A 72,089-nucleotide genomic window follows, 5' to 3' on the forward strand; every position below is an offset into this window, starting at 1 on the left:
AACAAACAGTTTCAAAAATAGTACAAGCAGAATAATAAAGAAATTAATAAAGTGCAGTCGAGTACTTGGATGTATATTGTGCAGTAATTTATACAAAGACAGATCAGATGGCTACAAAAGGGATGGAACATGTCAAGGAGTGAATATCAAGTGGTTAATGCTGTTTTTATGTTTTTATGTTTTTAAATGACACATTATTACCTGTATTAGATGAATAATCAGGTAGTAATAGCAGTAGTAGGCATGCAGTGTGTTTTCAATAGCAGCTGTACCGATTGTCCACCTCCGTCTCTCGGTATACAACGTCTCCAGCTATAGGTGTCATCAATTCAACACAACCAATGTTTAATATTAATATTACCATGTTTGTGATCATAGTTTTGCTTGTGAGCATCCTTGACATTTGCTCATTAGCAGTAATCACAAAGTAGAGCTGTACCTTGAATAAAGTCCTGAGGTTCTCTTGCAGGTATTTGGCTGGACTATTTATTAGCCGAGGCTAGTTGCTAGGCAACCTGGAAGTTCCAGGTCCAAGCACATAACTCTCATGTAAAACAAGGGATTTAATTTGCAGCTAAAGTGTTAATTAGTGAGCTTCAGATGTGCTGGTGGGCAGATTCTGTCACCTTATGGACTGAGCCGAGCTCACGGTTCCCCCTTGTTTCCTGTGTTTATGCTAAGCAGCTGCTGACTACATCGTATGGACATGAGCGTGGTCTACAGTCTTCTCATTAAAAGTTCACAATTCCCAAAAGTAAAAAAAAAATGGATCACAAATCATCTTTTCAGGTAACATACATAATACACATTCATGGCAATCCAGTCAATTAAGAATTTAGAAAATATATTTCACCATCTTTAGAGTGAACCATATTTGGTTCCACAAAGAACCTTAAAAAATGGTTATTTAAGGCCACATTTTTGGTTCCACAAAGAACCTTTCACACCAGGGTTCTTTGAAGAACCATTTCCTGAAAGAGTCCTTCAAATAACCTATGAAGGTGTATCAAAGAACCTTAAAAAAGGGTTCTTTAAGGCACCATTTCTTGTTCCACAAAGAACCTTTCAAACCAGGGTTCCTAAAAAGAACCATTTCTAAATAGTTCTTCTAAGAACCTATGAAGGTGTCTCAAAGAACCTTAAAAAATGGTTCTTTAAGGCACCATTTCTTGTTCCACAAATAACCTTTCACACCAGGGTTCTTTAAAGAACCACTTCCTTAACCCTTGTGTTGCCTTCGGGTCATTTTGACCCGAATCAATATTACACCCTCCCTCCTTTTGGTCATTTTTTCCAATTCAATGTTTCACCTCCTCTTGTTACCTTTTACTAACATATTTTACCTTTTCCTTTTATTTGACGCCAACAATTAAAAAAAAAAAAAAATTATTTAATTTATAATTAATAAAGTTTTTTAAGTGTAAGTGTGTTATTTTTTGTGTTGACTAGAGAAGAACAAAAAACTACATTACATTTTGTGGGTCAAATTAAAAAAAAGCGGGGGGAGGGTGTAATATTGATTCGGGTCAAAATGACCCTAAGGCAACACAAGGGTTAAATAGTTGTTCAAATAACCTATCAAGAACCTTTTAAGAACCATTATTGTTCTGCGTGTAAGGTGCTGCTGCAGTAAAGAGACGAGCGGTCAACACATAAGATAGACAGCCAGACATTGAGCCAGCCATCGTATTCATTACGATCATTACCCGTATACAGCCGACATCAAATTACAATATGCTGAAAATCACCTCTGAACCCGCAAGAGGAGGAAGGGAGGAGGGCAAAAAAAAAGGGCCTAAAAAAAAGAAAGAAGGCATCGTCAGCAGGATTGAAGCAGAAGGGGACCGGCATGTTAATTGGTGATTTGATTAGCGTTTTAATATTGCAGCCGTGCGCGACACAAGAGAACAATTGGCTGCTCAGAGGTTTTTCTCTTTTCTCATCATCAAAAATCACTCCTCCGTCAAGGACCGACACAGTTTAGGTATCATGTACACATTCAGCATTTCCTTACTGTATAGTTTGGTAATGGAGACTATTTGAAGGAAGCAGACATTCAAGCCATTTTGAGTTGGGCCCAGTCTCATAAACAGCCCCATTTGGCTCCAGCCACCTTAAAGAGGCTGAATGTGACTCAAAGCCTGCATGCTAAACTGAACTAGACGGGGCTGGGCTACAATGTGGTCAACAGCAGTGTGTGCACCACTACTAAGAGGAGGAAGATCAATTAAATAAAAGGGGAAATGTCATATAACCTATTAAAAATGCCTGCTGCACACTTTCATGAATAATGTTTTGTTTATCTAGGTCTATATTGTTAATGTGTGTTTATTTTTGGGAGCAGGAGGCAACCTCCACGTCTGAAAAGTAAAGCCAATGCAGAAATACTTTATAACTATTGGCCAGCAGGGGGAGACTCCTGTGGTTGCAAAAAAATAAAAAGTGATTGTATAGAATTAAATGAGAAAATGACTCTACTTCTCAATGGATTTATTTCCTAAGTAAACATGCTGAACATTAATTATGGCCTCCATTTTTGTTTCAAGTCTTCTTACATACGGATGTATGTTCATTTTGTAATGTATGCCCCCATTTAGAGTAAAATAGTCATTAGAGCAGGGGAAGGCGGGTCTACCTTCTGATTGACAGGTCGCTTACCAATGGCGCTGTCCAGTCTGGGAGTTGTCCTTCTGAGGAAAAGTTTCTTTAATAATACTGAATAGCTTTTATAGGTTATGTGGATTTCTATTGCTGGGAATGATGGGGAGTAGACACCACAGACAATTATTTTGGGTTTTATTCATTTATTTACATGTATCCACCATTTTATATATATATTTTACTGCTTTTGTGAACGCAAGACCTTTGGTAAACCAATTTCACACCAAAACAGTTCACCCACATGAGTAAAGGCATGTTTTCACAAGAGAAATGAAGAATTAAAAAAAATCGAACGTGACATATTCAGCTTTAGGGCCATATTATCTATTTACACTTGTGCCTTAGGACAATTGTCCCTTGCTGTATAGAGAGCTGAGATTGTTCTGGAATTTTTCATGTAAAACACATGGGTATGTGTCATATGCAAGAGCCTTTAAAAGGTGAATTTAAGAAATTGTGTAAAATCGAGAAAATGACCACAGATCCCAGAGGGTTAGCAATACGGAATTGCTTTTATAGGGAGATGAAAATGTGGATTTCTATTGCTGGGAATGATGGGGAGTAGACACAAGAGAGGGTGAGGGGGTTAATGACACCACATGTTCTCTGAGAAAACAATCTGTGGCAAAGACAAGTAATCCCCCTGACCCTATGCTCACATCGCTCTCTCTCCGGCACCAACAATGCCCGAGCGGACAGCGTAGAGATAATAAGTTAGCGGATACAGGATAATTGGTGGCGAGACAGAGGAGGAGAGGAGGTAGAACACAGTAAAGAAGGTGTGAAAGGCTGGTGAGATAAGGAAGGTGTGATAGAGGTGAGCGTGGGCCTGTTTCTGTGTGGATACCTTGTCAGAAGGGGGGCAAGTCTTGGCTGGTTATGCTGTTTTGGGGTGATGCTGTGCCATAAACTGAGAAATGAGCTCGATCAGGAAGGGTGGAATTTAATGGGAGAATATAACTGAGAGGAACCAGAAGTTAGAGGGAGAATTGAAACAGGACGGGGTCTTCGGAAATGTGAACGACCGTTACGGTTAGGAGGGATACCTCCGAGCTCGTGTGCAGCATGCCAACATGCTCACAATGACAATGCTGGTGCAGGTATGATGCGAGTTTAGCTTGTTAAACATGCTATCATTCGCTTAACGCCAATCACGAAATACAGCCGAGGCTGATGGGAAGGTCATTAGTTTCAATTTGGTCATAAAGTATTTTTGTAACGAGACGATGGTGCTTGATACAGTTAGTCAGAGGACAACCGACGTGATTATAATCCGTCTGGAGAGGAAAAACTTCTTCCGATTGTCAATTATCGCAGATACATTTCACTCGAAACGTCAACCTCCGACACAGAAAAATGAAGGTGCCATCTAGAACCGAAAATGGTTCCTCAAAGAAGAACCATTTTTGGTTCCACAAAGAACCTTTCAAATCAGGGTTCTTTAAATAACCATTTCCTTAAAGAGTTCTTCAAAGAACCTATAATAGTGTCTCAAAGAACCTTAAAAATGGTTCTTTAAAGCACCATTTATGGTTTCACAAAGAACCTTTCAAACATGGGTTCTTTAAAGAACCTAAAAGAGTTCTTCAAATAACCTATAAAGGTGTCTCAAAGAACCTTCAAAAAATGGTTCTTCGAGGCACCATATCTGGTGCTACAAAGAACCTTTCAAACCAGGGTTCTTTAAAGAACCATTTCCTTAAAGAGATCTTCAAAGAACCTATAAAGGTGTCTCAAAGAACCTTCAGAAAATGGTTCTTCAAGGCACCATTTCTGGTTCCACAAAGAACCTTTCAAACCAGGGTTCTTTAAAGAACCATTTCCTTAAAGAGATCTTCAAAGAACCTATAAAGGTGTCTCAGAGAACCTTCAGAAAATGGTTCTTCAAGGCACCATTTCTGGTTCCACAAAGAACCTTTCAAACCAGGGTTCTTGAAAGAACCATTTCCTTTTAGGACTAATAAAGGATTATCTTATCTTATCTATCGAGTTCTTCAAAGAATGGTGCCTCAAAAGAAAGAATGGTTCTTCAGTAGTTGAACGTTCTTCGTAGAACCACACAGCCTTTTTAAGAACCATTGTTTCTCCGTGTGCACATCGTTGAGTTTACAGGACAGACTGTGCCGCTGATGTAAATCTCTTCCTTTCTCTCTTTCTGTCTTAGGTTTTCCCCTCGTGATCCTTGACACGGCGGGGACGGTGACACTGACTCGGCCATTGTCTCCTCTCTGTTTCCGGACACAGCGAGCCTCCGCTGGGTGCCCCTCGCTGTCCATTGTGATTGTAGAGAAGAGAAGTCTGGAGAAAAAAGGGCCCATTCAGCATAATTTCTCATTGCCAACCCCCGATTTTGCAAACCCACGAACCGGAGGGAAGTATCAGCACCATCGCTGTCACCCAAGCCTGTCTCCTCACCTCTAAACCACTTATCCCTATCACTCTCCCTCACCCCCTTTCCTCTCTCCAGCCCCCCCCCCAAGCTTCAGCCTGAGCCTCTGTCCCATCGGAGTCCCCAGATGACAGCTCAGAAACATCCGTTACCCTCCCGCTCCACACAAGCCTTCTTCTTTCCTCTCCCTCCAGCCCCTGTGGCGGCGCTTGGCACCAACGGCCATCACATAGACAGATGGAGCCAACCCTGACCCCTCTCCTGGCCCGCGGGGACGCCAAGAGAATCAACGCCTGACTAGTAGGACAGGGGGGGGGAGACAGGAAGAAGAGAGGAAGAGCCACGGCAACACATCGCCCAGTCTCCCGTGGACTTCCCTTCAGCTCAACCCTTCGCAGCAGGAATTTAAAAAGCACCCCCAAATTGTGGCCTGACATATTGTTCGTTTGATTATTTGGCCCGAGACAACAACCGGCTCCATGTTCGTGTGGACGGAAGATGTAAACATTGGCGACATCCTAAATATAGCAACGGTGATTTCAAAGAAACAGGAAACCACAAGAAGACAGCTCCCAAAATAAAAAAGAAGCCCACCACTCCTCAGTCGAAGTTGTTTTTCAAGTTTCACACTTTTCTTTTCCATATGACAATTTTTTCTGCTTCCCACACTTGGAATAAAGCAGAAGAAGCAATTCCATGAGAGCAATGAGGAGATGCACGTGGGACTCCAATTAGAGCGTCCTTGGGGTGCTCATGCATACCTTTGCTTACTCGTCACCACCATTGACTTTGTGTCAAGGCGTTTTCAGTTTCCATAAGCAAGATTCTGGATGTTGTTGCCGACTTCTAAGCGTGTTCTGCTGACCGGCATTAGTATATGATGCCATACAATACACTTTTTTTCTTCAAAGAACCACGCATCAGCAATACAATGAGACACTAAAAGGCCAGTGGAAGGATTTCAGCAGGCCGACATAACAGAAGGGGGAATACCGGAGTCCCAATGCTTCCCAGGTAATTGTGTATTTACTCAATAAGCCCCTCTGGTGAACTTGCAGACTGGAAACCTAAAGGAGGCAGAAACTAAATGAGAATGAATCTTAGATTTTTTTCCCCCGTGATTACTCTCAACACGTTAGCATAACAACGAAAGATTTGGACCGGTTGCGTGTCTTCGGTCATTTTAGTTTTCGACTGCAGGGCTGAGCACCAGCACACACACATTATTCCTGTCAACTAAAAGAAAAGCATTCATTCAGAAAGAGCAGGAATTGTGATAATGATCTCTACAGCCTCTGGGAGTTACTTTAGAAAATGGTTCCTCAGAGTGATGTCATAGAAGAACCATTTCTGGTTCCACAAAGAACCTTTCAAACCAGTGTTCTTGAAAGAACCGTTTCCTTAAGGAGTTCTTCAAATGATGTATAAAGGTGTCTCAAAGAACCTTAAAAAATGGTTCTTTAAGGCACCAGAAACGGTTCTACAAAGAACCTTGCAAACCAGGGTTCTTGAAAGAACCATTTCCTTAAATAGTTCTTTAAAGAACCTATAAAGGTGTTTCAAAGCACCTTAGCAAATGGTTCTTTAAGGCACCATTTCTGGTTCCATTATTCAGAAAGAGCAAACATTGTAATAATGATCTCTACAGCCTCTGGGAGTTACTTTAGACAGTACAATGTCAAAGTAACTGTCAAATTCATTGGAGTTTTCCCTTTGAGTTTGGGTTGTCAATCCAAAACTCACATATTATTCCAAAAAGAATAAGTAATGCTGTTTATTTTCTTCTTTTTCTTCATTTTTATTGTTGGAAAACAGAAATCTTGCATCCAATGTGCAACATTAGCATATCGGTAGATCTGTATTAATGGGTATGCAAAGAGCACTGTGGGAGTAGTGTGAAAATTCACAGCGTATGGTACGGGAGTTTTTTAATTCACAGGTGTAGAAGACTGGAATGTTCCCTCTCGATCTAAAGATGCCTTTAGGGTGCGCAGCAACAATGATCGTGTAGGTTTACCACGCGGTACAATATCAATTTGAGAATGATATATGAGAGAGCAGTTGCGCATCATTTACTGTGGAGGACAGAAAATGAATTAAGTATAAATAAATAAATGCATGAATAAATACAGGAATAAATAAATAAATGCTTAAATAAATGTATAAATATCGGCCCGCCCAGCTCATTTGCATATAAGAAGACATAAATGTCACGTATAAATAAATGAAGAAATGTGTGTGGACACATAAATAGAGATATAAATAAATGTAGAAATACAGAAATGTAGAAATATATGTATTTAATGATGTCCTGTTTAGGTTTATTTCTTCCTGAATTTATTTATACATATATTTAAGCATTTATTTATTTATTCCTGTATTTATTTATTCATACATTTATGTAAGCACTTTTTTATTTATTCCTGTATTTATTTAAATATTTATTTACGCATTTATTTATTCCTGTATTTATTTATTTGAGCATTTATTTAAGCATTTATTAATTTAAGCATTTATTTAAGCATTTATTAATTCATTCATGTCTTTATTCATCTATTTATTTAAAACTTAATTCATTTTCTGTCCTCCATAATTTACAGCTCCTCAAGGTGTCCATCTTAGCCAGAATACCACCAACTTCCTTTTTGTTTAAGTCCTCTTTTTTCCGTTAGCTCCTAAGTTTCTCGGAGGCCGCCATTTTGGATTCACAACTAGTTTCTCTCCTATAAAAATCACACCGTGGAAAAGGGGCCTTTAGCGACTTCAATTCCAGTCGACCAGAATGCTGTGATATCTAAAAAATAAATACAAAAGTCATGAGGACTTGTGAAAATAGTTTGTTGTCTACTTCATATGAGCCTAGAGGTCATATAAGTGATAAAAAAGGAAAAGGCAGACACAGTCCAGCAGTTTAGTGTGTGTGTGTTTGTTTCTATAGGGAGCAGAGTGAGAGGCACACCGTGGAGTGAGATATACTCGCGTCGTTAAGACTTCGATTTCATCTCATGATCTTTGTAGCGTGCCGTCGCCTCTCACTCCATCACCTCGCGTCTCTGCTTTACTTCAGTCGAGCTATCGAATGAAACAGAAATTAATCCGTCATAAACCGTACGAAGAGTGTTGGTATTTTTTCGAAACCTTTAATAAGACACAAGAGGGGATAGTGGTGGTGGAGTATCACATCTATATTGTTTTTGTCACCTTAACACCTTTGGCAACTCAACTTGGAACACAGAAAACAAACACAGACACACACACACACACACCTCAATTACTGGGTTATTTCTGTGGTGCAACCTGCCAGTGACAGTGAGCTCAAACCAGCTGGGATTAATTAGTGACTCAACAAACACGTGCGCACACACACACACAGACACACACACGCACACAAATACACCTTCATCTCTGTCTTTCTGTGTGAAATATGGACTTGCGCATCATAAGAGAATTAACACACATGCCAACGCACACACATGTACTTCACCTTATACTGTTCATTACACACATACACACACACACATGCTATCATCCATCAGATACAGGATGTGAAAAGCTTCCAGAACAGCATGTTGCCAATAAGCACCTTTCCTTCTCTGCTGTAATTACCTCTCTCTTTATTTCACACCCTGTGTGTATATCTATGCACCTCGTGTCTCACCGTGTCACGTTGTTAGCGCTCCCCCTCAGCACGAGGCAATACTTCTCCGAGCTAATAATACGTGTTACCTTGCATTTACTTTATAGTCTTTATTTACTTCTCCGTCGCCACAACAACTGCTTTCTCAAAGGGGGTCAAAGGTAAAAAAAAAAAAAAGCTATTCTAGTTTAAATGTGAGATCGTGTTCCGCTTGTTCAGATTGACGTCTCCATTTTTATCTTGTAGATCGCCGGTTGTGTTAAGCGACATCCACAGTGGGCGAGGACACGCTGTAGCTCCTGTCAGCATGGTTGACTTTAATAGAAATAAAGCCGTTGACGGGTTTGAAAAGACGAGCTGTCGGAAGCCATGACCTTGAGGATGTGTGTGTGTGTGTGTGTGTGTGTGTGTGTACTGTATATGTTTACATGATTGTGTTATCAGGGTGAGATGAGGTTACAAACTACGGTCGAGATCAAATATGCCGAGGTGAGGTTTGAGACTGCAACATATTTGAGAATAATAAGGTTTGCAGGTATAATGATCTTTGAGCAGATACTTATTAAAACATACAAACATTACAGTTCAGTACAGAATATGCACATATCAGAGAGAAATTATGCACTTTAGATGGCTTTAGATATCAATGAGATTTGTAGGGTGAGCTAGTGTGGGAGTGTGTTTGGGAGGATGAGGGAACCAAAAATGAAAATTTGTTTTGCATTAGCTGTTTGATTCTGTTTAATTGCGTGTGGATGGGCATTGTTTGTTCTATCAGCAGCTGATGCTTGTTTTATCCCTGCCACCTCTGTAGTTACACATTAGCATCGTAATAATGGGAGATAGGAAAAGGTGGCCAGTGTCAGCACACTTAGTTTTGGCGTGATGGATTTAAATCCATTTTACAAACTGAAAAGAGACACAAAGAAATAGTTTTTGAAAGGTTCTTCGACATGAAGCTGAATGGTACTGTTGGCTGAGGTCAGATGGATGCCCAATACACACAGAAACATGAAGGTGCCATCTGGAACCGGAAATGGTTCTTTAGAGTGATGCCATGGAAGAACCATTTTTAGTTCCACAAAGAACCAGGGTTCTTTAAAGAACCATTTCCTTAAATAGTTCTTCAAAGAACCTATAAAGGTGTCTCAAAGAACCTTCAAAAATTGGTTCTTTAAGGCACCATTTCTGGTTCCACAAAGAACCTTTCAAACCAGGGTTCTTTAAAGAACCCTTTCCTTAAATAGTTCTTCAAAAAACTAAAGGTTATTTGAAGAACTATTGAAGGTAATGGTTTTTAAAGAACCCTGGTTTGAAAGGTTCTTTGTGGAACCAACAATGGTTCTTCTATGGCAACACTGAAGAACAATGTTCGGTTCCAGATGGCACCTTCATTTTTCTGTGTGTACATACGCTGGTTTCCCAGTCCTCATACCTAGACCCAGCTCAACACGCAGGTTAACGGTTGCTTAACTCGACAGTTTCAGTTACGTCAAGGTACACAAAGACTGGTTTTACACAAGTGCTCAAATGTGGACTTTGAACCCAATTTGTTCGGACCATTCGTGTGCTCTTCGAATAAAGAAATGTAGGTGTAACATCTGTTTGTTCTGAACATGTCAAAGTTCAACTCGTAACTTCAACAGATAAACATCCTGTGTGTGATAACGTCCAGCGGTTTAAATTAACCAGTTGTGGTGGCAAAGTGCATCCACTGGGTTTGTTCAGGGCACCTTAGCGTGAAAATAATGGTTCTTAAATGGTTCTTCAAAAGGCTTTGGGGTTCTACGAAGAACCATCACCTGCTGAAGAACCATTCTTTCTTTTGAGACACCATTATATGTTCTTTGAAGAACTCTTTCAGGAAATGGTTCTTTAAAAGTAAGTAATAAAAACCATTAAAAGTAAGTTATACGAGATACTGTTACATTTCATAGTAAAATGTGAATACATTATATATGTAGTGCAGAGCTAATCAACCTATCGCTTGTGTACTAGCAACTTTACAACACTACCCGTGTCACCAATGAGCAAATAAAACTGCAGTGAACTGTGTGTATGTGGCAAATGGAATCACACACTGCTGCACAAGCCCTGACGCCTCTACATCTGTCTTCTTCAGGTGACTGCTGCCGGCCTGCGAAGAAAAAAAAACAGACTGGAAATTCCGCGGATGATTGGATTCTCTGGACTTTGGATGTCGAAGCTGTCGGGAGGATCCGGATCCACTTCTGGATCCATTTAGTGTGCCAGCTGTACGGATTTCCATTCACACAGGACCAAGAGACCTAAACTGATGTTGTGGAACCTTTGAATACAGACAAGGACTGATACCCCCCCAAAAAGTACAATACACTACATATGCCACCAACTCCGTCCACCGTTGTCAGGGTACAACACAGGATTGTAAAACTTGTGTGATTTGGTTCCTGGCACATTCGTGGTGGCTGTTAGTGGGCGACATAAGAACTGACAGGACTGTTCTGGGGTGATCCTCTCTTCTCCCTGGTGGCTGTTGTTGGACGACATAAGAACTGAAAGGATTGTTCTGGGGTGATCCTCTCTTCTCCCTGGTGGCTGTTGTTGGACGACATAAGAACTGACAGGATTGTTCTGGGGTGATCCTCTCTTCTTTGTGGTGGCTGTTGTTGGACGACATAAGAACTGACAGGATTGTTCTGGGGTGATCCTCTCTTCTCCCTGGTGGCTGTTGTTGGACGACATAAGAACTGACAGCATTGTTCTGGGGTGATCCTCTCTTCTCCGTGGTGGTTCTGGCGACCTCATTCGGCAGGCCGGTAGTGGCATCAGGATGCCCGAACTGGAAAACGTCGCTCCCTTGAGGAGTCCTTGGGGCTCCGAGCCGGCGGACCCGCGACGCATTCAGCACAGCATCCTGGAGGAACACGTGGAGCTGTGGTGGTTCAGAGATCCCGGGAAGTCTCTGCTCTGCTACTGCGTGGCCGTGCTCCTGATCCTGGGCTGCGGACTGGGCGGGGTCGGCCTTCTCTCCACCACCACCAGCGTCTCGAGCGAATGGCGGCTGGGCGTAGGGACCACCCTCTGCCTGCTGGCCTTGGGGGTCCTGCTCAAACAACTGCTCAGCTCGGCCGTGCAGGACATGAATTGCGTTCGCAGCCGGCGGCAGATCAACGTGTTGAAAAGCGGCGGTTTATCCGACCTGCTCGTGGTTTTGATCACGGGGTTGTCGCTGGTGATTTGCGGAGGGGTTCTGCTCCGCCTGGCGCTGGCCAACCACATGCCGAAGCCCGGCCAAGCCCTCAATGACATGTATATTTCTGGAGTGGTTTTGCTCGCCGGAGGCGGGGCCGCGGTCGCGGGTGTCGGGATATACTCCGTCGTGGTCGTCCTGCTCGAGAGGACGAGGCACGGGCGAAGGTTGATGGACCGGGTTTTGAGCATCTTCACCGTTTCTGGACACATGGACCGGCAGGCTCGCCGAGAGACGAACTCCAGCCTGGCTAATCTCATATGAGACGTGACCACATGAAGACTGCGAGAACATTTAAGACTCAACTGAATCATATTACAAGAATAACGATAAAAAACAAGATTCAAACCATTCATGCTTCAGCTTTGTGAGAAAATTATCTGATTTTGAAATGTTTTCTTGTCTCACAGCCAGGGTGAAAGGAGGTTGAACAGTGAACATGGCTGTGAGGAAAATGTCCCAATTTACTTTTCATTTATTATTATCGGTTATTAATTCCTGACGCTGCGGCATTTATTTTCCACACGAATGGCCTTTTATTCAAGTTCTGTAACTCTTATTATTATTAGGCTAATGTATCTTGCCATTCACATTAGACACATGCTAACTTGTTTGTTGCCTGTGAAAAATAAGTTTGGAAGAAGTTCATACTCAAGTGGTATTTAAGGATATTCAGAATTGAAAAGCAAATATCGTTATCGGATTGGTGCAGCAACAGAAAGGCCTGTGGTGTGAGCAGAGCATCCAATAAAATGGTCATTTGGTTTATGTAAAGCTCTTCTACACATTGGTGTTCATACCACAGAAGAAGAGACGGAAACACAAGTTCAACACGAGAGAACGAGTCGAGGGATCATCTTCATATTGGACTGTCACACATTTATGATCTGTTATTAATACACACAGAGAAATGAAGGTGGCATCTGGAACAAAAAATCGTTCTTCAGAGAGATGCCATAGATAGAAGAACCATTTCTGGTTCCACAAAGAACCTTTCAAACCAGGGTTCTTTAAAGAACCATTTCCTTAAATAGTTCTCCAAAGAACCTATAAAGGTGTCTCAAAGAACCTTCAAAAAATGGTTCTTCAAGGAACCGTTTCTGGTTCCACAAAGAACCTTTCAAACCATGGTTAGAACCATTTGCTTAAGGAGTTCTTCAAAGAACCTATAAAGATGTCTCAAAGAACCTTTAAAAAAGTATTCTTTAAGGCACCTTTTCTGGTTCCACAAAGAGCCTTTCAAACCAGGGTTCTTTAAAGAACCATTTCCTTAAAGAGTTCTTCAAAGAACCTATAAAGATGACTCAAAGAACCTTAAAAAATGGTTCTTTAAGGCACCTTTTCTGGTTCCACAAAGAACCTTTCAAACCAGGGTTCTTTAAAGAACCATTTCCTTAAATAACCTATAATGGTGCCTCAAACGAAAGAGTGGTTCTTCAGGAGGTGATGGTTCTTCGTAGAACCACAAAGCCTTTTAAAGAACCATTTAAGAACCGTTATTTTTCTGTGTGTCGTCGTTGTCAGGTAGAACAGCTTCAAGGCTGCAGAATGAGTGAATGAGTGATAGATGAGACAACTTCAATAAATATTAAAATGATAATCTTTTTTAATCTTTATGATTTATGCCCTCTGTCACATTTGAGGGATTTGAGGATGCTCAATAGCTCAGTGAAGCTAAACTCCAGCTAATTGGAACGAATGTCTCTCTGTGATCTCATTTCTTTCCTCTGCAAACATATTAATTTCTCATCATGCATGCAGTCACATTGCTCTGTTTGTGAACACATGACACCAGACAATAGGATTGTTGAAGAATGATTACAGCACTGAAGAATCTACGGATTACTTAGGTTTTTGTGTGCATTAACACAGTATTAATCTTGTTTTCCTCAAACCTTGAATGCATTTTTTGATATTAATACTGCAGTAACGGAGGATCGCAAATGGCTTCAGTTCCAATGACTTCTCCTGAGCCTCTTAGCTCTTATTCGTATTACTCTCATCAATCCATGTCGGCAAACTCTAAATATAACTCGTGATTTACACTTTTAAAACTTTTTAATTGATGCATGAGGCTGTCGTTAGGGGTGACAATTATATCCCTCGCGATTGTGATTCATCACATGTATTATTGGCTCCTATAACAGGCTGTTATCAGGAAAAACTGAAAAGGAGGGAAAGATTTATGAAATTAAATCCTTCACATCCACATGTCCTAGATAGAATATCAATGCACTTGCAAAAGTTGAACTGGGTTGTCAATACACTTCATCATCTTTCACTAAATTATGTACATTTACAGTATGATGACACAGATGGTTGTGTTGTTATTATTGAGTCTCATTTGTTGCCAACATTTTTTGAAAGATTCACTTTCAGAGCAAATAATGTACGACGACGAACAGAAAAACTGTCCACGGCGGCGGCAATTGAAGGTCATTTGTAAAATGTTTCCAAAGATCACACACACACACACACACATACACACATAAGTACACACATACATGCAGCAATCGAAGGTAATTTGTGTTTTGGAAATTTTTTCCAAAGCTTTTAAGATCCTCCCACATCCTCACGTCGCCTTCGGAAAAGTCCTCTGCATCGTGTGTGTGTGTGTGTGAGTGTGTGTGTGTGTGTGAGTCAGTCACACCTCTCTTGAGACAAAAGGAGGTCACACAGTTAAACATTGTTGGAGTGACGACGGACGACAAACTGAAGGCACAAAGCACAAGGCGGCGGCCTGTCGGGGCTGGTACCACTCTCTCTCTCTCTCTCTCTCGCTCTCTCTCGCTCTCTCTCACTCTCTCTCTCTCTCTAACACAGCAAAAGCAAAGCAATGGCAGGTTGTGTAAAAGAGGAGGATTCAGAAGTTATTAAAGCTCAGTTTTAGTATATATATACAGGACTGTCTCAGAAAATTAGAATATTGTGATGAAGTTCTTTATTTTCTGTAATGCAATTAAAAAAACAAAAATGTCATGCATTCTGGATTCATTACAAATCAACTGAAATATTGCAAGCCTTTTATTCTGATTTATTGCTGATTATGGTTTACAGCTTAAGAAAACTCAAATATCCTATCTCTAAATATTAGAATATCATGAAAAAGTATACTAGTAGGGTATTAAACAAATCACTTGAATTGTCTAATTAACTCAGGAAACACCTGCAGGGTTCCCTGAGCCTTGACAAACACTCGGCTGTTATAAATCTTTTTTTTTACTTGGTCTGAGGAAATATTAAAATTTTATGAGATAGGATTTTAGAGTTTTCTTAAGGTGTAAGCCATAATCAGCAATATAAAAAAAAATAAAAGGCTTGCAATATTTCAGTTGATTTGTAATGAATCCAGAATGCATGACATTTTTGTTTTTTTAATTGCATTACAGAAAATAAAGAACTTTATCAAAATATTCTAATTTTCTGAGACAGTCCTGTATATATATACGGTCACCTATTAAAGCTTAGTTTTAGTATATATATATATATAAAATATATATTTATTTATATATATATATACGCGGTCATATAAAGTATATATTATATATATATATATTTATACTTCCATCATAAACTCATGACACATTTGTCATGTCACGCTGTCACGTATTAAAGCTCAGTTTTAGTTTGAGTGTCACGTGTTGATCAAATTGAGTCGCACAACTTAGTATTTTTTTCCCCACATTATGAAAAAGAAGATATTCACACGAAGCTCGTTCCGCGGCTCATGAAAGTAAATTTTCTCCGAACGTTCCTATCGGCGAGCGGCGTACTCAGAGGGAGGCCGTGCTCGTCGAAAAGTCACACTCCATTATTTTATTTTATTGTCCGATCATTACATTTATTGATCGCTATTGCTTCATGTTTAGCTTGATATGCTAAGCGGTATCAATCTTTCATTTAACTCCCCCCCCCCATATTTCAGATTTTAAACGTGCAATGAACTTCAATGCATCAAAACATTTCAGCTCAACGAAAAAAAATGTTTTGTTGTAAATCTGACATTTATTGTTTTTTAATCAAACTATATGATACGAGGTTCAATATTTACAGAAAGCTCAAAGCAGATCCGTCTCACGTCAAATTGTTGATATGCTCACTTACTTTTACAACAACAAAAACAATAGTTTTCAAAATCAACATACAAAAAAGTTTATTTCCAAATATATCCCTTTGCTTCCAATCGACAAATAGTAGTTGATCAATCAATGAAAACACACACAGAGTACACACACTTATGAACAACTGGTGTCAGAAAAAAATGTCCCCACGCGAGATAGCGATGATGTAATGAAATAAAATAAACACAACGATTGTAATAGAAGAGTCATAAAAAAAGTTTGTCCATATTCTCAAATTCACTTTGCCCCCCCCACACACACACACATCTTCCACAGGGGAATTATTATTACTAGAATATTAAAAAGCAATGGATAGAAATATGAAATAAAGTTTCTCTCTGGTTTTGGAGCACGAGGTCACCGCCCCCCCGCCAGAGGCGTCCTCGGGCGATATGTCGTCTTATGAGTCATCGATCCGGTCGCTGGTGTTGGCGTCAGCGCCCCGCGGGATTATGTCCACAGCTCTAACGTGTGACGATACATCGGCAATTCTTTAAGGCAATGAATATAAAATATAATGGTTCCTGCAGAGGGAGGCAGATCAACAACAGAGATATGAACGTATTGGATATGGATCATAACGTCGTTATTAAGAAGAAAACATAGGAGGGCTAGAAACCCTCACAGTTAAACATGCTGGTGGAGTGGTTTGAAAAACAATCCCTCGTGAAAAGAAGACAAAATGTGATCACATTGTATGTTTCTTTGAGAAATACAAAATGTACAATGACCCGTCACCGTGACTACGGTGGCGTGACGTCATCTTTTCGGTTTGCGTGTCATGCGGTAAACAGCTGGACACGTCTCAGTGGACGAGCCGAGCGCCGCCACAAAGATAATAATACAAATCCTACGTTTCATATTTCAAAAATTGTCTTTTCCTCCAGAATTAAGGTATTAATCCTGAAATGTCCCCACTGTGGGACTAATAAAGGAATATCTAATAAAGACTAATGAATGAATATCTAATAAAGACTAATAAAGGAATATCTAATAAAGACTAATAAAGGAATATCTAATAAAGACTAATAAATGAATATCTAATAAAGACTAATAAAGGAATATCTAATAAAGACTAATAAAGGAATATCTAATAAAAACTAATGAAGGAATATCTAATAAAAACTATTAAAGGAATATATAATAAAGACTAATAAATTAATATCTAATAAAGACTACTAAAGGAATATATAATAAAGACTACTAAAGGAATATCTAATAAAGACTAATAAATGAATATCTAATAAAGACTATTGAAGGAATATCTAAAAAATGAATATTTAATCTAATCTAATCTAAATTAACCTCGGAGGATATCGACAATAACAATTGTCACAAAGTTATCAGTTCATTATTAATATATTAAAAAACGTTTTTGCTGGAGTCCTGAAAAAAAGTCACAGGTCAAAGGTCACGCAGGTCAAAGGTCACACAAGTCAAAGGTCACACAGGTCAAAGGTCACAGCAGCCTGTCTGTGTTGAGAATGTCTTGGAGGAAGGGATGAGGTCTCGTTTCCTGTGTCCTCCTGCGCTTGACCTCTGATGTCCATTGCAGACGGGGAACAGGAGAGGAGAGGAGGAGAGGAAGTCAGACAGGGGAGAGGAGATGAGAGGAGGAAGAGGAGAGGAGGAAGACAGACATGAGAGGAGAGGATAGGACAGATAGATAGAGAGGAGAGGAGATAGGAGGAGACAACAGGAGAGGAGAGAGGAAGACAGACAGACAGAGAGAGAGAGAGAGGAGAGGATACAAGAGGAGAGGATAGAGGAAGACAGACAGACAGATAGGAGAGGTGATGAGAGGAGAGAGGAGGAAATGAGAAATGAGAGGAGAGAGGAAGACAGACAGAGAGGAGAGGAGAAGTGAGGAGAGGAGACAAGAGAGAGAGAGAGAGATAGAGAGAGCAGGAGAAGAGAGGAGAGGAGGGAGGAAGACAGAGATAGAGAGAGAGAGAGATCCATCCTTCTAGCAGCGTCTTCGTCCTTTAGTTCGTCCGGAGTTGGTAATCTGCCAAGAAACGTAACAGCGGATTAATAACTCATCACTTCCTTCATCACTTCCTTCATCACTTTGCATCAGCGCCAATAAATCCATGAACAGGATGTCCAGGAGAGATCTGCTGTTGTGACCTGATATCACAACATCGATATTCACCTCGTCTCCTTCTGAGTTATTTCATTCGCCGCCGTTTCAGACTCGACTGATCATTTCTAAAAATCTATTAATAAAGGTAGTAATACCGTAATCCCTCATGGGCAATATCATATTATTACGGTGCATCAGTACTGTGATAACAATATACGGCCAAAAAGATGTGGACATGTGTTAAAAAATTATATGTGTATAATAATTGGCATTGAACACTGAATTATTTTACTGTCGACAAAAACACGACCGTTCTAAAGTTTGGGGTCACTCAGACAATTTGGTGTTTTCCATGAAAACTCACTTTAATTTATTCAATGAATTTCAACATGAATATAAAAAATAGTCAAGACATTGACACGGTGAGAAATAATGATTTTTATTTGAAATATTAATGTTGTTCTCCAAATTTGTGGCTCAAAGGAAGGCCAGTTTTATAGCTTGTCTAAGCAGCACAACTGATTCAGCTGTGCTCAAAGAAAAAGGATCTTCAAGGGTTTTCTACCCCTCCGTTAGTCTTCTAAGGCGATAACACAATGTACCATTAGAACACTGGAGATGGGCCTCTACACACCTCTGTAGAGACTTCATTAAACACCAGAGAATAGTCATGTACACATTAACTATGTAGAGAGTATTTATGATTCATTTAATGTTATCTTCATTTAAATAAACCGAGCTTTACTTTGAAAAATAAGGACATTTTACGTGACCCCAAACTTCTTGTTGTGTTCTGCTCCTCAAGGTTCAAAGTCGACACCTTTAGTTACGATTAAATGCTCCATGATATCTGTTTTGGGGGAAACTATGAAACTATGCATTACTCCCAAGTTATTAATGTCTACCCAATCTGTTAAATATTAACATTTTCGCGACACATTGCTGATTGAAGACTCCAGTCGGCCGGTTTCATAGATGTAGAGATCCGGACCGCCGGCGGCTGCTCAGTTCATCGCTCATCAATAAGTCAGCGGTCCGTCTCCAGTGTCACGGGTTGTTTAATCAGTCTGAGTGTGTCTGTAGTGCGGAGGGAAACGTGACCCCCCCCCCCCCCCCATGTGCTGATGGTAACAATACGAGAAAGGTGATAGCCATCCAGCCCCCCCCCCCCCCCCAACTTTATCCCTCTTCTTTCTCTCACTCCTACACACAGAGAAATAATGGTTCTTAAACGTTTCTTGTGGTTCTATGAAGAGCCATTCTTTCGTTTGAGGCACCTTTATTGGTTCTTTAAAGAACTATTTCAGGAAATGGTTCTTTAAAGAACCCTGGTTTGAAAGGTTCTTTGAGACACCTTTATAGGTTCTTTGAAGAACTCTTTAAGTAAATGGTTCTTTAAAGAACCCTGGTTTAAAATGTTCTTTGTGGAACCCGAAATGGTACCTTAAAGAACAATTTTTTGAAGGTTCTTTGAGACACCTTAATAGGTTCTTTGAAGAACTCCTTAAGGACATGGTTCTTTTAAGAACCCTGGTTTGAAAGGTTCTTTGTGGAACCAGAAATGGGGCCTTGAAGATCCAGTTTTTGAAGGTTCTTTGAGACACCTTTATAGGTTCTTTGAAGAACTTTTTCAGGAAATGGTTCTTTAAAGAACCCTGGATTGAAAGGTTCTTTGTGGAACCAGAAATGGTTCTTCTATGGCATCACTCTGAAGAACCATTTTTGGTTCCAGATGGCACCTTCGTGTTTCTGTGTGTACTCGTCGCCCCTCGTCTTCCTCTCTTCTATCTCGCTGACGTTAGAAGGCGATCGCCCTGGGAGCACCGCGGCACGTTGTGCCCCCCCGACTCGTACCTCACATCCAGGTAATGGATATGACGGACGCTATCGAGTCGGGGTTCATCTGTCGGCCGTCGGGATCGGGCTTCCATCTCCGTCTCACTTCCACTTGTCACCAAGTGACTGAAGGCGGACCGCGTCGATATCTATCGGAGCTTTAATGTGGAAATGTGCAGTTATGTGAGATCTGCCGAAAACGGTCAAGTTAGCGAGTCTTCATGCCAATGAGACGTCAAAAGTACTTCCCCCCATTACGTCATCAGTAATACGACTTAATGTTTAAATGCACAACCATGTGTCAGTTGAGGGTTTAAAACCTGACAGACGGACACAATTCGATGTTTTCAGACAATTCCTGAGTGCAGCATTGTTGCAATGGACATTTTTTTTTAAAGTGCAACCTTCCTCAATGGAGGCATTTGTAGTCAGCTGGAGAGAAAGCCTCCTCCTCCTCCTCCTCCTCCTCCTCCTCCTCCGCCTCCGCCTCCGCCTCCTCCTCCTCCTCCTCCTCGGTTAATGAAGGGTGCTGAGAGGTGGAAAACTGCTGTAATGACCCTCTGGGCCTGTGAGCCAATCAACAGCGAGCTTAAAGCTTAAAGTCTCACCTGCTCTAAATGCAACGCTAGACAGTGCATGTGTCCTTATGTATGCAGCCTCTCTCTCTCTGTCTTCCTCCCTCCTCTCTTCTCATCTCCTCTTTTCTCTCTCTCTCTGTTTTCCTCTCTCTCCCTCTCTCCCCCTCTCTCTCTCTCCGTCTTCCTCCCTCCTCTCTTTTCATCTCCTCTTTTCTCTCTCTCTCTCTCTCTCTCTTTCTCTCTGGTGACAGAAGTTCAAATTTCACAAACACTGAACTGTGTCTTGGTGCTTATTTCTCTTGGTGTGTGTGGTTGTAAAGGTTTCCATCCTTGCCCCCCCCCACCCCCACCCCCCCCGTGTGGTATCACTCTGTGGCCCTGAGGTTATGGCTCACGGTGATAGGGGCCAGGTAATGGATATGATGGGTATGCATATGATGGGTATGATGGGTATGATGGATGTCACACAGCTAGGCCAACCCACTGAATAGAGAGATGCAGAAAGACTGATCCTGACACCTCATCTAATCTCAGGCTGACCTCGGGTTGGACTCGTGGGATTGGACTCAAAAAATCATAAAACAGCAAAACACAGGGTTCATACACACGTGGACCAATGGATTTCCATGACCTTTCCATGACCTATCCATGACTGTAAACCAAATTCCCATGACTGAACATCTTATGAAATCTCTGTGTATACATGAGAGCCGATAGTTTGATTGAAAGAATACATTAGTATATAAATGTTTATTATTTTCGTCAAACTGTATAAATTAACAGATTAATATAAAAAATGTCCATGAGTTTTCCCAAACTTTTTTTAAAAGGACTTTTCCAGGCCTGGAAATAACCTTTTTTTAAATTCCATGACTTTTCCAGGTTTTCCATGACCGTACAAACCCAGCTCTCCATAAGTCTCACACAATATAGGCAAGTTAACAACTTGGATGTGCGAGTATATTTCAGTGTGCTGGTTTCCTCACCTCCACTCTGTGTGATGTAGCGTACCCACGGTAACGCCTGGTACCCGCTCTTCTCGATGATCTTCAGGTAACGTACCTACGGAACAGACGAGTCAAATATCATTATGCATTTGTTATTACAACATATTTATGTATTAGTATATATATTTTTATATAAAGTATATATACATAATTATATATATATTTACACATATATTTAAAATGAAAATAAAAAATATCTAAATATTTTATTTTTAGAATTAAATATTATTTATTTTAAAATATAATTTAAATATATTAAAAAATAAAATATTTATATATTTTTATTTTTATATCTTAAATATTTTGTATTTAAATATTCTTTATATTATTTATTTTCCTCCATCAATAAAATCTATTTACATAGATGTTTTAAGTTTGAATCCCAATTAGTTTATTTTGACCTGGGATCAATAGATTTTCTATATTTCATCTGATATCAGAACGACCTTTAAAAAAAGTCAAAAAACGGTCAGAAGCATGTGTCTCTGAATTTGGTCATTTAAAAATGTTCAGACAAATTGTTCCTTCGTGGTTAAAGAAACTATGTTCCTACTTCTAAAGCTAAATAAACCATTTTAAAACCCAAGTAGATTATCAGGAATGCCGCTTACTAAAAAAGATGTTCTGCTTTTCTTCATTTTTAGTTTCAGGGATACATGTTTGTTTAAATCAGGAATATAATATATGTATTTATACATTTGACCAAAGCTGGCTGTGAATAAAGGGTCCCACCTGAATGCCAGACACGGTGAAATAAGGGATCTCAAAGTTGACTGTGATTGGCCTCTTGGCCTCCAGCTCTTCCCCGTCCACACTGGGGAGGCTGAAGTGCGCCCGCATCACGTACTCCTTCCCGCCCTGCAGGGAGAAGAGTTGAATAGAAGAGGAGGAGAAGTTAGAGACGTTAACGCGGGAAGAACGTTCAGAGGTTCACAAAGCCTCAAAGATGAAACAGGTGTTTGACTTTAATGAATACAATGTTGTTTATATCAGGGTTCACACACATGTTGACCAATGCATTTCCATGACTTTTCCATGACGTTTCCACAATCTTTCTATAACCTTTCCATGACCTTTCCATGACCTTTCTATGACCTTTCCACGATCTTTCTATGACCTTTCCATGACCTTTCTATGACCTTTCCAAGACCTTTCCATGACCTTTCTATGACCTTTCCATGACATTTCTATGACCTTTCCACGACCTTTCTATGACCTTTCCAAGACTTTTCCATGACCTTTCCAATACTTTTCCATGACCTTTCCATGACCTTTCTATGACCTTTCCACAACCTTTCTATGACCTTTCCAAGACTTTTCCTTGACCGTTCTATGACCTTTCCAAGACCTTTCCAATACTTTTCCATGACTTTTCCATGACCTTTCCATGACCTTTCCAATACTTTCCCATGACTTTTCCATGACCTTTCTATGACCTTTCCATGAACTTTCCATTACTTTTCCATGCCCTTTCCATGACAATCGATAGTTTGATTAAAAGAATAAATATTTACATAAATCAAACTGTATAAATGAACATGTGAATATAACAACATTTCCATGACTCTTCCAAAACCTTTGGGATTTAATCTTTTGTAAGGACTTTTCCAGGCCTGGAAATAAACTTTTTTTTTTAAATCCCATGACTTTTCCAGGTCTTCCATGACCGTACGAACCCTGTTTTATGTATAGTCATGGCAACATGGGACAACTCTCACGGGTATCACATTTACATCTACAATCCCACAGACATATTTCGGCTATAAACACAATAAAAAGCGTTAATCATTCTTCGCGCCAGCGATTGCGTAACACATCATCCGCTCGATGTGGTCAGTTAGTCTGTACTTTAGTTTTTACTGGCTGCAATTCAGTTACCATAACGACTTCAAAGTCCCTGAGAATGTGGCATCAAATCACTTTTAACATTTACAACGTGTGACTAAATAAAGCAAACGTCAAAGTTATAGTCTTGAAAAGATTAGATCCAACTCTCAAAAACGAATGTCTCATCAGGAATGTGTGTGCATACGTTGTTTTCAGCCTGCTTACTGCCCACACCCCTCTCTTAAAGAGACGGCGCCCCCTCTCTTAAAGAGACAGCGCTCCTCTTTTAAGGAGACAGCGCACCTCTCTTAAAGAGACAGCGCACCTCTTTTAAAGAGACAGCTCCCCTTTCTTAAAGAGACAGAGCCCCCTCTCTTAAAGAGACAGCGCTCCTCTTTTAACCCTCCTGTTACCTTTAGGGTCAGGCCTGGAAATAAACTTTTTTTTTTAAATCCCATGACTTTTCCAGGTTTTCCATGACCGTACGAACCCTGTTTTATGTATAGTCATGGCAACATGGGACAACTCTCACGGGAATCACATTTACATCTACAATCCCACGGACACATTTCGGCTATAAACACAATAAAAAGCGTTAATCATTCTTCACGCCAGCGATTGCGTAACACATCATCCGCTCGATGTGGTCAGTTAGTCTGTACTTTAGTTTTTACTGGCTGCAATTCAGTTACCATAACGACTTCAAAGTCCCTGAGAATGTGGCATCAAATCACTTTTAACATTTACAATGTGTGACTAAATAAAGCAAACGTCAAAGTTATAGTCTTGAAAAGATTAGATCCAACTCTCAAAAACGAATGTCTCATCAGGAATGTGTGTGCATACGTTGTTTTCAGCCTGCTTACTGCCCACACCCCTCTCTTAAAGAGACGGCGCCCCCTCTCTTAAAGAGACAGCGCTCCTCTTTTAAGGAGACAGCGCACCTCTTTTAAAGAGACAGCTCCCCTTTCTTAAAGAGACAGTGCCCCTCCCTTAAAGAGACAGAGCCCCCTCTCTTAAAGAGACAGCGCTCCTCTTTTAACCCTCCTGTTACCTTTAGGGTCAATTTGACCCCATTCAATGTTTAATGTCGGTGTTCTTTGGGGTCAATTTGACCCCAGGCTGTTTTTCACTGCGTCAAACATATAAGAAATATCAACTTTTTTATATATTTAAAGGGCTATTTAGGTAGTCAACAAACAAACATAAAGTACCTCACACTTAAACTTGGGAAACAATATTAATTCTAATAATTTTCTGGTGGTTTTAATTGCTGGGGTCAAACTAAAATATGTTAGTAAATGTGAAGGTAACAGGAGGGTTAAGGAGACAGCACACCTCTCTTAAAGAGACAGCGCACCTCTCTTAAAGAGACAGCGCCACATCTCTTAAAGAGACGGAGCCCCTCTCTTATAGAGACAGCGCCCCTCTCTTAAAGAGACAGAGCCCCTCTCTTAAAGAGACAGCGCCCCTCTCTTAAGGAGACAGCGAGCATCTCTGAAAGAGACAGCTCCATCTCATCAGGAATGTGTGTGTGTGTGTATGTGGTCTTATCTATTTTTGATTGACAGTAACTTGGCAACTAAAGCAAATAACCCAGTTGTAAAAAAAATAAATGTAAGAAATAATTGGAAACATTTTCTTCCTGATGGATAAATTGTGCGTTCATGCACGACTCCATCTGTCATAGAGAGAAGCCAATTTGGAAAGTGAGTTAAATCTAACCCATCCACACTGACTGCACTGAGCATATTTTTCTCTTTGCTATCAGGCAGAAGCTGTGGAACACTTTTATTATCTTTATCCTCGCTTCACACGGTTAAAAAACAGATTTATTCTTTTTGCGTGATGCACCACGTACCCGATAAAATGAGAAATCTGTGAAAGATGAACATATTCATGCTTGTGAAAGAGATGAAGGCAAATTGACTCATTCCTACAAAAGGTTCATATCCAGTGGGTACGGAAAGTATTCAGACCCCTTTAAATGTTCACTCTTTGTTTCATTGCAGCCATTTGCTAAAATCAAAAAAGTTCATTTTATTTGTCATTAATGTTCACTTAGAAACCCATCTGGACATAAAAAAAACGAAATGTAGAAATTTTTGCAAATGTATTAAAAAAGAAAAACTGAAATATCACATGGTCCATAAGTATTCAGACCCTTTGCTCAGTATTGATTAGAAGCACCTTTCTTTTTTAATATATTAGCAACAATTTCCATTTTTCTTCTTTTTCTGTCAAGATGGGATGCTGAGTGAACATTAATGAGAAATAAAATTAACTTTTTTGATTTTAGCAAATGGCTGCAATGAAACAAATAGTGAATAATTTAAAGGGGTATCTTATATATCTTATTCGATCGCTGTGAGGTTTTAAAGTCAGCGGCAGTATGATATATATTTATATATATCTCTTAAAATAACATATATTTATATATATATATATATATATACTTTCCGTACCCACTGTACGTATTTTCCCTATTATAAGAGTTATGTTTGTGTACATAACTGTACGGAGCTGAACGCTGGTGGTTGAGTCTGTTTATGAGCTTCTATCAAATATTAGAGAATCAGTAACTTCTTTTTTAATTGCTTCTTAAAACCCATTTTTATAGAATATAGTAGAACAGCTTTGAAGTGATGTCATCCGTTTATGCAGTTCTTTGGTTCCCCTATTTTAGTTAATCTGTTCTTCTTTATTTTGTATTCTCCTCCTCCATTTGTTTGCCTTGATTCTCTGTAGAGCACTTTGTAAACCCTGTTTTCAAAGCTGCTATATAAATAAAGTTATTATTATTACGAGTTGAGTACGGTTCCCCGAGAGAACAATATGTTTTATTTATAGTGTCCAGATGTTGACAGTGACGGAGAAAGAAGTGCTGCAGAGTCCCACAATGCAATGCGTCACCGGTAGGAGCGATTCTCAACGCTCCTTGACAGACTGAAGGTGTAACGAATGACTCACTGAGGAGGTATCTGAACATGACGGATGAGAGGAACTTTCTCTTTTCTGTTATGGTTTTTGATGGCGAAGTAAAGTAAGATGTGAGCGTGTGTGTTATGTGTGTGTGTGTGTGTGGGGATGCAGATCATAACGTGATAAATGGCTGCTGTCTAATACGTGTCTGACTCATTTTTCTGACAGTTGGACTGATTAAAGCTCATGCAGATACGAGGTGGGGGAAAAAAGTACTCAGATGTTTCATTTGAGTAAAAGAAGCAATTTAAAGTCCTGGATTCAAAAGTACAAAAGTATTAATGTGATTTGACATTTGTCTGCATTAATGTGTGCATCTCTTGTCATGTACTTTATATGCTGCCAAGTAGCTTGTGAATAAAGTTACCCAAATGTGTTTTCTATTATTAGTATGCATCGGAGAGGGGACTTTTTATTGTTTTTATCAAATAGATGTTGAACAAAAAGTGCAATATGCACCTCAGAATTGTAGCGAAGTAGAAGTATATAAACATAAAAAATGGAAAGTAAAGTACAAATACCTGTAAATTGTATCGCTCAAGTAAATGTAATGTGTTACTTTGTTAAATCGTACTGACGTCGACTTTCAAACCTCTCAGCGGTCGAATAAGACATATATAATAATGATATATATAATGATATATATATACTATTATATATATCTATCTTTTAAGCATTATATATATATATATCTTATTCGATCGCTGAGAGGTTTTAAAGTCAGTGGCAGTATGATATATATATATAATATATACTGTATATACATATGTATATATTTATATAATATTCTTTTCAGATATATATATAATGATATGAACAGAATATATATATACATATATATATATATATAGATGTATATCTATATATCTTAAAAGAATATATATATATATATATCTTAAACGATATATATCTATATATCTATAGATATATATCTATTTAGAACCGTTACAAGTCATCAACGTGTTGTGCTTCATGTATTTGTGGCACTAACGGGGAAGGACTTGATGTTCCACTGCACCACGCTCTTCTCGGGGACCCACTTGGCGCTCCCGGTGCTGGTCTTGAATTTGGGCGAGTCGGCGTCGCTGGGCACCGGCACCAGGATGGACACGTTGTTGGCAGTGGACCGCGTCTTAAAGTTACTCCGGGCCTGTGGACAACGAAAGGGAGACAAGAGGTCGAATGTCATCGGAGGCCTTTAGAAAAGAAACTCCAACTCCAAATGCTCTCTCTTAAAGAGACAGCGCCCCCCATTTAAAGATACAGCACCCCTCTTTTAAAGAGACATTGCCCCTCTCTTAAGGAGACAGCTCCATCTCTTAAAGAGACAGCGCCCCCATTTAAAGATACAGCACCCCTCTTTTAAAAGAGACATTGCCCCTCTCTTAAGGAGACAGCTCCATCTCTTAAAGAGACAGAGCCCCTCTCTTAAAGATACAGCACCCCTCTCTTAAGGAGACAGCTCCATCTCTTAAAGAGACAGAGCCCCTATCTTAAAGATACAGCACCCCTCTCTTAAAAAGACAGCTCCATCTCTTAAAGAGACAGAGCCCCTCTCTTAAGGAGACAGCTCCATCTCTTAAAGAGACATGGCCCCTTCTCTTAAAGAGACAGCGCTCTCTTCCAAAGGGACAACAAGTTTGTGCTCAGGTGATCAACGCTCTCAAATATAGGAACAACACATGAATCAAACTTAAACACATATTTAAAGTTAATTATTTTAAAAAAGCGTTAATCCACCCCGTGAAGTATACGTCATAAATACTAACAACAGGTTTTCAGTGAAGGGGGGCCAGAGGAGTGGATAATGTGTGTGTGTGTGTGTGTGTGTGGGGGGGGTTCTTATACACGTCTTCATGTGTGTGTGTGTCACTCATCCTCACCTTCACCTTGATCTCCACACGGCTGTGGGAGAACTTCTCAATCACGCTCTCGATCCATATGAGAGGCTTCACCTGTCAGGAGAGAGAGAGAGAGAGAGAGAGAGAGAGAGAGAGAGAGAGAGAGAGAGAGCGAGAGAGAGAGAGAGAGAGTGTTTGTTCAAGGGAGATAATCCCCAAGGATCACAGCCATCACATATCCTGCGGTTCATTGGACGGCTTGTTCAGGAGGATACGGCAACATGAACCGCTACTTGTCTTGAAAACATGTTAATAACTTTTAAAAAACCGTAAAATGTCTTAAAAAAATTATCATAAAAGATACATTACGATATTTACCGAGGCGAGACGTGTTGCAGTTGAACAATGCAATATATCAGTAAACTTCAGAGATTAACATTAACCCCTTAGAAAAGAAAAATAACAGTCAAAAATACACAGTGTATTTATAGTTATGTTGATATTATATCTGTGATAAGCCAATATCGGCAAATTTCTCCCACATTATCACAATATAAAAGTTGAATATGTCTGTATTTGAACTTTAGTGTGAGACACATATGAAGTGTGTTCTTGGCGTGGCTGGTATGCAGTGTGTGAGTGTGTGTGTGTGTGTGTGTGTGTGTCCTCACCGAGGTGTTGAGGCGGTATGACATGAGCTCGCTCTCGCCGTCGGGGGGGATGAACGAGATGGTGCGGTCGTTATCGAAGCGCGACAGACGGACACACTGGTGAAACTTCACGTCCTCCAGTTCCACGGTCTTACTCTTCTCTCCTGACACACACACACACACACACACACACACAAAACAGATTAAGAGCCTTCCATGCAGCCTCAGGGAAATCAAGGTCAAGGTAATGATGACAAACATTCACTCTCACACTCTCTCACTCTCTTACACACACACACACACACACACACACACACACACAGTGTGTGTGCCTTCAATGTGCTGCCATTTCTTCTGAAGCCACACTGACACATGCACTAACACACATACAACACAGTAAAAAAAACACAGTAAAAAAAAGAAGATAAAACGACTTTTTCTATTTCTATTTCTGTGGAATAAAATCCTCCCTCTAAACTAATGCAGGTCGTTTATTACGGTCTCATTTTGTGAAATACACCTCCAGTGAAGTCTTTATGCCAATGAGATGTCGCAATAATCCCAACACCATATCATTAGTAATATGACTTAATCCTGAAATGTTCAACCATGTGTCAGTTGAGGGGTTTAACACCTGACACACACACACACACACACAAACACACACACACACACACACACACAAATTCAATGTTTCCAGACAATGACTGAGTGCAACCTTCCTCAATGGAGGCATTTGTAGTCAGCTGGAGAGAAAGCCTCCTCCTCCTCCTCCTCCTCCTCCTCCTCTGTGGTTAATGGAGGGTGCTGAGTGGTGGAAAACTGCTGTAATGACCCTCTGGGCCTCTGAGCCAATCAACAGCGAGCTTAAAGCTTAAAGCCTCACCTGCTGTACTTATGTATGCAGCGTCTCTCTCTCTCTCTCTCTCTCTCTGTCTCTCTCTCTCTCTCTTGCTTGTTTCTCTATTGATTTTGCTTTGGTCTGTGTGTGTGTGACATTTCCTCATGCCTGAGAGGGGACTGGCTGAGGTCAGATCGGGGGGGGGGGGGGGGGTGACAACACGAGAAAAACTACAAGGCAAAAAGCAGGAAAGTCCTTTAGAGCAACGGTCCTAAACCAACGGTACCGGTCCGTGGGTCACTTGGTACCGGGCCGCACAGAAAGAACGAATAACAACATTTTGATATTGATTTTCAAGGTCGAAAAATTGTATTTATAAAAAACATGACCGGATACAACCGTCTGAGCATCTGAGCCTCTTGACACATGTCACGGTTGTTTTTTTACGCACTTTATATTTGATTTTATGCGCGGTCCTATCATTTTCCGACGTCATATTTGTCGCCCAGATTGTGAAAAATATCATCCTATACGAATCCGGTCCGTGGCACGATGAAGGTTGGAGAGCAGTTTTTTCCGTCTCTCTATTTCGGTTTGTTTTTCCGTCGGTAGCTCACACACAGCTGCTGCACATGCGACGAACACGAGGAGAAGAAAGGTCGTACGGGGCAACCGCTCGGACCTCAGGGGAGACGTGTGTGTGTGTGTGTGTGTGTGTCTGTGCACAAGCCAAGTGGGGGAGTGAAGAGGCAGCAGTGTCCCCTGTGGTTCACCTTTAAGGCTGCTTTAATATACAGCGGCAGACAGGAGGGACTTAATCTGTTTTCTGTCTGCTGTGGCTCAGAATAAAAAGAAACAAAAGAAACACGGGGAAGCCTTTGATGAATGTCGTGTGGAAAATGTGTCTTACAGTGTGTGCTGTACTACCACCGAGCCAAGGGGACTGACACCGACTTCTTAGCGTTTTAAAGGTCAAGGGCACACGGTCTACGACTCCTTTTGTTTGCCGATTACTCATTGATGTCGTTGGTTCCACCTTCTCAAAAGTGAAGACGGGAAACATTACCAGAACTGAAAATATTGGCGTTAGTAGGTAAGATGTCACCGCGGGGGACATTTACTCAGCACATTAATTGGAATATAATCAGCAGATTAAAAATTCTTAATAACCTCAATCTCAGCTCAGACTGTCCTTTAAAAGAAATCATCTTAAGTAAAAAATAAATCTTCAAATCCACACATTAAACAAACAACACCTCTGATAAGTAGGAAGTAACCTCAGGGACATATACAGGACTGTCTCAGAAAATTAGAATATTGTGATAAAGTTCTTTATTTTCTGTAATGCAATTAAAAAAACAAAAATGTCATGCATTCTGGATTCATTACAAATCAACTGAAATATTGCAAGCCTTTTATTTTTTTTAATATTGCTGATTATGGCTTACAGCTTAAGAAAACTCTAAAATCCTATCTCATAAAATTTTAATATTTCCTCAGACCAAGTTAAAAAAAAGATTGATAACAGCTGAGTGTTTGTCAAGGCTCAGGAAACCCTTGCAGGTGTTTGAGTTAATTAGACAATTCAAGTGATTTGTTTAATACCCTACTAGTATACTTTTTCATGATATTCTAATATTTAGAGATAGGATATTTGAGTTTTCTTAAGCTGTAAGCCATAATCAGCAATAAATCAGAATAAAAGGCTTGCAATATTTCAGTTGATTTGTAATGAATCCAGAATGCATGACATTTTGTTTTTTTAATTGCATTACAGAAAATAAAGAACTTCATCACAATATTCTAATTTTCTGAGACAGTCCTGTATATACATATATATATATATATATATATATGTATATATATATATATATATAACATATATATACATGTATATATATATATATATGTATATTTATATATATATATATATATATGTATATATATACATACATATATATATTTATATATATGTATATATATATATGTATATACATATTTTTAGATACATATATATATACAGAGTATATTTCTATATTAAAAAAATATATATAAATATATATATATAAATATACATATAGTGTTTCTCTTCACTGACGGATGTCTTTCGTGCACCAGGTTATATGAGTGTGCACCAGTTTCAAACTATACGATGACATTTCTAAGTTCCATATCGTGACAATTCTTCTCATTGTCCAGCAGAGGGCAGCGTTAAATTACTTATGAATGACTTTCTCACATTTTTTAAGCATCCAGCTGTGATAACATGTACATACTAAATGCCAAATGACTGTAAAAGTATATGGAGAAAAAAAAAGAAAAAGAAAGTTTTACTGCTCAGGATGAGAGGGTGACGCATATTTTGATATATGTGTAAACATTCATATATGAGTGCGTTCGTAGCTCTATCTGTCGGTGTGTGTGTGTGTGTGTGTGTTTGATCGTTATTTCGCATCATCTTTACTGATGATGTGTTTTTTTTCCCAGACTGCAAAGCACAGCGGGGGGGGGAGGCGGGGGGGGGGGTGCTGCATATACAGGATATCCACAGACCCTCAGCCTTCATCTGCAGGGCTGTAGCCCGGGGTGAGGATTAACTGAGAGGGGAAGAGGCTAGACAGTGATGGAGCCTTCTCCCCTTCAGTAACGAGTAGTAGGGGGGCAATGAGAAGTGAAGGCAGAAGAGAGGAGAGGGAGATGAGAGGGAGAAGGGGAGTCAGGAATAGACTAGAAGGGGGAGATGTAGCAGTGGGAGACGTTATTACGGAAAGTGGGAAAGGAGGAGAGGAAGATGAGGAAGATGAGGAAGGATGAAAGCTAAACTGAGAGGGAGAGAGATTTGCAAAAAGAGTGGTGGGCTTTAGACGGGAAGAGGAGCTGCAAGTGGAAATCTGAGGGGGAGTTCAAGGCTAGTGCTCGACTACATTTTGGTGTTTCAGCATTACTCGAACAGAGTTCAAAAAAGGCACATTTTTATCGAGGGTAAAATATTTTCTATTTAAAATGCAACGCGACGGTTTAATAATGTCAGATCTTGAGACAAAAGAATAAATGTAAAAAATAATCCTCAATGTTACACTCGTATCAACATGTGATTGCACAATAATGTTGATATTTGTTGAGCGGGTAAGTCAACTCTACCGCTTCCTCAATCCCAGCATGTAAAACCTGCGTGACACGGAGTTTGGCTCTCTGTTACTTACTGCCTGTTATTTCAAACAGCACCTTGTCGTTGAGGCCCAGTCGGAGCTCGGGCATCCCCGACAGCATCACCCTGAGCTTGATGTTTCCCACGATCTCGCTGCGCAGCACGCTGCCGCTGGCGTTCACCTGCCGACGGGAGAGAAACGCTCGACTTTAGAACGAGAGAAGTGTTCATTCGAGAGAAGTGTTCATTTACACACGTTGACAAACGACACCCTGAAAAATAATTGTTCTTGTTAATTTGAGTATTTTTAGATTTCTAGAAATTGTTCATACATTTAAATTTTCCAGACATTGTAATTTTTTTTGAAATTTTTATTGTTCTGACACTTTAATTTCCCAGACATTTTAATTTTTCAGACATTTTCATTTTTTTACATTTTAATTGTTCTGAAATTTAAATTGTTTTGATATTTTAATTTTTCAGACATAAAAAAAAAAGAAGATAACTTGTAAATGTTTCTCTAACTATACGATGATGTCATATGTGCAGTTAAATGTGCACAAAGTCCAACTGAAAGAATGTTTTTTTTTACTTTTGTTTTGCTTTTTATGGCTTTATACATTGTATTGTATGTGAGTATATTCAAGTAAAAATAAATAAATAATTGTTCCTAATCAAAAAATATTCTGATATATTGTAGAAATACAATAGTGTACTATTTCTACATTGGAAAATATATTATTTTAAGTAATCATGATGGATATGGTGATAAGAGATGAGGCATGAAGTACAAAATAAACGTCTGGGATGCATTACTGTGTACATTGTCTATTTTCTAGAAATCATGACATTGACATAGAACAAGAGTGTGCTCACCAGGAGATTGACGGACTCGATGACGTCCATGAACACTTCGTTCTTCCTGTACTTGATGCCCTCTGACCTCCAGGACACGGCGTTGGTGACGGTGGCCGGAGGTCGAGGACCTCCGATTTCTAATTTGTGGCCCTGTTGGGTGATGTACCTGAAAGAGGCAGAAGGGAGTTGTGACACGCGTCAAACTGTTTTTAATTCAGCGATAAATACGAATCAAATATTTTTAATCTCCTTTCAAGACTGTCACCTATAAAAATGGAGGCTCATGAATACAGTAAGGCTCTTATATTGAAGAAAAATAAAAGAAGGTTGGTATTCATGTAGATATGAAGATGAATTGAGGATATAATTAGAAAATGGATATTTCTATTGACACATTGTGACTGATAATACATCTTACATGATAATAAACTACTAAGTGTCCGTTCAAGATGGTTACCTATGAAAAGGAAGGCTCATGGAGGCTCATCAATAAAGTAAGGCTCTTATTTTGAAGAAAAATAAACTGAAAATGTGCATAAATTAGCTAATCTAGTGTGAATAAATTAAAGAAGGTTGGGTATTCATGTATATATGAAGATGAATTAAGGATATAAACACATTGTGACAGATAATATGTCTTACATGATACTCAACAACAAAGTAAGGCTCTTATTGTGAAGAACAATATACTGGAAATTAGCAGAAATTAGCAAATCTAGTGTGAATAAATTAAAGATGGTTGGTATTCATGCAGATATGAAGATGAATTGAGGATACAATTGTAAAATGGAGAATTCTATATTAACTAAATATCTTACATGACAATAAATCTTACATGACACTAAACTACCAAGTTTCCTTTCAAGAATTAAAATAAGTTAGCAAATCCAGTGTGAATAAATTAAAGAAGGTCGGTATTCATATCGATATGAAGATGAATTGAGGATGTTAATTGGAAAATGGAGATCTATATTAACACACTGCGGTAATATGTCTGACATAAGTGTCGCTCGGGCGAATAAAAGTCCGACATCAAGCGTCTTCGAGACATTTGAGCCACGAGGAGACGCCAGAAAAAAAGCTTGAATAGGTTTGGATGCTCGGATGCTGAGAGTCCCGCTCCATTCTGCTTCCCATAACATGCATGTATTTGATCCATTGCTCATATAAATATATCGATCGGTGCAATCAATAATAACCTGCAAGTGGCTTCAGCCTTAACAGTGGTAAAAAACAACAACACTTTCTCTTTATAGTTATACCAGCATATATATATATATATATATATATATATATACAGTATATCTCCGTCCATCCCCCTCACAGTGGGCCGTCTCTTAATGGGCTCCGGCTGCGTCCTGGGAGACGTGAGGAATTGTCACGAGGATAAGGAGGCGGTACTTAAACGTCACGTGACCCCCCCCCCCTCCCCCCGACACGTTTTTTATTTATTTTTTTGCTAGCTGTTTCTGGATGTTTCTGCAGCAGCCCCCCAAAAAACAGACCTGTCGAGGCGGATGCATGCAGACACGGGACTAGTTTTCGGAGTGACACTGTGCTCGTGATTCGTAGCCGATTGTGTGAGGTATTTATTTTCGGTCGACTAAATGCAGCAACGGGAACGCCGTGTTCCATATGCCGTTTCTAATTTGAGAGACGGGTTGCACAAAGTTATGCACAGGTCACACAGCAGAAGGTATTAATAATGTCGTCTGTCTTACTCCACGGACGCATTTCCACATCGCACTGCGCTTCTCAGAAAGTAGTGTGCGTCTGTGTCATTGATTCAACCGGTTATTACAGTGTACTGAACCAAAATAGTACTGAAAAAACGGATTTCTTTGCTCAAATAACAGATTATTCTGTTTTCTTATTCTCTTATTGGTATTTGATACATATATATATATATATAATATTGATCAGTGCCATCAATAACAACCTGTAAGTGCCTTTAGCCTTGACTGTGGTAAAAAACACTTGAGAAAACTGATTTATTTGTTTAAATAACACATTTTCCTGTTTTCTTATTTTCATTAAATGTTTTTAAACTTGTAAAAACACGTTTTTTGTGTGTGTTACTTTAAAAAAATAAATCTTATCTTTTCAGTTGATATATAGTCATATGGCATGGTCGGGAAATTACGGAGCAAAATCATAATTAATTTAGAATTCTAATGTTTCTGTGCACCAGATGAATGTAAAGGTCAAATATTCACTCTCTTTTAGCTCCATTTTTGGTCTCTACCAACTCTTATTGGAGATATCTGGCTCTGTTGTGGCTCATTGTTCACGCCTCTGTCCACTTTCAAGAGTTTCTTCCCTTTTTCCCCCTTGTGAAAGTTTTGTTTTCTATTTTCTTGTGAGTTTTCCCTGCTCCGATGTGAAAGGTCAAAGGTCAGGGATGTCGTATGTGTACAGATTGTAAAGCCCTGAGGCAAATTCCTAATTTGTGATATTGGGCTGTATAAAATAAACTGACTTGAAGTCCGAAGAAAAGAAGAAGCTGAGCAAGAAGTTTAAAGACTTTGTTTTGAAAGGTCTTGGGTCAACGGCAAAAAAGAAAGCGCAAGATAAGCACGTTTTGGATTGATCGACAGATGGAGGCTCGATGTTCTCCTTATTGGGTTTTCGGTCCCGGTTCCTCTGGCGGTGCCGGCAGATAAAAGGCGGCGACTGGCGGAGCTCGAGGTCGACGTCGGGTTGTTTTGTCGCTGTTTTGTTTTCCCCTGATTCTCCTCAGAAATGCTAATTTGAGAGGATGGAGAAGTGGCGGTTGGCAGCAAAACTGACAGATTAGCATCACAATAGCAATCACAACAAACACACACACACACACATGCATGAAGGTTCATACGAAGACACACACACACACTCTCACACACACGTGAACAGATTCACATGCATCCCTGCAGTCTCTTGCTCCGTCTCTTGCATCTTCCCACACATGCAGACAGGGAGATGAAGTGAATGTGTGTGTGTGAACTGTGTGTGTGTGTGTGTGTGTGTGTGTGTGAGAAGTGACTTTTGTGCGTCTCCTTGGAGAAGAGAGGAGATGGGATTTTCTGTCTGAGAGTCTCGAGTGTGTCCAGCTGACAGTGTCATTGTGACTGAGTGCCAATAGGAGCCTGGTAATTATCAGACACCAAACACACACACACGCACACACACACACGCACACACACGCACACAAGCCGTCGTGCACAAACAGCAACACAAAATGTATCATCCATCAACAACAAAAAATCACCTTTGAGATATTAACCCTCCTGTTACCTTAGGGTCAATTTGACCCCATTCAATGTTTAACCCTCCTGTTACCTTTATATTTACTGACATATTTTACCCTCTGGGTCAATTTGACCCCAGCAATCAAAACCTCCAGAAAATTATTAGAATTAATATTGTTTTCCAAGTTTAAGTGTGAGGTACTTTATGTTTGTTTGTTGACTACCTAAATAGCCCTTTAAATATATAAAAAAGTTGATATTTCTTATATGTTTGACACAGTGAAAAACAGCCTGGGGTCAAATTGACCCGAAAGAACACCGACATTAAACATTGAATGGGGTCAAATTGACCCTAAAGGTAACAGGAGGGTTAAAAGAGTAAACGACGCAATGTCGAATGTTTCAGAGACAAATGTTCCCCGATTCCCTGGAGGCGAAGACGATCACGTGAACACGCGGATGCCGTCGGGTTGTCGTGGCGTCGCGCACGGAGCGTCGAGCCTTTCCCTGGAAACTAATGCCTCCGAGGAGCCGGAGGGAGGGAGCAGAACAACCCCGTGTACAGCGCAAACACAAAACACCTGGGAGGCCCCAGAGTGGAGCCGCTCCCGTTCATCGTCGCTTCAGTCGCCGGCTGAACCGCCACGAATTAAAAACTAATAACAATAAAGCAAATGAGCGAGTGGTTGTTTTCTGATCGATGACACAGTTCCCACCTGAGCAGATATGGGTGCGGTTGAATATCCTCATCGTTACACTCTAAATGACCAACGCACACAATGGAGTCACCTTTTGTTTCACTTGTAACAGTGTTGAGCTTTTGTTATGGTGTAGGAATAATGATTTTAAGAATAACGAGAACATTTCCAAAGAAATTTAGATGGTGTGGCTACTACTTTATATACATGTATATTATATACATTATATACACTACCGTTCAAAAGTTTGGGGTCACTTAGAAATGTCTTTATTTTTCAAAGAAAAGCACTGCTTTTTCAATAAAGATAACATTAATCAGAAATACCCACTATACATTGTTAATGTGGTAAATGACTATTCTAGGTGGAAACGTCTGGTTTCTAATGAAATATCTCCATAGGTGTATAGAGGCCCATTTCCATCAACTATCACTCCAGTGTTCTAATGGTACATTGTGTTTGCTAATCGCCTTAGAAGACTAATATCTGATTCGAAAACCCTTGTGCAATTATGCTAGCACAGCTGAAAACAGTTATGCTGGTGATATAAGCTATACAACTGGCCTTCCTTTGAGCTTGAAGTTTGAAGAACAAAATTAATACTTCAAATATTAATCATTATTTCTAACCTTGTCAATGTCTTGACTATATTTTCTATTCAATTTTCAATTCATTTGATAAATAAAAGTGAGTTTTCATGGAAGACACAAAATTGTCTGGATGACCCCAAACTTTTGAGCGGTAGTGTACATACATATATATATATATGTATTTATGTATATTATATACACTATATACATACATATATACTTTATATATATATATATATATATTAGGGCTGTCAGCGTTAACGCGTTAATCTATGCGATTAATTTGGCCGCGATTAACGCACACAAATATTTTAACGCAATTAACTTCCGGTGTGCGTTGAAGTTTTTGCACTCCTGTGAGTGGCAAGCCGCGGCAGTCCGCCTCCTTCCTCCCGTCTGCTCCTCGATATTCACAGAGAAGCAGAGGGCGACGTGTCGGTGACGCGGGGCGGAAGGTGCAGGGGACTTTTTGTTGTTGCTCCGCTCGATGCGCGCGCAGACGCGCCGGCATGGAGCTCTGCGGCGAGACGGAGAGCCGAGACTTGTGAACGACACGTGGAGACAGAGTGACATGCTGCTGTAGAGACGACCAACAACAGACCCCTGTTTAGTTTAATCAAAGAACAAAGACGTCTTTAAGGAAAGAACCGTACATTACTTCTGCTGTAATCTGGCGCTATAGAGAACATGACAGGGGGGCGGGGCCTCACCCTGATAGAATGGTGGGGAAACACTGGGATGTGTCACATGCAAAAGACTTTAAAAGGTGAATTTACATGTTTTTGTAAAATCGAGAAAATGCCCCCAGACTCCAGAGGGTTAACGTGACATATGTGTCAGTTTACCAAGGCCACTGGTTCTGCTGCTGTTCAGTGTTAAAGATGACAGGACCAATGGGGTCTCTAATACACCTTTGTTTACTAATCTGGATGTTTCACTGAAGAAACAATTTATCATCCACGATATTAAATACCTCGCTGGCACTTTATAGGTAGGAGCCTCTTTGAAAACACAGCTCTGTTTGAAGTTTTGTCTTTAAAAAAGAATACAATTAAACAAGTGTCTAAAATACATGCTGTCTGAAGGGATTACTCGTTCATTTAGAAGATTTAGCCTTTAGAAGAAAAAAAACTTTTAATCGCGATTAATGAATTTCAAAATGTGCGATTAATTAGTTAATTTTTTTTAATCGATTGACAGCCCTAATATATATATATATATTTATGTATATTATATACACTATATACATATATATATATGTATATATATATATGTATGTATATATATATATAACATTAACGGGAGTGAGATGTGTTAATGAGGTCAGTTTGCTTCTGCCTGCCTGTGTAGGGGAGAGACACAGAGAGTGCAGTGGAAGGGATCCTTCCTTCCTTGCCTCCTTGTCTCCTTGCCTAGTTTACTTTCTTCCTTCCTTCATTCCTTGCCTGACTTCCTGACTTCCTTTCCATGCCTCTTTTCCTGGCTTCCTTCCCTTGCTCTCCTTCCTTCCATGCCTTCTTTCCTTCCTTCCTTCCATTTCTTGTCTGACTTTCTTCCTTCCTTTCTTGCCTCCTTGCCTGGCTTCCTTCCCTTCCTCTCCTTCCTTCCATCACTTCATGTAGTTTTCTTACTCTTGGAGGATCTTGCTGTCGGTGGTCTGAGGGAAGCCGAAGTCCATCACTTCATCCATCAGCTCGTACACCGTCACAAAGTTGTCCCGAATGCTCTCCTCCTCCAGCTCCTTAAAGTACTCCTTAAATATCTGCGGACACACACACACACACACACACACACACAGTTTGACAAACACTGCATGTTAATATTATAAGAATATAAAAGTTATTTAGTTTTTGTATGTTGGGAGAGAAAGTGTACACTTTATGCCGTCTGCTTGCCGGATTCAAAAAGCATAGGCACAGCATCAGATAGATATACTATGTATATATATATATATATATATATATATAAAGAAACTTTAATGTATTTAATATATACTTAACATGCCAATAGTACATTTCAAATATACAGGACTGTCTCAGAAAATTAGAATATTGTGATGAAGTTCTTTATTTTCTGTAATGCAATTCAAAAAACAAAAATGTCATGCATTCTGGATTCATTACAAATCAACTGAAATATTGCAAACCTTTTATTCTTTTAATATTGCTGATTATGGTTTACAGCTTAAGAAAACTCAAATATCCTATCTCTAAATATTAGAATATCATGAAAAAGTATACTAGTAGGGTATTAAACAAATCACTTGAATTGTCTAATTAACTCGAAACACCTGCAAGGGTTTCCTGAGCCTTGACAAACACTCAGCTGTTATAAATCTTTTTTTTTACTTGGTCTGAGGAAATATTAAAATTTTATGAGATAGGATTTTAGAGTTTTCTTAAGCTGTAAGCCATAATCAGCAATATTAAAAGAATAAAAGGCTTGCAATATTTCAGTTGATTTGTAATGAATCCAGAATGCATGACATTTTTGTTTTTTTAATTGCATTACAGAAAATAAAGAACTTTATCACAATATTCTAATTTTCTGAGACAGTCCTGTACTATCAAAGAAATGTACTTTCTGCAAATATATAAAAAAATATATTAGTCACGCTTTCACCTTATTTAAAAAAATTAACTTTTAACACACTTAATAATAATAATAATAATAATAATAATAATTGTACTGTAGTATATACTTTCAAGAAATATATTTAAAGAAAAATATACTTTGTCTAAGTTATGTGGCAATTACTTAAATGTACTTCTTAAAATATATTATATATATAAACATATTTTTGGGTATATTTCAAAATGTTCATGCTCTAAATTAACATGTATTTAAAGCACATTTGACAAATGCAGAGTTTAAATATTCAAAATGTTTTTGTATTTAATCAGTAAACTTATTCATGCTATTATTTGTATATATTAACAGTGTATACATGGTGAGTTGATAACAGAAGTGAGCACAAGTAGCAGTAGTTAAAAACATTTTGAATTAAGAGTCTCGGGAAACCGTGACGCACCTGTACGATCTTATAAAGAAAGGAGTAAACCAGGGAAGCGTTCGCGTTCTTCTTCGTCATCGCCACCACTGAAGAAGACTGTTAAGAACCAACTGTAGAAATACAGACATTAACAACAAAGAGATATGGAGCAAAACATCTATTAATACTGAAGGTGCTTATGAGATTGGTTGCGTTCACACCAAAAGCGTCACTCGAGCCTCAGAGGGGGCGGGGCTTATCTCTGTGGCTTTACTCCGAGGAAACAGTTAAATAACTCTTTGCATTTAATTATTGTTTATTTGAGTGTAGAAATATTGTACATAAGAAATGTTCTCTGATATAACATAAATGCATATATTTGTAAACCTTCAAAATAAAAGCACGGGATATTTTTCTTACATTTCTTTAAGAAAAGGTGATTATATGTCTTGCAAGTTGTCAGGGCCCACATGAAATAATGTTGCGGCCCGGATTTGGCCTGCGGGCCTTGTGTTTGACACCTGTGCTACACGCCCTCGTGTTCAGGTTCATGACATCACCCGTAGGCTCACGCAGTTCGGTGACTTTCACCGACTACGTCTGAATGACTAGTTTCACGGCAGAGCGTCTCATCGCTGATTGGCTTTCGCGATTCGTCGTCGGGCGAATTTTGCGTGGATCGCAACCACTCGCGTCTGTACGTTGACTTTGCTCATCGGAGCTAGTCGCGCGAGGAGAATTCGCAACGCTTTTGGTGTGAACGCAGCTTGAGGACGTACGACAATATCACATTAAGGGAGGAGGACAGACGGTGCATGACACATCACCGTGAATCTGTGTTTGATGTTTCAACGGGCTGTGAAGCTATGAGGGTAAGGTTTGTGTCTTTATTACGCAAACCAAAAAAAAAGCAAATTTGTTGTTTCTAAGTTTAAATTAATTGTTCGTTTTTGCTTATGAAACTTTTTTTTGTTGCTGCAAATAAAAAATATTTGCTAAAAAAATTAATAATCGCTCTCAAAACCAAAAGCTACAAATTGAGTTTGGACCTGGTGGGCGGGGCTTACGCTTCTGAATGAGCGAGGCATTTCCATTGGTGGGTTTGACTCGTTCTGGGCTCGCTACGATAACGGGAGGTTACGGTGAGGAGGACATGGAGGTAATTTGGTATCACATTGCTCTGTTTTTTCAAAAGTATTTAAAATGAAACGGTACTTTTTTGTCATGTTGTTCGGGCCGTTAAGTCTCTTTTTTTAAAGAACGACATCTGCGTGCATGTAACCACAGCGTATGCCCCGCCCACTACGTCCAGCTACGACTAGCTTTTTCGTTTTTAGAGCGTAGGGTTGGGTTTTTTTGAGCAAATATTTTTGATTTGCAGAAACAAATTCTCGTTTCATAACCAAAAATAACAATTAATGTACTTCCAAATGAGAAAATTACTCTCCAAAACATTTTGTTAGCGTAATGAAGACACATGTCTGCCTTCATATGAATCATGATGTGTTGAAACAGAAGCTGAGAAGCTGAGACCTGAACCTCACGGAGCCGGATAGAGCATTGAGAATATTCACGTATGCATGTTCACAAATATGAGTGACGGGGAAGGCTATACAAGAAAGAAGAAAGACATTTCTTTGGTATAAATGGATACAGTAAAGGTTGCTGTGTTTGATCCACATGAAGTGTGAGGAACCGTGGGTGACCAGCGGCGTCGCCTCCGCCTCCTCTTCCCTCTTCATCAGGATGGGCATGAAGTGGTCGATCTCATTCATGTCCATGTTCCCCATGTAGTTACGGCAGATTAGCACCTGGACCCAGAAAGTAAAGAACACAAAATATATATATTTATATAGAGGCTGAAGACATACTTATAAAGCCACCAATTCAATTCAATTCAGTTTATTTGTATAGCCCAATTTCACAAATTACAAATTTGTCTTGGAGTGCTTTACAATCTGTACACATAGACATCCCTGCCCCAAAACCTCGCATCGGACCAGGAAAAACTCCCAAATAACCCTTCAGGGGAAAAAAAAGGGAAGAAACCTTCAGGAGAGCAACAGAGGAGGATCCCTCTCCAGGATGGACAGATGCAATAGATGTAATGTGTACAGAAGGACAGATTTAGAGTTAAAATACATTCAATGAATGTGACAGAGTGTATGAATAGTTCATAGTAGGCATATTCCACGATGGAGACCTCCACGATCCATCAGGCAGATGGCGGTAGAGAGGAGGAGTGGGCGGAGTCTCAACAGGGCAGTGGCGTAGTCAGGAGCAGGAATTCCACGACCCAGACCTCGACGATCCATCAGGCAGATAGGATCTATGCCGTCTCATAGGGTCCGATGACCCCATGAGACGTGAAGTCAAAAGGACTCCGGGGAGAAAGCAGAGTTAGTAACGTGTGATGGAGAGATGAAAATTCATCCTTAAGGAGAGAAAAAAAGAGGAGATAGGTACTCAGTGCATCCTAAAACGTCCCCCGGCAGCTATAAGCCTATAGCAGCATATCAAGGGGCTGGACCAGGTGAACCTGATTCAGCCCTAACTATAAGCTCTGTCAAAGAGGAAAGTCTTCAGTCGACTCTTAAACGAGGTGACTGTGTCTGCCTCCCGGACTGAAGGTAGAAGCTGGTTCCATAAAAGAGGAGCTTGATAACTAAAGGCTCTGGCTCCCATTCTACTTTTTAAGACTCTAGGAACTACAAGTAGTCCCGCATTTAGTGAGCGTAGCTCTCTAGTGGGGCAATATGGTACTACAAGCTCCTTAAGATATGATGGTGCATCACCAATCAAGGCTTTGTACGTTAAGAGAAGAATTTTAAAAGTGATTCTTGATTTTATGGGTAGCCAGTGCAGAGCAGCTAGTGCAGGAGTGATGTGATCTCTTTTCTTAGTTTTCGTGAGAACACGAGCTGCAGCATTCTGGATCAACTGGAGGGACCTAAGAGACTTATTAGAGCAGCCTGATAATAAGGAGTTGCAGTAATTCAGTCTCGAAGTAACGAACGCGTGAACCAATTTTTCTGCATCTTTTGAGACAAGATGTGCCTGATTTTTGAAATATTACGTAGATGAAAGAATGCAGTCCTTGAGATTTGCTTTACGTGGGAGTTAAAGGACAAGTCCCGATCAAAGATAACGCCAAGATTCTTTACAGTGGTGTTGGATGCCAGGGCAATGCCGTCTACAGAAACCACATCACCAGATAATTGATCTCTGAGGCGCTCAGGGCCGATTAAAATTACTTCGGTTTTGTCTGAGTTTAACATCAAGAAGTTGCAGGTCATCCATGTTTTTATGTCTTTAAGACATGCTTGAATTTTACCGAGTTGGTTGCTCTCCTCTGGTTTTATCGATAGATATAGTTGAGTATCATCTGCATAACAATGAAAGTTTATGGAGTGTTTCCTGATAATATTGCCCAAAGGAAGCATGTATAAGGTAAATAAAATTGGTCCAAGCACAGAACCTTGTGGAACTCCGTGATTAACGTTGGTGGTTATCGAGGCATCATCGTTTACAAATACAAATTGTGATCGATCTGATAAATAGGATTTCAACCAAATTAGTGCCGTGCCTGAAATGCCAATCGACTGCTCCAGTCTCTGTAATAGGATGTCATGGTCAATGGTGTCGAATGCAGCACTAAGGTCTAACAAGACCAGGATAGAGATGAGTCCTTTATCTGCTGCCATTAAGAGGTCATTTGTAATTTTCACTAGTGCTGTCTCGGTGCTGTGGTGTTTTCTAAATCCTGATTGAAATTTCTCAAATAAACTATTATGATGTAGAAAGTCGCACAACTGATTTGCGACCACTTTCTCAAGGATCTTGGAGAGGAAGGGGAGGTTAGAGATCGGTCTGTAGTTAGCCAATACCTCTGGATCCAGAGTGGGCTTCTTCAGGAGAGGTTTAATAACAGCCACCTTGAAGGAGTGTGGTACGTGGCCTGTTAGCAGAGACACATTGATAATATCTAATAGAGAGCCGCCAATTAAAGGCAAAACGTCTTTAAGCAGCCTCGTCGGGATGGGGTCCAAGAGACAGGTAGACGTGTTCGAAGTAGAAACCGTTGAAGATAATTGGTCATGGTTGATGGGAGAAAAGCCCTCCAAATATACACCAGGGCATACAGCGGTTTCCAAGGCCATTCCACTTGAGGACAGATTGGCACTGGTTAAGGGCAAGAGATTATTAATCTTGTCCCTAATAGTTAACATCTTTTCATAAAAGAAGTTCATGAAGTCATTACCACTGAGGTTTATAGGAATACTCGGCTCCTCAGAGCTGTGACTCTCTGTCAGCCTGGCTACAGTGCTGAAGAGAAACCTGGGGTTGTTCTTATTTTTCTCTATTACTGATGAGTAATAGGCTGCTCTGGCATTACGGAGGGCCTTCTTATAAGTTTTAAGACTATCTCGCCAAACTACGCGGGATTCTTCCAGATTAGTTGAACGCCATATGCTTTCAAGCTTTCGTGACGTTTGCTTTAGTTTGCGGGTCTGAGGGTTATACCAGGGAGCAAACCTCCTCTTCCTCACTGTCTTCTTCTTCAGAGGGGCTATCGAGTCCAGTGTCATTCTCAGAGAGCCTGTGGCACTGTCAACAAGATGATCAATCTGGGACGGACTAAAGTTAGACCAGGAGTCCTCTGTTATATTGAGACGTGGTATTGAATCAAATACAGAAGGAATCGCTTCTTTAAATTTAGCTACAGCACTATCAGTTAGACATCTGGTGTAGAAACTTTTGACTAACGGAGTACACTCCGGTAGTATAAATTCAAAAGTTATGAGGTTGTGGTCTGACAGAAGAGGATTCTGTGGGAAGACCTTCAAATGCTCAATGTCAACGCCATAGGTAAGAACAAGATCAAGCGTGTGGCCAAAGCTGTGAGTGGGTTTCTGTACTCTCTGGCAGAAGCCAATCGAGTCCAACAATGAGATGAATGCAGCACCTAGGCAATCATTATCAACATCCACATGGATATTAAAATCTCCTACAATAATAACTTTATCAGTTTTAAGAACCAAACTTGATATAAATTCTGAGAATTCAGATATAAACTCTGAATATGGACCTGGTGGCCGGTAAAGAATCACAAACAGAATTGGCTGTAGTGTTTTCCAGGTTGGCTGTGAAAGACTAAGAACAAGGCTTTCAAATGAGGTGTAGTTTAATTTAGGTTTAGGATTAATTAATAGGCTCGATTCAAAGATGGCTGCTACTCCACCTCCTCGACCGGTGCCTCGAGGAATGTGAGTATTAATATGGCTTGGAGGAGTCGATTCATTTAGGCAGACATATTCTTCATGGCTCAGCCAGGTTTCAGTTAGACAACATAAATCAATGTGATTATCTGATATTAAATCATTTAGAAACACAGCTTTAGATGACAGAGATCTAATATTTAGGAGACCACATTTAATAGTCCTGTTTTGTTGCACTGCTGAAATAATGGTGTTAACTTGTATAAGGTTATTGTGTACGACTCCTCTTCTGCTTTCTTTTGATAGAATTAATTTAAGTTTAAGTGGCCGTGGGACAGACACAGTCTCTATGGAGCTCTGGGAGGGACTGGGTGAGAGGGGGCGGAGGCTCCGGGGGAGGGATGTGCTATGGGGGACACTGGGTGACAGGGATGACAGGGGCTGTTTCTGCTTTATGACATGAACCCTGCATTGTCACAGATATGGCTGTCCGTTGATCAACTTGGTTATGTTTGCAGAAACGAGACGCGCTCCGTCCAACGTGGGATGAATGCCGTCTCTCCTCATCAGATCAGGCTTTCCCCAGAAAGTCTTCCAGTTGTCTACGTAGCCCACATTATTCGCTGGGCACCACCTCGACAGCCAGCGGTTGAAAGACGACATTCGGCTATACAATTCGTCTGTCTGCAAATTTGGGAGAGGGCCAGAGAAAACGACAGTGTCCGACAATGTCTTGGCATAAGCACACACGGATTCCACATTAATTTTAGTGACTTCCGAGCGGCGGGCTCGGGCGTCATTACCACCGGCGTGTATTACAATCCGACTGTATCTCCGCTAGGGTTGGGTACCGAAACCCGGTGCCAATATGGTACCGGTTCCAATACAACCGGTATTACCCGGACCGAAACGCAACGCACATTTCGGTGCTTCTTTCCGGTGCCTGAGCCGATTGAAATTGAAAAAAACTATTGTTGTGAACTTCTCTGGTGACTCCGCCCTGTCAGCAGGTTGCGATAGCCTCTCATATTTAAGTTTGACAGCGGAGGCTGCGCCGTGTGTGACTACGTGAACCCGTGTCGAGCACACCAGCGTCAGGCTGGGCGCGACGGGGAGACGTCACCGGTCCCCCTGAACACGTGGAGACCGATGATGACGAGCAGCCTGAACTCAGATTAGTACCGTATCGTTGATTGCAAGTCTTGCATTCATAAAAGTAGCCCAATAAATAATAAATTAGCCATTATAACCATGTTTAAGCTAGCTCGTAGCTCGTAGCTAGCGCTAGCTACGAGCTACGAGCATGACAGTCTGCTAGCAGATGTGTTGATGAACAGCGGTCCCGGCTGTATACCCGGTGTTACCGGGAATATAATGACGGAGGAATAAAGACCGTGGGGCGTCACTTTGTTTCAGTGGAACTCTCGCTGTCAGAAGCAAAACTTTATTTGTCACGTGTCATCTTCAGTACCTCTGATTGGTTGTTCTCTTTGTCCATCAAAACAGTGACAGGTTAACCCTATAAAGTCTGCACATGACAATACATATCACATCATATAATGGAGAACATATATTGTGTATGTTAACAGTCTGATATCCGTTGTTTGTCAGTGCTCCATGATAACGGCTTCTACAGGGAATATGGCCAAAGAGGTTTTTAATGTCCTCATTGTGCGTTTAAAAAAAAAAAGTATCGGTTCAGGCACCGTTTAGGCACCGGTATCGTTTTAAAAGTACCGGTTTAGCACCGGTATCGGAAAAAACCCAAACGATACCCATCCCTAATCTCCGCTTGTCCTTAGCCAGCAGTTTCAAACAAGACTCCACGTCGCCCGCTCTGGCCCCCGGGAGGCACACGACTGTGGTCCGCGGCTTCGCTATTTTCACGTTCCTGACTATCGAGCTCCCGAAAACCGGGGTGTGTTCCTCAGCGGGTGTGTCGCTGAGCAGGGAAAACCGGTTGGAAACGTGAAGTGGTTGGTGCACAGCGAGCTTCTGTATAGACTTACTACCCAGCCATTAAATGTTTATACCTTTTTGGCTGAGGTACCAAACCTCAGCGCTCAAGCGCCATTGGCTGACCACAAAACGCAACCTCGTGGCACCACTTTCCAATGAAATTGATTTGCATATATTTGCATATAGCTCATTTGCATATAAGGACACATAAATGTCACACATAAATAACTGAAGAAATACGTGTGGACACATAAATAGAGACATAAATAAATGAAGAAATACAGAAATGTAGATATATTTATTTAATGATGTCCTGTTTGGGTATAACTTATATTTATTTATTCCTGTATTTATGTATTTATTTATACATGTATTTAAGCATTTATTTATTTATTATTGTATTTATTTATATATTTATTTAAGCATTTCTTTATTTATTATTGTATTCATTTATACATTTATTTAAGCATACATTTATTTATTCTTGTATTTATTTATACATTTATCTAAGCATTTAAAAAATTTATTCTTGTATTTATTTATACATTTATTTAAGCATTTATTTCCTATATTTATTCATTTATTTATTTATTTATTTATACTTAAGACATTTTAAGTCCTCCATAGCAGCATGGCTATATGGGTGATATATATGTCCGTCTGTTGGTCCACCGCTCCGGTTCAGACTGAAATGCCAACTATTGGATCATATGGATCCTTCTGATGTGAGTTACCTCCTGGCTGCTCCTTCAATGCCACCGTGTGGTTTTCGGGTCACACGCTAAGAATTATTGAACAGAAATTGACATTTTCTCTATGCATTCATTCAGTTTATTTTATATCGCCCAATATCACAAATTACGAATTTGGCTCAGCGGGCTTTGCAATCTGTACGCACGCGACATCCCTGACCTTTGACCTCACATCGGATCAGGAAAAACTCCCGAAAAAATAGAGAAGAAGCTTTTACAGGGAGAAAAAGTGAAGAAGCTTCAGGAGAGCCACAGAGGAGGATCCCTCTCCTGGAAGCCCCCATCAGGATGATATTATAAAAACATACTATCATGGCTGTCTATATATTCTAGAGTCTCTTTATGTCTCTTTATGTTGAATGCACATATTTCAGGATGGCTTTCAACGGCTTGTCTGAGAAGAACCTGTTTTAAAAGGTGGGTGTGGACTTATAAATACAGCCAGCTAGCTACTCAATTACTTATGGACATTATTATGAATGCAGCCTTTCCCAAATACTAAAAATAGAGCCTCTTACACCTTCTGTTCTTTTGAGACTGGTGTCCCGAGAGATCTTGATATTTAAGGTCTGAATGTCAGCGCAAAGAAACGAGTTCACTAGAGACCGACATCCTGACATTTACTCAAAAAATAAAACACACACACACACACACACACACACGCGTGTGAGTAAAAGAACAACAGAAATATGTTTTTGTCGTTCTCTTCGTTCAGTCGTGGATTTTTAAGTGATTACAATCGTTTACCAAAATCGATGATATATCACAGAACTGCACAGCTGTATTTTTAAAATAATTTCTGACACATTGAAAAGACTCAGTGAGAAACTACTGCCTTCCTAACCTTAATAGAACCACACACACACACTAACACACATGCAATAAGATGAGTCAGCAGTCTTGCTGGAGTCCAGACATAAGTTTGAAGTAAAGAAAGAGATCAAAGCTGCTACGCTTGAGGGATCAAGATACCCCCCCCGCCCCCTTCTTCAAAAGAAGACTGTGTTGGACAGGGGTCACACAAGGGCACACACAACAAAGGCAAGAGGAAATAAGAAATAAAACTAAAAGGAAATGCCAAGAAAGTAATAATATCATCTCGGGGAGAAGTGGAAACGCAGCGGCCGCCGCTCAGAGGTCACGAGCGACAGAGAATGAGGTCGGCAAATCTATGCATGAAAAAAAAATGCTGCGATGCTGAAGAAGCCTGGAAAAAGAGGTTCACTTTCTAGTTTGTTATAATAAAAAATACAAAATATGAATTATATATATATATATGTGTATGAAATAAATTACCATTTTTTTTGTATGTAATGTGATATTTTTATTGTATCTGGTGAGAAACCAAAGAGGATTTTTCCATCCTCAGCTGCACTATTAGGTTGTATTTTATTATGTTTATAGTTTGGGTTTTGGACTAAATCCACTATTTGACAAAATGATCTCAAGGGATTCGAGAAAGTTTGATGTTCTTTTTGCAATTTCAGACATTTTGTTGTCTAAATGTTTCATCAATAATTGTTGCACCATTGATAAACAAAAGAAATGATCCAAAACAACACAATACTCATCCACAACATATATTTTATGAGCACTTAAACAACATTGCGGACGGTTAAAAAGCTAAACACATTGTTTTCTTTTTGTTTTATGTCTCTTTTTTAATGTTTATCCTGTTTTACTCTTCTTGCTTTAAATATGAATAAGTAAAATGAGCATCATCTTAAAATCTGCACATGCAATTGTATGAAATACATCTGTAAATGTATAATTGATGCCTACTATAAATAGAAAAATAAATAAATAATTTAATGAAGAAAAAAAGAAAGAAATATATATATATATATTTATTTAATGAAGAAAAAAGAATATATATATATATATATTTTAAAACTAAACATGTTGCTTGCTGTGCACAGTAACGTGCACAAACTTATCTAAAAAAATTATAAATTAATTGTAAAAGCTGAGTTTGAGATGCATTAATCCCAGGGTAAATATTATGACATTTTAAATCAAATACATTTAAGATGAAAAGTGGCGTCACATTCAGTCGAGGCAAAACACATCAAACGGACCACCTCACACTCACAGCTGGAGCATGTTTCATGCCCCAGAGCGGCGCGCAGCTACTTAATAATCCAGGTCTCATTCAATTATGCATGCCAGTGTGTGAAGAACCCAGAACATCTGATATTAAAATTCAAAAAATCACAACTACATCTGCATCCCTGCATTACAAGTGTCGTGGCGAGCAGCTCAAAAGGGTTTACTGATAAGATTAAAGTTGTAATAGTGTAAAAAGCGACGTCATAAAGCCAAACAGATGGCAAAGGGGAGTACAAATAAATGTGCCAGTTGTGTAGAGATAGAAGAATCCCACAATGCAGAATGGTACAATGGAAAAATGATGTACAACTTAAGTAACTTTTTCTTTTTCTTTATGTTCTACAGCATTATAAGATAGTTTATTTCAGAAGGGATCCATTGCTGGTTAAATGCAGATTGAATCACCCTTTGTTGTTGTTGTTGTTGTTGTTGTACTTGAATTTCCCCAAAAAAGCAACAACAAAATGTTTTCTCTTAAAACCACCGCTGGCTTTACAATACTATGGTATGGAGAATCCCATCCACACACACACACACACACACACACACACACACACACACACTTGTGGACAAAGTAACGACACACTGAAGGCTGCAAAAAGATGCTATCAATGGCAGCCATTTAACATTGTGCGTGCTCACAGCGCCTCTTTTCTAAACAGAACTTAGAGCTTCATTGTGGCTCAAGACGCCCAATTCAACACAACTAAGGCACCAGTCAGCGTCTCTGAACAGTCCACACACACACACACACACACACACACTAAAACGAACTATTATGACCGTTTCAACGTTTTGGGCCTGATGATGAGGCTAAAGGAAAAAGTCAACGGATCGGCTGAGTCGAGTCACAAACGTCCGTATAACATGTCACAGAGTAAGTTAATTCAAAATACAAAAAATAGGAACTTAATTGCTGCTAATACGCCGAGAATGTGAAACCTGACGCCAGCTAATAACAACGTGCCGCTTCTCATCACAGGTCCAAACTTCACGGGGAACAAATGGTGCCGTGCTGATTTCAATAGGCTGACATTTCAAAGTCTACCTCACAGGTCGAGTGCCCCAGGAGCTACAACTCAGAAGGGGAAGGGGAGGGGGGGGGGGGGGGTAAAGGTATTCAGTGTGTGTTTTCAACTGTGTACTGGAGACGGTTGGTCGACTCTAAAAATCGTTTTTCATCTTTGGTGCATTTTGGTTTCAGTCGATTTAAAAAATAAAATAAAATTATTGCACCCATAATTCAGCAGCCATACAGGTCAGGTGACCTCGCCTGGTCAGGACAGGTAGAGGGGAGGGTGACTTTGCCCCAGGGCACAGATGGATAGTTAAAGGGGAAGAGAAAACGTTGAATCTGCACATTCAGACATCCAGGCGATGAGGGTCTGACGGGTATCGTTAGGCATAAGGCGTCTTTATACCTTTTACATGTAAAGCCTGTAAAACATTAAGTTAGAAGTAGTACAAATTCAACATTTTTTTTTTTTAAGAGAAGAATCTGTTTCCGAGGTTTTTTTTTTAATCTTAAAACTGTTTGTTTTGTCTGACTAAAAGTTAAAAACCTAAAAAAGATACGATATTAAAGCTAAATCGATTGACAACTATAGTTACGGATGATGAATCATTCGTGAGCGAATATGAAACACAATTCAACCATAAGACAAAACAAGCTATTTGAAAACACCACCTTGTGCTTCAGGGAAGTGTGAAGGACATTTTTAGACCAAGAAAAATATTGACAAATTAGTTGTATTGTAATTACACTCCTAAAACTTTGTTTTTAGCTAGTTATCATATGAGAAAAGCTGTTTGACATTTAAGCTTGAAAAACACACGAAGAAAAAACATTGATCCTAATAAATGGGTTTGTCGCCTCTCAACATGCAAAGTCAACCTCCCTGTCCGGACACAATTTTGGCAATACGTTATAATTAATATTAAATGAGCAACTGTCATTTTTAAACGTTGAAATTGGACACATGGGCTCGGCTAAATGCTGCATGTCTGCACACAAACAAGTATGGAGGACTTAAAATGTATTAAGTACAAACAAATACCAAAGAAATACAGAAATGTAGAAATAGATTTATTTAATGATGTCCTGTTTAGGTATAACTTACATTGATGTATTCCTGTATTTATTTATACATTTATTTAAGCATGTATTTATTTATTCTTGTATTTATTTATACATTTATTTAAACATATTTATTTGATCCTGTATTTATTTATTTATTCATACATTTATTTCAGCATTTATTTATTAATCCGGTATTCATTTATTCATATTTATTTAAGAATATTTATTTATTCCTGTATTTATTTATTTATACATTTATTTTAGCATTTATTTATTTATTCCTGTATTCGTTTATTCATACATTTATTTCAGCATTTATTAATATATTCCTGTATTTATTTATGTATACATTTATTTAAGCATGTATGTATTCCTGTATTTATTTGTATACATTTATTTGAGCATGTATTTATTCATTCCTGTATTTATTTATTTATACATTTATTTAAGCATTTATTTATTTATTCCTGTAATCATTTATTCATACATTTATTTAAGCATTTATTTATACATTCCTGTATTTATTTATTTAAGCATTTCTGTATTCCTGTATTTACTTGGATACATTTATTAAAGCATGTAATTATTTCTTCCTGTGTTTATTTATTTATACATTTACTTAACCATTTATTTATTTATTCCTGTATTTATTCATTTGTTTATACTTAACCCTTGTGTTGCCTTCGGGTCAATTTGACCCGATTCAACGTTTAACCCTCCTGTTACCTTTATATTTACTAACATATTTTACCCTTGAGGTCAATATGACCCCAGCTATTAAAATCTCCAGAAAATTATTAGAATTAATATTGTTTTCCAAGTTTAAGTGTGAGGTACTTTATGTTTGTTTGTTGACTCCCGAAAGAACACCGACATTAAACATTGAATCGGGTCAAATTGACCCGAAGGCGACAGGAGGGTTAAGACATTCCAAGTCCTCCATAAACAAGGACCTCTGTGTCGACCTGGTGGAACCAGTTAGTCCGGTCCAGCCTCTCCTTCCCGCGGCTCTGTTCCAACGTTAACTTACACCAATACAGGTGAACATATCCTTTACATTCATGAATATAATACATGCGCGTGTATTCTCTCACAGCAGGTGCTTCGTTGATAATTCCCCGATGTCAACTTCCCCCCCGACAACAAGTCACCAACGAACTTAAAACATTACCTTTCCCTTCAGGTCGAGAATAAATATTGCCGACGCCGACATCTTGGTGAGAGAGAAAAATAATCCTCGAGAGAGAGAGAGATGATATGTAGGTATGTAAGATGTGGGTCACTTAAAAAGGGATAGGATTCACTACCATCCTTCCTTCCTTCCTTCTTTCCTCCACTCTTCTTCAGACGTTTTGCGTTTCATTGCAACTCGCTGCGATTTCCCCGGAGCGGAGCGGCAAGCTAGCGGCAGGAACAGAGAGACAACTTCCGGTTGGATCCTTTTTTAAACAATAAAAGTAACCCAACATTTCCAATGGTATAAAAATTAAGCAACTGAGATGCCCACATCAGTCAAAGTATAAAATCAAAGTCATCTTCATTGTTAATTTTCCAATGTTGAACATACAGAAAATCTAAAGTGTTTCTCTCTTTTTTGTCCGACATAAAGTGAATAATATTAATAATAAAAAGTGATAAAGTGATAAGGTAATAACATGTACTCAGGCACTGTATGAGTAAAAATGTGAGTAATAATCATAATAATAATAATAATAATAATAATGTATTTAATTTATATAGCGCTTTTAAATGTACTCAGACACTTTACAACATAATTAAAACATCCTAAAATCGATACAATATAAAAATAAGTAACATTACAATCCAATAAATAAGACCATAGACATACTTATTAATGCATGAAAGTTTTGCAAATACTTCTGAGTAAGGATTGAAGCTGTACTTTAACTGGTAAAGTTGTATTTTGTTTAATTGTTTTTTTAAACACGTATTGCTACTTTTACTTCAGTAAACTACTCTACGATTGTTGTGTGGGTGCAGGTTTGGACCCAAACGCAGCAGGCAGAGTCTTTCTTTCAAAAATAAAAAGGTTTCTTTTAATTGTCTGGCAACAAGAGAGAAACAACAGGGACAGGGACAATAACCGGACAGGAACAAAAACGACCAGACAAAGAACAAGCAGAAAGACACAAGCTAAATACACTGGGGAAACGAGACAGGTGGAGACACAGGTGGAAACGATCAGGGCGTGGCTGGGGACAATCAGGAACGAATACAGACAAGCACAGGGAAGGAAGCGCAGGGAAACAGGAAACAAGACAGGGACTTCAAAACAAAACAGGAAACACTCCAAATCATAACAACGATAGAGCAAAGTATTGACGGCTGTGCTTTATTCAATAGCCTACATTTAGCCTATTTGAGAATGGTCTACTTACATTTCCCATTAACATGTTATACCCACACCAATACATTCCTATATATGTACTACTGAAGATTATGCAGTTAAAATAAGTTAAATCTTAACATTTAGACATTTTCTATGAAGTAAAAATATTAATGAAAATCAAATAGTCTACTCATTATCTCATAACATAACCTTCGTAAAGGGACCACACTGCATGAATACTTACAATGTTGATACATCAGCTAGTCTACATTTTTATGAAACATCTCATAATCCTCAAATAGAAGTAAATGTTAAAGTATCAAACATCAAAATATACTAATAACGTATCATGCAGAATCGTCCATTTTAGAATGTGTAATTAGATCAAGATTGCTGATCACTGCAGTAATCCATAATCCATAATAATCCATCTCATAATGTTTGTTGTTGATAATATTTTGTATTATTAATCTGAATCGATAATGTAGTGGATTAAAACATAGATAATTGTCTCTTGTATGGGGAGTAGAAGTAAGCCACAGTACATGAGTAAATATATTGAATTATTAAAGTCCGCCACCGTTGATTTACATGGATTTATACCCCCCCCCCCCCCCCAAATAGCTCAACCATTTCACTTTTATTTTGAAGGCGCCAGTATTGCTCCGCTGGAGCTTGTTTGTGGGAACTTGACGTGTTTCCGGGTAGAAGAGACAGACCTGTCAAACCGCTCTTATCAGCTGGCCTCTTTTGGAGACGCAGTGTCTCGAAAGTCAAACATTATTTTCATTTTATATAAAACCATAAAAAGTTATATCTATATATATATATATATATAATTGTACATCAATAAAGCAATTAGGCACATGGAAAAGTAATCTCACATTTAATAATACGGGAAAAGGGGCGGAGCTACAAAGCTGTGTTAATCACTGCCACCACATGGTTCCATTGAAATCCAGTTTATATCTGTGGATGGATCAATGATCCTATCGAGGGGGGAAACTGCAAAGGTCAATAATCACTGTTGTTGATACCACTGTTGCAAAGTCTAAAGGAAAAGGTGAGTGTGCACTTTCTAGTTTGTAAAAACAATTAATGAGTTAATGACGACCAAACGTTGGAGAAACTATAGTCCGCAGAAGTTTTGGAGTTGTGTGCAAAGCATTTATGGCTTAAAAAAATATGTCATACGCAGCATTGTGACATTAGTGTATGATTTAATATAGAATATATAGAATTCAGTTAATTTTTTAAAACTTGTATTTAAAGGATTGTGGATAATAATAATGGATGCTCATTTTAAATATATATATATATATATATATATATATACACACTACCGTTCAAAAGTTTGGGGTCACTTAGAAATGTCTTTATTTTTCAAAGAAAAGCACTGTTTTTTCAATAAAGATAACATTAATCAAAAATACACACGATACATTGTTAATGTGGTAAATGACTATTCTAGGTGGAAACGTCTGGTTTCTAATGAAATATCTCCAGAGGTGTATAGAGGCCCATTTCCATCAACGATCACTCCAGTGTTCTAATGGTACATTGTGTTTGCTAATCGCCTTAGAAGACTAATATCTGATTAGAAAACCCTTGTGCAATTATGTTAGCACAGCTGAAAACAGTTATGCTGGTGATATAAGCTATACAACTGGCCTTCCTTTGAGCTTGAAGTTTGTAGAACAAAATTAATACTTCAAATATTAATCATTATTTCTAACCTTGTCAATGTCTTGACTATATGTTCTATGAAATGTTCAATTCATTTGATAAATAAAAGTGTGAGTTTTCATGGAAGACACGAAATTGTCTGGGTGACCCCAAACTTTTGAACGGTAGTGTATATATATTTATATGTGTATATATATGTATGTGTATATATATATATATTAATTTCCATACCCCCTGGAGTGCCTTCATGTACCCCCAGGGGTACATATACCCCCATTTGAGAACCATTGCCGTAGTTGGTAAGAGTAGGTAGCTAACGAAAGCCTTCTGTATCATATGTTTTAAATGAGTAAAATGAGTGTTAGCCATCCAGGAGCAAGTAAATAGTTGAGAAAGATACTATAATCAAGCTAATTTAGCAATGCTAGTTACGGTGTAACACATGGAAGTAGTTGATAAGAGTAGGTAGCTAACGAATCCTTCTGTATCGTGACTATGTGTTTTAAATTAGTAAAATGAGTGTTAGTCATCCAGCAGTAGGTAAATAGTTAAGAATGATACTATATTCAAGCTAGTTTACCAATACTAGTTACGGTCCAACACATGGTAGTCATTGGTAAGAGTAGGTAGCTAACGAAAGTCATATGCATGTGTTTTAAATGAGTAAAATGGCCCAGTTATGTTTTGGTAGGTTGAAGTCTTTTCTTTACTTTAGTAATATAATAAATACCTTTTTAATTCACCATCATCCATGACCTCTGAGCCGTGTTGTGACTCATTGGGGGCTCGTCCGTTTGTGCTGTGACGTCTCGGTAGCATTTGGGAAGCTGTGGTAGCGACCAAGTGGAGAGTAACTAATACAAGTAGACTAATGCTTTTTTAATGTTATACACTCATCTGTACTTTTGCTTATGCATCAATGATCCTGTTCATATTCAGCATAAGTGTGCTTATTTGTCTTAGCGATACACATTTCATAACCTTTGCTGTCAAATCAAGTAATCAATCAACCAACCAATATACAGCCAAACACTGATCAACGGATACAAAGGTATATTTGTTGACGTCCATATTTACACAAAACCTCTTGACCTCATTTTCCCTCCTTGAAAAAGAAGATGATTGACGGCAAAATATCACTTATAACTAAAATACATATCATTATGACTAGTACCGTTACTGCTGACGAATAAACCGTGACAAAAATTATATATCTTTATGGGGACCATAATAATGTACCTTGCAATAAGTCTAACAATAAAGACACTTGTATTAACATTGATATGCTTTCCTAACATAGAACAATTCTTTGATAGACAATATGAATCTTACAAATAAAGAAAATGCAGAAGTGGAATTTTTAGTTTTTTTTAGGGTTTTAGATATCTGAGGAGGTGTAGAGTCCCGCTAAGCGATTCTAAATTCAATTTCATCCATCTCCTCCTCCGTGTCCTCCATGTTCTCCGCCGCTCTCGCGGCCCTCGCCCTCTCGCTGGCCGGGATGTAGTTGTCCTCGATGAAGCCGTCGTCGTCTTCCTCGCTCACGGCGGGGATACAGCGAGGGTTAAATCCACGTCCCCCATGCATGTCGAATTCCACCTCCAGGCCTGGAGGCGGTGGAAGAAACACAAGAAGAGAGTGTGTGTGTGTGTGTGTGTGTGTGTGCGTGCATGACGACCATCGAAAAGGTATAAGTCCTGTATGTCATTCTAACGTGACAGTAGGGTTAGTGCTTATCCATCCGCCCATGATTTACAGGCTTATCCTATTCAGGGGGGGGGGGGGGCATTGATGTCAAGGTAGACGACTCACCAGCTACATTATCTCATCAGATGGAGTCAGATGTTACTCTCAAATGAGCTTTTCATAAATACTATTTCTATGTATTTTCTTTGCATGTTACTTGTGATTTTCGATGTGTTTTATTCTATTTTAACGTTTTTTACTATCTGGACCATGAGTCTGAAATTAAAAGTTTGATTTGACTAGCAGAGAAAGTGTCTTACAGAAAAATCCTCACACTTTCCATCCTATTGAAATGTTTTTTATTGTTTTTTTACCATGATGGATTGTTGTGTTTTTCTTACTCTCACACACTGCACCGTATGAAGCACAAGAACAATATATGTTTAATGTAACATGTAATTGTATTGGCGCTTCTTGTTTCCCATTTGGCTTGAAATGTGCATTACTATGTGCCATATCGTGTAACGTGTGTCCACGTGACATTACAATTACACATTTAATGTTTGTTTTTGTTCTTTATGTTACCCACTCTTGCTGAATTAGTGGGAGCTGCAAAAAGGTGTAAACACAACATTGGCATCTCCCAATAATAAAGGAATATCGTATAATAATAATAATTCTGAATTCAATATTATAATATGTTCACACCTATTTGCTAACTTTATCTGTCAACAGGCTTGTTGCTGGGCAGAAACACTAAAATGGCTCATGTTTTTTTTCCGTTTTTTTTGAATTATATTTATTCCAGACTAAAAAGTAAAGGCTTCTGTGAAGTAGGATTCAGTCAAATAGTACAAAACAAAAGCTGAAAACAAGGAAGGTTTTTTTAAATCTTGCGGTTATGCTTTATGGATGAATAAAAACCAACCTGCGGGGTCACACTGGCTGACGGTGTCTGTCTCCGTGAGCCGGGTGTGCCTGTAGCTGGCCAGGTAGCGGCGGACCACCTGGCATTTAACTAGAAGGGCGATGAGAACGGAGATGGAGACGGCGGTGACCAGGACGGCCACCAGGAACGCCCAGTTGTGAGATTTGTATTTCGACGTCTGGCTTGCCAACGTGACTTCAAGAGAAGGGGAAATATTAATAACCCAATCTCAGCTCACTCCCACCTCCAAGCAGGTGGACATTTAATCCTCTATTATTCAGTTTAAAGATGACTTTTCTTTACAAAAAAAATTCTCTAGACCAGGGGCGTTTGTAGGAATTCAAAGAAAGGGGGGACTAAGCCCCAAGGGGGCCCGGATATCCATTGTTAGACTAAATTTAAGGGTCATAGTGATATTTTATGCTCATTTGGACACCAACTGAGATAAAGATGAACTACTTCAGTGTCAACTATACCAATCTATGGAAAAAATATATTATAATAATAATATATATTGGCCTAAAATAGGCCTAACGACGCCCCTGATCTAGACCCAGATTTTTAGACTAAACTGGCAAGACTCCAAAAACATTTTAGCTGAAGATAAATGAATTGTGTTTGGACGTCGAAGTCGTGACTGAATTCTTACCGTTATGTGTTTCTGTTGGTGTAGCTGTGGAGAGCAGGCTACTAGATGATGCTTCCATCTGGCTTTCTCCTCGTTTTGTGCAATCTCTCTTGTAGAGTTACTTTTCTCCCACGTAGACTCGATTTCCTTCTCGTCGGATGCTCTTGCTTTGGGCCACCGTCAACAACTCTTAGCATGAAGCCATGGGTCATGAGCAGGGTTGGATGTACAGCCTCTTCCAAGAGGTTTTAATTCCTTCTCCAAACTGATGTTTGGAAATATACCAACGCTGCTTACTGCTGTCTGGTCTTCAGCAGGTGGAAAAAACCACAACTGGGATGAGAGGGATCCGTTGCAGGGCAGGCATCTCCCCAGATGAGGGAGGTATAGTTGTCTGAGAAGATTTTCTGCTTGAGTTAATACTTCAGACCGCCACTAGATGGCGAGCTTGAGTGACACCGGGGGGGACTCCTCGGTTACCAGTAACACGTGAAAGGTGGAGGCAGCGTCGTCATCCTCATGTATGAGTTGAAATATGAGCCAGTGTTCTCTGGCTTCAGTCAAATGAGGCTTTAGAGAAAGGGTGACAGAGAAATAGAGTTTAAATCAGTATGAATAGAAAACAAAACTTGCAAACAAAGGCATCTTGCAAAAAGAAACACATTTTGCAGTAGAATACAGTTTTAGTGAACGACAATGCCCCCATGTCCCTCTTGCATTGTGGCTTTAAATTCTTTTGTGCCATCCAATGCATATTTTATAACTGAACCGCACACAAAAAGAACTTGGAAAAAATCGAATGACCTAAATATTTCACTTGGTATGTATGAAGAGTGAGTGTCATCATGAAATAAGGATACGCCTGCCTGGACCCTCTGAATCCAGAAGTCATTATTGAGTATACGAGCTGTCGGGAGCTCAGGAGGATAGCAGCCACAACGGGAACAAAGTGTGTCGCAAACAGGAAGTCCAACACGCTGCTGGACCTTCCTCCGTAGAGGTCCAGCTGACACAAAGCACTGGTCAAATCACCTGTGTGTGTGTGTGTGTTACTGTCATGGGCCACTGGAAAGATGTAAGACCAAGTGGAATTTTCTCTTCATCTGCTTGCATATTTTTTAAACCACAAGTGACCTTTTAACTGGTTGTACCCATGTCCTCGTATTTCATTTGATATATTTTTGTTGTATTTGTGTTTGTTGCTTTATGGACTCATGAGTCTGTAAGAAAAGATCTATATATATATATATAAAGATAAATTCATACATATATATATATTTTCATACATATAAAGATAAATTCATACATATATTTATATATATATTTTCATACATATATATGAAACTATATATATATATATATATATATATAAATAATAAAAAATAAATGTTATATATATTTTTATATATCTATATATATATATGAGCTTTCCTGAACCACTGCAGATGTTGCCGGAGACACCGTCTCCAGATGATAACACAAAGACTAACCAGCTCTGCAAAAAATATTCTAACACAACCTTATACCTCTTCAAGCACACCTCTACACACAGACAGACACTTGTACATATATACACACACAATGTAATGCCCATTCAAACCATTATAAAGTCAAATAGCAGGTCGGTTCAGAGTGAATCTGAGTGAACTTTGGTATTTGCGACTGTGAAAAGCATCAAGTATGCAGAAAGGACCTCCTTCAGTGTTTGTGTTCTCTGCTTCCCTGAATGCATCCTGTGGTTCTGACCGTTTGGCCGCTGGTATTATGGAAAAGCCAGACTCCATGCTTCTATAAAGAAATATATTTGGTGCACTGATTTTGCTGTTTGCTGTCCCCAATTTTGTAATATGTTGAAAGTGGGGGTGTCACGAATGCACAAACAAGAGTCACAGGCTGCTCAAAGGGCAAGAGAAGACTACCGGATATGATTTGTTTGCAACAACAAACATGGCTGATATTTAAAGTAGATGCAGATATAGGAAATGCCTTCTTTTTTTAAAAACTTGTTGAACATTGCACGAGTCTGTGCTGTTGAAAAAGTTCATTTTATTTTGAAAAGTATCCTTATTTGCTTTGTTGCTATGAGGCAGGTGAGAGTATTGATAACACTTAAAAATGTAAAGTTAATGAACAAAGACTTGCCTCTGTCCAATGGTAATACATATACATATTTTTACACAATGTAAATCATACTTTGGTTTCATTTTGAACTCTAACCTAAGATTTCATTCAACTTTTGTATTCAACTTTTTTACAAAATGTACTCATAAACACTGGAAACGAGGAAGATCTTGGGTAGAGAATGAAAATAATGAACATGATTTTCTTCTTAAATCACACTCTCTAAACTAAAAAGACAACCTACACTATTACTAAGCTTGTTTCCAGAGGGATATGTATCGATTTTTTAATATTTCTGTGGGACTAATTGATTAGATTAGATATTTTTAGATTCTATTTGTATTAGTCCCACAGTGGGGAAATTTCAGGATCACAGCAGCGGGTGCACATTAGAGCATTAATATAAAATATAAAATAAAACACAATGACAAAACTAAATACTAATACTAAATATACAGAGAAAACAAAATATAATAATTTCCAGCAGGTTAAAGGGTCCAGGAAAATATATTTATATATATATATATATATATATATATAAATAAAATATTCATATATATACATTTTTATATATATAAAAATAAAAAAAATATATACAAATATCTATAAGGATTATCTTATCTTATCTCATCTTAAACATAATTATGAGGAAAACAACGCTGAACAGAAATGCTACCGACTCTTTTAGAGCATAAATAATTGATAAACAGCTCCTGTGTTGGCTGTAAACACACCAACAGGGCGGCCTTCATCTCCTCTTCTGTCCTCACACATGCAAAGCACAACAAAATATGCAAACAAAGCAGCGCAGGAGCGGGAGGAGTTATAGGAGAGAAGTCTGGGAGCCATAGTGCCGTTTATTTATGTAAATATGCATTGTGTAAGAGGCGACATTTGCACCTTCGTCTGCAAAATATGCTTTAATTATCATTCTCGGAACATTCTTAGTCCCTCCTTGTTTCAGTGCCCCCACATTGTGAATGGAGTGTGAGTTTATAGTTACTAATGATGGCTAGAGGGGTTGAAACATATTTTTTTTTTTATTCAAACTGAATTAAACATCAGTATTATTATTATATTCTTCTTCTCTTTGAGTGTTATTACATTCCTTTGAACAGGAACATTAACTTTTAACCATTTTAGGATTTGGTTAAGATGGTTGGTGGTAAATTGGCATATTTAATATGTACTGAACTTCAGTAAAACTTTGTGCAACTTTATGCTTATTTTCATAAAAATTTCAAAAGTAGATATTGTTATTACTCCCCAACATGTTGGATCTTGTGGGCTCTTGTTTGAGTTGTTGTTGAACCGATAACTCATTTTCCTTATTAACTCCTCAGGTAGTTTCTGGGTCAAAATTGTCCAATATTTCACCCAAAAAAGAGCCATCTTGTTGTTTTTTTCTTCTTCTGTCCCATTAATAATTTCCTAACCTTGAAGATGTCTCGAGACCAGCTGCAGTCTGACCTCTAATTTGGGGAAGTACCAAACTGTATGTGAAGTGGTTTAAAAAAAAGCTCGACCTCAACCAGCTACAACAATAACATACTACTCGATTCATCACTATTAACAATAAAAATGTAATACATAATATATAATTATATAGCAGTCAAAAGTTGAATTTGTAATGCAACCATGCATTTTGACATGGGTCTGAGTCCCTCTCCTGGACTTATTTACCCAAACTAAAAAGGCTATATCTCTGCAACCACTAGGGCTATTTTAATACTTTTTTAAATTTTTACCCTTTTAAATTTGTTTTTCTTTTGTTCAGATGTGTACAAATCAGTCTATATGTTACTGGGTAAGAATAAATGAAGCTGGCACACAGAAAAAATACAAAAATCAGGTCTGAATTGAAAAAAAAGCACTTCCAGGATGATGATATGTTTGTAATGAGGCAGCTGAAAGATTTAAAACTCTCACAAATCATATTAAAACTCATTGGAAGTACATTTTCATAATAGCATTTTGAAAAGCCTTGCTCACACTAAATTGCCATTATCGCTTCATATCACAAACCCTACTCGACCAAGCAAACACCTCTCTCTCCCCGCTCTACGATAATAACCACACATATTCATAAACCACAGGAAACCAAACAGACGTCCTTCTGTTGACCCTCAACACAGAACCTCTCAGAACGTGATGTGGAAGAGTCGGGCTGCTATTGTTGGTCGAGGATAAAGCCGTAAGGTCACCTGTCGGGGACGTAGTTTACGAGCACGATTATTAAACTCACACACACTTGTAAGTCACGCTCACGGAGCCGGCGTATAAAAAAAATCTCAATAAGAATTCAACTATTGGACTTTTTTTTCCCTTTTCAAGTTGAATTGAAGCTTTTAGGTCATATTAGTTGTTGTTTTTCTAGAGAGACAGCAGGACACGATGGTTAAAAGACGGCCATGTTGAGGTGAAGATAATTAAACAACAAATTGAACAGAACTACGACATTTACCAAAAAAAAGAGTCTCCTTTTGTAATATATCTGAATGTGTGCTTCTTAATAATGAAAACAACGTGAGGGTTTAAGCTGCTAATGGTGCTTTTTTTTACTGTTTGGGGTGAAAACAGCATGCAACAGGTGCCGGGAAAAGTTTTGACGTGCACTGTGTGTCACGTGACTGTATCGACCTTCATGGACTGCAACAGCACTGTGAATAACTGCAAATGTCAAAAAGTTATTTTATTATGTTTTTTAATGCACCATCTTTTACAGTGTATTGTCTTTTGCTCTTTTAACTGTTATGTTTCGGCCCCTGTTAGTTCCAATTTGTATTTTCTGACACTTTATCTGCGATAAGTGCAAAATAAATCAACGTTACTTCCTTAAAGCAGTTTTTCCGGTGACATAATTTGCTCTTAAATAAGTCCGTTCAGCACATTTTTACTGGGAGTGTCTTCTTCCGACTGTCCTCCTTTTTTGTTGTTGGTGAAAACCCAAAGTAAACAGATGTATGTAAATTGCTTTGGAGCACATTTTTCCAGCATGTTGTGACATTTCTTTAGCACATTAGAAATGATTGCATACAGTTACACGAGATACGTTGTAATCCCAGCAAACAGCCCGTCCATGTGATCTTTACACAGTGCAGCAGCACTGTTTTTTTTATTTTAGAATAGCAGCTGTTCATTTCCAGTCTTACCTGGTCACCTGTGTGTCGTGTCTTCTAGCTCCGGCGAGTTCACCTCTTTTTTTTTTCTTCCACTCTCATATTTCACATCAGCCCTGTTTTGCTTCTTCTTCTTCTTCTTTTTTTTGTTGCTTTCTCCTTGTAAAATGGAGAAATGTTGTTCAAAGGTTGAACGAGGTGTGCTCTGCAGTTTGCTTCCCAGAAGGACGAGTTAATGAGTAACTAAGGTGTACTCCCCCCCCCCCCCCCCCTACTGTGGAGTCTCGCTGGCCAATGGCGCAGCAGACCTGGCACCGATGTTGGTCAAATATGACTTATGAGCGACATGTCATGTTTTTAATGATAACTACCAGTGTGCATGTGCAAGTTAAACCCTAAGAAACCAGTCAAACCTGTTTTTTGTGTGTGTTGTTGCTGAAAATACATGTGCTGTATTATTATAGCTGCAGTGGCTGATCAAATAATCGTGTTTCATATCTGCTCCGTGTGGCTTTTCACTCGTGTAGTGAGTGTAAGCGTAGTTTAGTTAGGAGCCAAAAAATGTAACCCCCCCCCCCCCCCCCCATGGTCCTTTTCAAAAAACGAGATACGGTTTGTGGCAAAGAGGATTTTTCTTGTTTGTTTAAGACGTACAGGCCCGAGACAGAGCGGGAGGGGAACAGGCCTCTGGTGGCTTTTTGGAAAAGGAAAAGCGAGGCGACCCTGAAAACAATAGGGCCACTTCCTGGCCACTCTGCATCTTTACATCTCCCTCCCTGACTCTTCCTCCAACTTGTTCCAGGATGCTTCAGTTTGCATGTCTTGGGGGGCAGATGGCGGCGACGAGGATGGTTTGGGACAGTCAAATGATCACTCAGCATCAGCTGGAATCAACGGGAGGGGATTCCCATCGCAGATGTACTAAGTTTGGCCGTTGGGTTATTGGAGTCATGCACACGGAAAAGTTAAGGTTCCATCTGGAACCGAAAACGGTTCTTCAGAGTGATGCAATAGAAGAACCATTTCTGGTTCCACAAGGAACCTTTCAAACCAGGGTTCTTTAAAGAACCATTTCCTTAAATAGTTCTTCAAATAACCTATAATGGTTTTACTTATTACTTTTTTACTTTTCATTACCTTTTTATTACTTTTTTACTATTTATTACTTTTTTAACTTTTTATTACTTTTTTACTTTAATTTCTTTTTTATTACTTTTTTACTTTTTATTACTTTTCATAACTTTTTTACTATTTCATTACTTTATTACTTTTTAACTTTTTATTACTTTTTTACTTTTCATAACTTTTTTACTCTTATTACTTTTTTACTTATTCATTACTTTTTTACTTTTATTACTTTTTTACTTTTCAATACTTTTTTATTACTTTTTTACTTTTCATTACTTTTTATTACTATTATTCTATACTAGTCTATCTATTCTATACAGTTTGTTCATTGTTATCTGACTGAATGAAAAGCAGACTTGGTTATATCATATTATGTATTATTTTGTTACATTTGGTGTTTATGTAACTCTGTAACGCTTCATTCTGGTCACATGACGTCTATTGTTCTGTCCATCCTGGAGAGGGATCCTCCTCTGTTGCTCTCCTGAAGGGTTCTTCACATTTTTCCCCTGAAAGGGTTTTTTCTTTTTTGGGGGGGAGTTTTTCCTGCTACGATGTGAGGTCAAAGGTCAGGGATGTTGTAAAGCTCTCTGAAGGCAAATGTGTAATTTATGATATTGGGCTATGGCAAATAAACTGAATTGAATTGAACCTTTGAAGACATGGGGTTTCCCCCTCAACCTTTTTTTTTCTCCTACCAATGGGATGTTTACTGTTTGTCCTCTCGGTGAAGCGGTGGAGCTGGGGGTCTGAGGTCGAGGCCCCGTCTGTGGGCAAGATGTGAAGGCCTTGCAAAGTCTTATGAAGAGGGAAATAACAACACGCATCACACTGCACATAACAATGGACCCACCGTGGGGGGGGGGCGATGTGACAAACGGGCCAATAAGCATCAAGAGGAGAAGCGGCGTCAAAATATTTAGTTCTTTGCCTCTCACTGAATTCCCTGCTGCATCCATTGCGATGTGCATGAGCCGAAGTGTTGAACGTTACAAGGTGACGGCCTGAACAAATGTGTGAGTCCGTATGTGAACTCCATCTGGAGAAAGGATCATGTGAGGGAGGCTCCCTGCACACCTGCTTTAAATCTGTGAATGAAACAGCTGCAGCATTGTTCTCATTCACATTCCTGCAGTGAGTTGTGTATTATGTGATCTAGTCTCTATCTGGGCTTTTATTTTTATTCATCAATGTGTTTCTACACACTAAACCAAGAATAACGTTGTTTGAATTTCATCTAATTTAATCTAATGCTTGATTTTCTTGACTCTATGTACCCCGACCCGCAGTGTCTGTAAAACTGTATAATTATAAAGACATGGATATCACTACACACAGAAACATGAAGCTGCCATCTGGAACCGGAAATGGTTCCTCAGTGATGCCATAGAAGAACCGTTTTTGGTTCTATAAAAACTTTCAAACCAGGGTTCTTTAAATAACCATTTCCTTAAATAGTTCTTCAAATAACCTTCAGAAAATGGTTCTTTAAGGCACCATTTCTGGTTCCACTAAGAACCTTTCAAACCAGGGTTCTTTAAAAAAACATTTCCTTAAATAGTTCTTTAAAGAACCTATAAAGGTGTCTCAAAGAACCTTAAACAATTATTCTTTAAGGCATTTTTTCTTCACAAAGAACCAAATGGTTCTTTAAGGCACCATTTCTGGTTCCACTAAGGACCTTTCAAACCAGGGTTCTTTAAAGAACCATTTCCTTAAATAGTTCTTTAAAGAACCTATAAAGGTGTCTCAAAGAACCTTAAACAATTGTTCTTTTAGGCACAATTTCTGGTTCCACAAAGAACCTTTCAAACCAGGGAAAGAACCATTTCCTAAAATAGTTCTTCAAAGAACCTCTAAAGGCGCCTCAAACGACAGAATGGTTCTTCAGTACGTGATGGTTCTTTAAAGAACCACACATCCTTTAAAAGAACCATTTAAGAACCATTATATGTCTGTGTGCAGTGTTCGTCTCCCTCTTTGATGGTGGCGGTGTTTATTTACTTCGACGTGTTCCTCTTCAAGTGAAACTAAAAGCTGGATAACAAAAGCTCGCCGGTGTTAAATGATGTGAACGTCTTTGAGGAAACCGATTCATCCTTACAGGTCATCAGAAGTCAGTAATATCTGTAACTGTTTGTTTTGGATGTCACGGCTCCGTGAACGCACTCTGGAAGACTCCAACGCCACGCTGACCGATACACACACACACACACACACACATATACGGGAGTGTAAAGACGTCGCTGCATTAACCAAAGTGCACTCTTCCCCTGGTTACTGCAGATCTCAGGGAGATTGATGTAAAAGTCACTTTTCATAACGTCCGACTGCATATCTCTAATCCCTCGGCGAACGCCGTAAGAATATTTATGCGCAAAGTGAGAGCGCCGCGTGATTCACGATCGGTTCAGCGAGGAATTTGTATTTCAAAGGTCCCACATGGTGGTTGATCATGACTCCAGAGGAAATACTTAGTCATGCTAATTTTTCAGATGAGCCCTGCAGAGCATATCTGTCGTCCCTGTGTGCAGGAGGGAATCGTTTAGAGGTGCTCACTATCTGGCTTCACACCAATACACACATGTCTTACTTTTTATGGATGGATCCATCCTCAAGCCTCTAGGAATCTTAAAAACAAGCCGTGTTCAAGATTCAAGATTCAAGATTCAAGATGTTTTATTTGTCACATACACACACAGGGTGTGCAGTGAAATGAAAGTGGCAATGTATATCTTCAATGCAGGAATCTAGTCTATAACGCAGGAACGCATTGTTTTTTTAGTTTACAGTCTTATATAATATAAGAATCACGAGGATTTGAACCTTTTACCGAAAGTCACCTGTTCTCATTCCAGTCGGGGCCAAACCGATGAATAATCTGTTTGAAACAAATTCCTTTACTTCATGATTAACGATGTTGCGTTTCTAGTTTTAGCACCTCGGAGATTAAAACCAGTTTCTCTTATTCATGTGGAGAAAAGTGTGGTTCTCCCACATGAACTACACACGGGGAAATAATGCTTCTTAAATGGTTCTTTAAAAGGCTTTGTGGTTCTACAAAGAACCAACACCTACTGGAGAACCGTTCTTTCATTTGAGGCACCTTTATAGGTTCTTTGAAGAACTCTTTGAATAAATAAATCTTTAAAGAACCCTGGTTTGAAAGGTTCTTTGTGGAACCAGAAATGGTGCCTTAAAGAACAATTTGTTAAGGTTCTTTGAGACTCCTTTATAGGTTCTTTGAGGAACTCTTTAAGGAAATGGTTCCTTAAAGAACCCTGGTTTGAAAGGTTCTTTGTGGAACCAGAAATTGTGCCTTAGAGAACCATTTTTTAAGGTTCTTTGAGATACCTTTATAGGTTATTTGAGGAACTCGTTAAGGAAATGATTCCTTAAAGAACCCTGGTTTGAAAGGTTCTTTGTGGAACCAGAAATGGCGCCTTAAAGAACCATTTTTTAAGGTTCTTTGAGACACCTTTATAGGTTATTTGAGGAACTCTTTAAGGAAATGGTTCCTTAAAGAACCCTGGTTTGAAAGGTTCTTTTTGGAACCACAAATGGTACTTCCATGGCTCCGAAGAACCATATTCAGTTCCAGATGGCGCCTTCATTTTCCTTCATGTGTACAGAGGGGCGTTGTGGCCTGTAGGAAAACGTTTTAAACCGACGTTAAAGGCAAAAGTGCGGCGGGGACTTCGGGCTTTCGCAGCAGCAGCCGTCCAAAACGCTCCGATGGGAACGACTCCTACAATGTGTGAGCACGTCTGAGCGTTTGAGTCTGTGTGTGTGTGTGTGTGTGTGTTGAGAAAACAGCTATCAGACAGGAGCCCAGAGACCCTCCGCCTCCACAGGCCTTTTCCTGCCTGTGAGGGTGAATCCTGCCCCCTTGCTCCCTCCACTTCCTTCACACACATATCAGCCTCCAGCAGCAGCACCTCTTCCTGAACGCTGCAACAACAGCTCATCCATCTGTCTCTCTCTCTCTCTCTCTATATATATATATATATATATATATTTTGGACCAATATTATGTCATTTGAGTTCATCAACTGGCATCATTTCCCCCTGACACCATGTTAAATGGTTCTTCTGGGCCCTTTCCAGCTGTATAGTCTTAACGCACTATTGCACACACTCTCTCTGCTCTTGCTTTTTTCCCCTGCCTTTCATCACATCACTCCCGTGGTGTTATCCAACTTCCTTAAACACGCCCGCTGCAATATTCCAGGCATGTTTGCTTGCATTTAGCACCGCTCCCTTTCCACAATTTCCTTGGCGCACATGTTCCGATGAGCCAGATAATCCATTTCTGTAATAAGCATTTTGCACTAACTAGCATAATAATAGCAATACACTAAAACAAACATCTGTTCCAATGTTTAACATCGCTAATAAAGTAGAAAATACAACTGTATGGTCGGGCTATTGTCGTGAGACATGCAGGGTTGGGTTTTTTTACCCCACTTTTTTTTTGTTGATCTTGCTGGGTGTGCTGACATCACGTCGCCCACGTGACGGTCCTGGACTGGAGGAAGCCTTCTCACATTAAAACCCACTCCAGTGGTCAACTACATGCTGTTATGATTAGAGCTTCCTCAGTCGGATCCAGAGGCTTTCCAAAACACCAGTAATGAGGTGTGTGTGTGTCTGTGTGTGTGTGTGTGTGTGTGTGTGTGTGTGTGTGTGTGTGTGTGTGTGTACAGTACCTTTGCAAGGTCAGTAGTAGAAATAGCATCAACATCCCCGACTGCATGTCGGGTTTGTTTGGTGTCAGGCTGGAGGACCCAGACCACCGCAGACTAGAGGGGTTGGTGGGGTGGAGGGGGTGAATATTTTATTTTCCAATGAAGGACTGATGAATGGACAGGAAGAGAAAGTTTAGGAACATATCACTTCACCCCGATTGTGTGTGTGTGTGTGTATATATCTATCTGTGTGTGTGTGTATCTGTGTGTGTGTGTATGTATTTGTGTGTGTGTTTACCTGCGTGTGTATCTGCGTGTGTGTGTGTGTGTGATCATAAGTGTGTTTAGTAAGAGTGTGTGCACAGGCAGAAAAAATAAATACTTTAATTTAAAATATACTTAAAATGTTAATCGTACATTTCAAATATACGATCA

General features: G+C 39.2%; 3 protein-coding genes across 4 annotated transcripts in view; 1 reads left to right on the forward strand and 2 right to left on the reverse strand.

Annotated features, from left to right (window-relative positions):
- The window catches only part of LOC130194419 (transmembrane protein 125), a 15,767-nt gene extending 2,248 nt beyond the window's left edge, over positions 1 to 13,519 (forward strand). The window contains exons 2-3 of the mRNA XM_056415441.1: positions 4,826 to 6,064; positions 10,810 to 13,519. Of these exons, the coding sequence (XP_056271416.1) occupies positions 11,500 to 12,183 (684 nt within the window). The 5' untranslated portion in view covers positions 4,826 to 6,064; positions 10,810 to 11,499 and the 3' untranslated portion in view covers positions 12,184 to 13,519. The remainder of the gene's footprint in view (positions 1 to 4,825; positions 6,065 to 10,809) is intronic.
- Positions 13,520 to 16,055: 2,536 nt separating this feature from the next.
- Positions 16,056 to 54,670, reverse strand: ap1m3 (adaptor related protein complex 1 subunit mu 3). Its single transcript, XM_056413853.1, has 12 exons — positions 54,492 to 54,670; positions 42,856 to 43,012; positions 41,241 to 41,308; positions 39,841 to 39,971; positions 33,713 to 33,860; positions 32,892 to 33,018; positions 28,869 to 29,011; positions 28,240 to 28,311; positions 27,348 to 27,506; positions 22,280 to 22,405; positions 21,527 to 21,602; positions 16,056 to 18,048 (listed from the first exon to the last, which is right to left on the reverse strand). Exons 1-12 carry the CDS (start codon positions 54,531 to 54,533, stop codon positions 18,026 to 18,028), a joined length of 1,272 nt encoding a protein of 423 aa, XP_056269828.1. The 5' UTR covers positions 54,534 to 54,670; the 3' UTR covers positions 16,056 to 18,025.
- A 3,550-nt stretch (positions 54,671 to 58,220) lies between these two features.
- c5h1orf210 (chromosome 5 C1orf210 homolog) lies at positions 58,221 to 66,046 on the reverse strand. 2 transcript variants are annotated; one of them, XM_056413855.1, is made up of 4 exons: positions 65,872 to 66,046; positions 60,620 to 61,168; positions 59,971 to 60,060; positions 58,221 to 58,963 (listed from the first exon to the last, which is right to left on the reverse strand). In XM_056413855.1, exons 2-4 carry the CDS (start codon positions 60,675 to 60,677, stop codon positions 58,764 to 58,766), a joined length of 348 nt encoding a protein of 115 aa, XP_056269830.1. In that variant the 5' UTR covers positions 60,678 to 61,168; positions 65,872 to 66,046; the 3' UTR covers positions 58,221 to 58,763. The 2 variants fall into 2 exon arrangements, with proteins under 2 accessions (XP_056269830.1, XP_056269829.1); XM_056413854.1 differs by having other exon boundaries at positions 59,971 to 60,165.
- Positions 66,047 to 72,089: the final 6,043 nt, after the last annotated feature.

The sequence above is a fragment of the Pseudoliparis swirei genome, chromosome 5 (genome assembly GCF_029220125.1).
Source record: "Pseudoliparis swirei isolate HS2019 ecotype Mariana Trench chromosome 5, NWPU_hadal_v1, whole genome shotgun sequence".
Classification (NCBI taxonomy): Eukaryota; Metazoa; Chordata; class Actinopteri; order Perciformes; family Liparidae; genus Pseudoliparis; species Pseudoliparis swirei.

Bases quoted from the DNA above. Each gene is read 5' to 3' on its own strand.
- ap1m3 (XM_056413853.1), bottom strand. From the start codon at position 54,533: ATGTCGGCGTCGGCAATATTTATTCTCGACCTGAAGGGAAAG. The intron at 33,861-39,840 runs GTAAGAAAACTA...TGCCTCTTTCAG, and splicing joins GACAGCAAGATCCTCCAAGA to GTACATCACCCAACAGGGCC. The intron at 22,406-27,347 runs GTTAGTGCCACA...TTCTCCCTGCAG, and splicing joins GGAACATCAAGTCCTTCCCC to GGCGGGAAGGAGTACGTGAT.
- c5h1orf210 (XM_056413854.1), bottom strand. From the start codon at position 60,677: ATGGAAGCATCATCTAGTAGCCTGCTCTCCACAGCTACACCAACAGAA. The intron at 60,166-60,619 runs GTAAGAATTCAG...CTTCTCTTGAAG, and splicing joins ACCAACAGAAACACATAACG to TCACGTTGGCAAGCCAGACG. The intron at 58,964-59,970 runs GTTGGTTTTTAT...CACCGCCTCCAG, and splicing joins CAGCCAGTGTGACCCCGCAG to GCCTGGAGGTGGAATTCGAC.